Genomic DNA, 72,089 nt, shown 5'->3' on the forward strand with positions numbered 1-72,089 from the left:
TCAGAGAGGTTTTCACCCAGGGATCTTTTTATTCCTCTTTTTCTTTTTGATGATCAAGGTGTGGCTGGAATAGAGGCAGAACCCTGCTCTACTACCAGCACTGATTTCTCCTCAGTTTCAATGAACCCCTGCCTCGAAAGGGGTTTCTTGTAGATTTTCAATCGATGCCCATTGACAAGCATGGGGATGGCTTCTTCATCAATGGTCCTGATAAGGACTGAACCATTGTCATTGCATTTCTCCACTGTATATGGTCCTAACCATCTTGTCCTCAGCTTCCCTTTGAAATCCTTGTATCTTGAGTCATACAGCAGCGCCCAATCTCCCAGCTGGAGTTGCTTTTCATTAAGGTGTCGTTCATGCCATATCTTCCTCTGGAGTTGAACTACTTCTGAGTGGAGGAGGGCCTGCATTCTATGTTCATCTAATCCATTCAGCTGCAATAATCTTTCACGTTGAGCATGGCTGAGATCTAGGTCTAGCTGAGCTGCCACCCTCAATGTGTTGTACTCAAACTCTATGGACAACAAAGCTTTCTTCCTGTAGACCAACTCATAAGGTGTGAAACCTGTTGTAGTCTTCCAAGTGGTGTTGTAGGCCCAGGTGGCCTCGACCAGGCGATCTGCCCAATCCTTTCTGTTGCTGCTCACCACCTTAGCTAAAATCCCTTCCAATGCTCTATTAGTGACTTCCACCTGCCCATTTGCTTGAGGATGATATGGGGTGGAAGTCCTGTGCTTGATCTTGTGATGAACGAGCAGGTATTCAATCAGGTTGGAGGTGAACTAGCTTCCTTGATCGGTGACTAACTCTCTTGGGTAGCCAAACTTGTAGAAGATATTTTCCCTTAAAAACTCAGCCACCTTTTCTTCTGTTGCTGCTTTGATTGCCTTTGTTTCTTCCCACTTTCTCAGATAGTCGGTGCACACAATGATGTAAGACCTTTGCTTTGAAGGAGGGTTGATAGGACCCACAAAATCCATGCCCCACTTCCCAAATGGCTCAAAGGTCACTTGACGTTGGGGTCAATTTCATCCCTTAGGGTCAATTTCCCCATCCTCTGACATCAGTCACACTGGTTGATGTATCTTCTGACATCTTGATGAAGAGTAGGCCAATAGTAGCCTCCCTATAGAATTTTGAAGGCAGTCCTTTTTGCTGCAAAGTGGCTTCCACAAAGTCCATCATGATAGGTTAGGAGGATGTCAAAGAATTCCTCCTCCCTAACACAACGCCTCAAGATCTGATCTGGGCCAAGTTTAAACAGGTTGCCCCTGATCCACGTGAATGGGGCACTCTTCCTCACAATTCTGCTCTTCTCCTTTGAGGATAGATGCGAAGGGAACTGTGCTAAGACCAAGTAATTTGCTATATCAGCAAACCATGGAGAGAGTACTGAGATAGAAAATAGGTGTTCATCTGGCATCTGGTCATCCACTGTCCCTTCTTCACCTGCAGGCAAATCCAATCTAGACAAGAAGTCAGCAACAACATTTTCCTTACCTGGCTTGTTGACAATAGTCAAATCAAATTGCTGCAACAAAAGTAACCATCTAATGATACGAGCATTGACATCAGGCTTATTCATTAAATATCTAATCGTAGCATGATCAGTGTGTAAAAATTTTTGATAACCAGTGATGTAGTGTCTGAACTTATTTAGGGAATGGACTACAGCCAGGAATTCTTTCTCGGTTACAGTATAGTTCATTTTTGCCTTGGACAGGTTTTTGCTGACGAAGTATATGGCATATGGCAGTTTCTCCTCAACTTGTCCTAAGGCTGCCCCTATGGCTTTGTTTGAGGCATCAGTGTGGATGTGGAAAGGTAGGGCCCAGTTTGGACCTCTCAAGATCGGGGCAGACACCAGCTTATCTTTCAACTCTTCTAGAGCACCTTGACAGTCGTCAATCCATTTGAACTCAACATCTTTCCCTAAGAGGCAAAAAAATGGCGAGGCTAGCTTACTAAAATATTTAATGAATCTTCTATAATATCCTACTAAGCCTAGGAAACTCCAAACATCTCTCACCTTTTGAGGAGGTGGGACCTTCTGGATGATAGCAATCTTGTTAGGATCCACCTGTAATCCTTGCCGAGAAATGGTACGACCTAGCACAGTCCCTTCAGTCATCAGGAATTCACATTTTTCGGGACTAAGGGACAGGTTCATCTCAGTGCACTTGGTTAGAAATTTTCCCAGGTTAGTCAATGCTTCTTGGAAGTTGGAACCATAAGGAGTAAAGTCATCCATATAGATTTCTACCGAGTCCTAGACCAACTCAGAAAATATGCTCAATACTGCTCTCTGAAAAGTGGCAGGAGTGTTGCATAGCCCAAAGGGAAGGACTCGGTAGGCAAAGGTACCCATGGACAAGTGAAGGTGGTCTTATCTTGGTCCTTTGGGCTGATTTGGATCTAATTATACCCACTGAACCCATCTAGGAAAGAGAAGAACTTCTTCCCTGCCAGTCCATCCAACACTTGATCTATGAAAGGAAAAGGGAAATGGTCTTTCTTGGTGGCTTTGTTAAGTTCTCGGTAATCTGCGTAGATTCTCCACTTCCCGTTCTTCTTAGGCACAAGCACTAGAGGTGAGATCCACTCACTATTGGAGATGGGGTAGATGAATCCTGCATCCAACAATTTTTGCAATTCTTCTTTGACAATGTCTTTAAGGGCTGGGTTCATTCTCCTCTGAGGCTGCCTGACTGGTTTACAATCTTCTTTAATGTAAATGTGATGGGTACAGACTGAAGGATGGACTCCTTTCATCTCCTTATAGCTCCAAGAGAAAGCATCTAGATGATTGTTCAGTAAGCTACACAACTCCTTCTCCTGGGAGGGAGAGAGGGAGGAGCTGATCTTTAAGGTTCTTTCGGGGCCAAATTCCACATTCTTAACTCTGGGAGAGGTCGGATTGACCACACAGAGGTCCACTAGAGCATTGGCTTGGGTGTCTTCCACCAACTCCTCTAAGGACAGTGCACTAGGGGGTGGATTTTGAATCAAATTCTCAATCAAATCATCCTCGGTTTGAGGGCCTCCCCTGGTAGTTTCTATTGTGCACAATGGTACAGAGTAGACCTCATCCTCATCTCCCTCTTCCAACCAGAGTGGTAAGTCATGTTCTAACAGAGGTTGGGTAGGAGGGTATAGGACTAGCTACTTGGACATAGGCCCATTCTTGATGGTCATGCTTCCAGCTCGACAACTGATGTAAGCATCCGTAGTGGCTAACCAAGGCCTTCCCAAGATGAGGGGGTATCCAATGAGCTTTGCCTTTGGCTGAAGGACCAAGAGTCAAAAAAGACCAAGACATCTTCCACAATACCTTCAGGAGTCACGGTGGAGCGATCTGCTAACTATAGGACTGTCGAGGTCTTCCTTAAGGAACTCTGAAGGTTGAGTTTAAGCATAGTGTTCCTGCTCATCACATTAATGGCAGCCCCTAGATCAATCAAGGTATGGGGTATTATGGTTCCATTTATGTGGTCATTAACTACAGGACTCCCAGGGTCCAAATACTTTGGACAGAATACGTGCCCCAAAATTAGATCGGACAGTTGTCCTATGACATTGATAGTCGAGGCATCTCTCTTTCGCCTGCCTGGGTGCTTGAAACACTTCTCATTAATCAATTTGTTGTATATTGGTACATCTTTTATGGCCTGGAGAAGTGGTATTTTCACACACAACTATTTAAGTTCTCCCAGAAGTTCAGTCTCCTCTGGGTTTGGTTGTGTGGGTATTGTTAGTCGCTCAGGAAAGGGTGGAATGGCTTTGGGTTCACTTTCCTGTTTCTCTTCCTCGTCCTCTGGGGGAGGAGGTTGGCGATTTGGAAGGGTCTTCCCAGATCGCAGGTTGATCTCCTGGATCTCCACAGCATAGGTAGGGAATGTTGTCTCCCCAATGTATACCTTCTGGCCTGTCGGTTGTTGGGGTTCGGGTTCGGTTGGGTAGGCATCTGGGGTTGTCTTGGAGGAGCAGGAGGTAATGGTTGTGGTTGAGCCGGTGGTGGAGGCAGAATGGTGGGAGGAGAGTTGTATTGGGGCCTCCACCCCGGTTGAGGTGCATTCCACTGAGGTTGTGGCTAGACATGTGAGTGAAACGAATGAGCAGTGGGTTGAGTATGGTATTGAGGTGGATAAGACCATGGAGGAACTGTGGACCAGGAAGGATGAGCAGGGGGGCCCCAAGAAGGTATATGAGTGGATTGGTTGGAGTTGTAATAAGCTTGGGATGTCCCTTACATCCCCTGCTGGTAAGGTCTGGGCCCGTGCGGCCTCCTTTGGTTGAGGAAGTAGAGAGGTTCAGTGGTTGCCTCAGTCCCTTAGTACATGGCTTTAAATCCGGGTAAGGTTGGGCATTGGTTTGTGTGGTGTTTTTCCTCACAAACGAAACATACCTCTACTGAGTGCAATGGACACTCGTTCTTAGGGTGCTTCCTCGTACAACTGGGACAAAAAATGGCCAAAGCCCTCTCATCTTCTTCTTTCTTTTGTTGGATTCGGAAAGTATCAAGTTGCATGGCAATGGTCTGTCTCATCTCACTTTTGAGGTCTTCCATCTGATTAGCAAACTCATGCATGGAGAAGGTGGTACTAGCTGAAAGTGGATTCCCCCTACCTCTTTTCCTGGCTGCCCTAGAATGGTTTCTAAACACAATCTTTATGTCCTCATAAGGTAGTTGGTAGATGTCTCCTCCAGCTAGCATGTGAAGGGTATCTAGAAGGTCTTTAGGGACTCCTCGAAGCAGAACCAGCTTTAGAGATTCAGGGTCAAGTGCACACATGGCCTATTTATAGCTGAGTTGGAACCTTTCCTCGTAGTCTTCTAAAGACTCATCATTTCCCATGGTCATCCGAAAGATTTCTCCCTTTGTTTCCTTTGACCTATAGTAGTCCCGGTATTTGTTGTTAAAGGCTTGCTACATCTGAGCCCAAGTTGTGATATTGTTTCCAGGTAACCCCATGAACCAACGTAATGCTGCATCCTTGAGGGTAGAGGGAAAGAGTTTCAACTTTTGCTCGTCTTCTGCATAGTCATAAGTTCGACAAAGGACAACAAACTCAAATAGGAAGGTATCAGTGTCTTCAGTGGTCAATCAATGGAAATGAGGTAAGGCTGAGGGACTTATGTTTTTCATTTTCATGTCCCTGTTGGTCTCTCAGATGGGGAAGGTACCTTCTATTCTCTCATCATCTTCTCTACTGTTTCTGTTTTCAGCCATGGTCTCAAAAGGAATGTATTCTTGCTCTTCTTCTATTATAGGATCTTCGTATATCTCAGGAGGTTCACCTATAGGTTCTTCTAGGTCACTGCCACCAAAGAAGAGAGAAGGGTGACTTAGTGAAGTAGTGGGGGTGTTGGGCAGGAATTTTCCGGTATTATCTCTATTCCTACAAGGCATGAAAAGATTTTTGGTTGCTTTTGCTTTTTCTGCTTGTACCTGCAAAACTGAAACAGATGGAATTGCGACTAACTAAAATCTATTTTGCGGAAATGAAAATGCGGAATTGAAATGAAAGAAGGAAAGGACTAATCTATTTTGCTAAAATCAAATTGCAGGAATGAAATGCTAGACTACGCTTGCGAAATTGAAATTGCGGAATTGAAAGGCTAATCTATGAAAGCAGGAAATGTCTAATTTACTTTTGCAGAAATGAAATTGAAGAATGGAACTGAAATAAACTACTTAGCAGAAGGTTGGAGTAGAAAAATAGAAGAAAAGCAGCAATCACAAATACTCTGACACTTCCCCGGAAATGGTGCCAAAAATAATGGTGGGCTCCAGTATTGCAGCAATAATGCTGCAACTCTTGGGACTCCTTTCTTTACTTTTATCAACCTGGTAGTTTGTAACAAACTTGGAAGCGATGATGCTGTATACACAAGTACTAGCTCTTGCCGCAGCTGTCACTTGGTCAGCTGGCACAAGTCTGCTAGGAGCTTAAGCCAACTTCTATGAGCTTTGAGAATAAGCTTTTTAACTAATGGACGAAAGCTAACTCAAAGAAGGTTGATCTACTTGCAGAAAGACACTGGAAAGCTGAAAGGAAACATAAACCCTAGAAAAACCTAATTTTACCAGCTAGCCCTACTGATGCAAGAAGGAGGATGGAAGCTACTGAAAGAGATGCCATTGACTTCTAGGAAGGTAAAATTCATGTGTCTAAGCTACTTCTACAGTAACATCTAGAAAAATCATCTTTTTGTATTTTTGAATAAGTTGACAGAATTATCATGCATGCAATTTAACTATTTTTTATTGTGTAGAGGTGGATTGGTGAGAGGAAATGCTTGGAGGAGGTTGGGAAGGTTCATAGAGGGCCTAAGGGGTCCCTGACACCCTTCTAGAGAGATTCACAGAGTTTGGCTATCAAGAAACCTCATTCGTGAGCTTCTACAGGAAGTCTGCAGGGGTTCTATAGGGTATTCTGGAATTTCTACAAGATGTCTGTAATTTTCTATAGAATGCTCAGAAATGGGATTTTGGAGAATGGATGGAGAGAGAAAGGTGAAGGAGTGGGTATGGAGGTAGGACAAGGGTGTGAAGAGGTCTAGGACTTGGTGGATGGAGCAGAGGAGAGATGAAGATGGCTGGATTTGTTCAAGGAGGAGTGAAGCAATGTTGCACAAAAATTAGGGTTATGTGAGCAAATGGAAAACGTGAGGCAAGAATCCACGTTAGGGGATGGAGAAGATGGGATTGATGGAGTATGGGCAGATAGAGAAGTGGTACGGGTGCTCTGCAAGTTGTTTCTTCAACTGAACCAACGAAGACTTGGAAAATCAGAGACCTAGTTACATTAACCTAATATGATCTAGCTAACAGTAAAGAGAATGAACAGAAGTTTATTTGCAATGAAACCATGTATACTAACTATGCAACGAAGCAATCAAGAATCTGAACATGTAACCAACTTCTGCAAATAAAAAATCGAACACTAATGATTGCATGGCAAAGCAAAGACAGTGTTTTTGTTGGCAACAAGGTCACCTTGATCCCAACTCCTGATCCCACTGAGGGAGAGGTGAAATCAGTGCTTGATGGCCTTTTTCTGAAGCTTGTCCCTGTTAGTAACCTATCAACTTGATCTGAACATCAAAAGTATTTCTAATCATCAACAGTGACCTAGATAATCAGCAAGATTTTAATCTACTTAACAGAAATTATTTTGCAAAGGCATAAAAAGAAAATAACTAAACATAAAAGGATGCCTTGGTGCTTGGGTTGGGCCCAACCCCAAGAGCTACAGGCTCCTAAAGAAAACTCGGAACTGATTCCAAATAAAGCTGCTCTTCAATACTCAAAAATAATCATCACAAGAAATTTATACAGCAGTAGCTACAAAAAACGAGCTGAGACAATGATAGCACTATAGTGCAAAACCCAATAGTTCAAAAAAATTAAACTACGAAGGCTGAGGCCTTCCTATTTATACACTATGAGGGTCCTAGCAGCCCTCCTTAACTCAAGGGACTCGGCTGTTCAAAATGCCAATAAACAGTCACTCTTCACAAAGCTGCTCGGCTGCCTTTAGGATTCGTTTTGGTGGCCTGCTGAGCTTCGAGTTGAGGGTGGAGATTTCAAGGAAGGGCCATTTAATGCAAGAGACAACCTCCCTACGAATCCTCACCCTTGCTTCCTCATGCTTGGCTATCACCTGGCTCATAATTGCTTGGCTTTGCTCCAAAGTTTGTCCAAAAAACCTGAAATAACCACGTATTAGCCTCCTTGGTAAAGTGACCACCCTTATTCGTTCAGATAACATAAAAATACTCAAAAAACATGCATAATCTATGAAAAATGGTGGATTGATCAAGAGCAATTAGGAAAAATGAGCCCAATAAGTTACCCAATTCGGGGCTCATCAGAAGTCCTAGAATTTTCCAGGATTGTAAAATCACATTTTGAAGATTGAACTAGATCATGCATGTTTTGAGGATCGTTGCTACCACTGGTTTAAATAAGACCACTTCTCACTGGATGTAAACCATATTTCCCACTGATTTTTTAGTATTTCCCAACTTCAACAGCCAAATTACTCAAGTCGAAATAATCTTCTGATCGCAAATTTGAAGATAAATGAATCAGGGAAATTTCATGAGAAAGCTAATTTGATGAGTTTTCTTCATGCAAGAGATGATGAGGGATCAGGAGAGCACTGTTGGTCATCGAAAATTTCATGTTTTACCTTATCCTTACCCTCAATTATCTTACTTTAACCTCTGTTTTACAACCTGAACTAAGCCTTTCACATGTGTTTCTAGTTCCTTTTAATGAATTTTTGGATATTGGTTATGTAATCTTATCATAACTAAAAAGGTTAAATAGGTTTATGTTTTTTTCATATAACTTATTATTTACATTACCTTATGGCTTGACAAGCAATGTTCATTAATCAAATTCAAACTGGTTGGTACAAGATCCCAATATTCCTGTACTCCCTGCAGTTTCGGCACTAGAATTGGACAATTGACCGATTTGATAAGGATTAGGACTGAGTGCATTATAGTTGTGAAGAGGAAATGGCACGCCCCTACAGTGGAAGATTTGTTTCATTTCTTGTATAGGGTTTGGGGGATTACAAAGTTTCCAAACATTGAGGTCGGCTACCAACTATTGTGTTTTTCTATTAGTTATTAAATACAGTCGATAGCCGATGTAAACATGTATAAGTTAGGATTATCCAATAGCATAGGTTAGTAATACTATTGAAGACTTTGGTGATGTTGTACTTTTGAATATCTCTATTGCCACAACCCTCTAGGGGTTGGATCCATCATTTTGTAATGTATACTTGCAAAGACTTTATGTTTCTATAATAAAAAGGAGTTAATGCCAGTTTTCATATATCGTTCTTGTTATTTTTGTAATGGTAACTTTGTTCATATAATTTCAGCGTTTCCTTAAGAGGGAAACGAGTTGGTTGGCTAGGACCCAACCAACCCAGCTCGTTCTCCTAGTTTTACAGTTGTGTGAGTATTAGGTACATGAATGACTAGTGTGAAGGTTGTTTTTTAATGGTGAGAGTGCAAGATTGGTAATGCTCTTGTGTTCCTTTCTTTTTCGCTGAGTGATCTCAGATCTGAGGGCTTGTGTGTGTGTTGAGTGTTTTTATTTATTTCAAAGCATTTTTTGTATAGTTTCTCAACACAAAAATATGTTTGAGAAGCTTCCTCTTGAATCATTCATGGAGTAATGGTTAGGGTTGCAGGGTTTGATTATTTAAGTTTTGTTTAAAGATTTATTTCTTTATAGAAAGCATACTCTAATCAAAGAATATATATTGTATCTGTGTAGTGGTATGATTCCTCCTATGTAAATCATTAAGTTTAAATCGTATTCCTTGATCAATAAATATTTTTAAATTGAATTTTAAGTACAAGAATCATTGCCTATCATTTTTAGATTCAGGTTTGTAAGATATATCTTTTATTTAATGATTGAATTCATTGATACACAGGACATATTCAACACAATGATAAATGTTCTAAGAGGATATGAGTAAAGAATATTTTTAGTGATGATCTTTTATTCAAACACAAGAGTTTACTGTTTGCACTAGGATTAATGAAATTTCCCTTTGAAATTTGCAATTAAGAATTATAATTTTCATTTGATTTGGGATTTATTTTGTTATCACCTGAGTTGAATTTTTCCTTTCTCCTCTTGTCTATTTCATGTTTTATAACACAACATTTGATTTATAGGTTAAGGGATGCAAGGCTTTGAAGTGTAGATCTATTCTGGTACAAGAATAGAGTCATGCAGGTACATGAGAAAATGTGTTCTGAGTATGAGAATAGGATTGTTCCAGTGCAGGAACAATCTTGTTCTGAGTACGAGAATATGATTGTTCTAGTGTAGGAAAAGACTTGTTATTGGTACGAGAATAGGATTGTTCTAGTACAGGAATAGGGTCTCTTTGGTACAGGAAGAAAATTAATAAAACACAGAACACATACTTAATTTGTCTTCTCAATATTGGAACTTAGATACAGGAACATATTTCTTTCTGAATTCTTTCGAGTTTTATTTGAGTGGCATGGTTCATTTCTTCTAGCAAAGTATTTGATTGTTGTTTCTGAGTGAATCATGTTTCCAGAGTGGAGTGGTGTCATTTTGTTTACAAGAACAAGTAAGGATCGAAAAGTTTTCTTATAATTTATTCTTTTATATTTTGCATCATTTAGTTGTAGGAAAAGAAGTAGGGTTTGTAGGGTTAAATCAAGAATATTTGGCATTTCTTGTGCTACGTGAAAAAGAAGTAGGGCTTGTAGGGTTAAATCAGGAATCTTTGGCATTTCTTGTGCTACTCCTCAAAGTTCACGTAGCCCTAGTTTGAAAATTAAGTGTTGAGGAATTGAATTGCAATTCCAGCACACAACAAGTACTCAATGGTTTGATTGTTTTCCTTTGCATCATGGATAATATCACCACCTTGTTCCAATTGAGAGGTTAACTCATCGGATGAAGGAATTGAAGAGCATGGAGTATCTTCATCGTGAGTATATTCATTGCCAATGGTAGAGCACAAGGGATAATGAGATGAAGAAGAAGTTTTGGTAAGCACATCTTCTTTGACCGAATCAAATTCTGGGTGTAAAGTAATGTCTTCATGAACAACTAAAAGATCAGATGATGCACCTTGGAATCCATGATCCCATACATCAACAAATCACAATGATTTTTTCCCAAGGCTATGGATTGATTGATAGAATTGATTGCATTTGATTCCCTGGCAAGATTATCATACTGAAGATCATCCAATAATGGAAGCGCATCATTTTCACATGGAGGATTTCGGAAAAGAGAAGAAAAATAGAAAGCATCTTCACCTTCCTATTCCCCTACCTGTGTAATGTGACTACCTTGTATTTGATCGTAATTTGAACCAGCAACTCGAAAATTGGGTGTGTGAAAAACTAGCTAGTGGAGAAGGTTGATTGAGCAGATCACAATAAAAAGAGTCATGGCAAGTAGATGATAGAGGATAACAGAAATCCAGATCAGATTCGAGACTAGAGTTATGAATAGTAACATCATCTTGTGGAATGGAGGAGTTAGTCTTCACCATGGGCTCCATGAGCCATTCTTGGATTTCCTCCACTAAATTTGTTGGCTTAAGAGGGCCTGACCCAATTTCAAAGTTATTTGAGCCAACCAAAAAAACCCTAACTGCTTGCCCTTTCGGCAACAACCTACGTGGTGTAGGTTGCAATCCCACCCGAAGCAGTATTGGGGGATGCTAGAACTAGGTTTCTACATCTAGAGGCCTGTGTGATGCTCTTCCTAAGTTTCTTATAGCTTAGATCTGCCTTCACATAGACCTATTCCTTTCGACTGTCTACTACTGCAACTGTATCGAACAGACCTTCACGAAGGTATTTACTTGTACTTAACACGCATAAAAGAGACTGATTTACTAATTTCATGTAATAAACTATATATTCTGAAGCTCTTATGATCTAGATCGGCCATCACACAGATCTACCCTTTCCAAATAGTTAGCCACATCATATCTATTTAACAACTTCTCGAGCCCCACAAAGGTGGTTAACTATACTTATTATGCATAAATATAACATATATATTTGTTTCATGCAGAAATAAAGCATTAAGTCACATAAAACAGATCACCGAGCGAAGATACATAAACTTAACATAAATAAATAAACAAGGCACAAATGCATAGATTTGGCTCAAAACAATATTTATTATGAATAACCGTTCAATTACAGACTTCTCCTCCCTGCGCACTTAGCTGTAGGGGCCTGCGCACTCAGCTGCAGACTTCCCAACGTCTTCGTGTACTCAACTGTAGGAGCCTTTCCCTTTCACCTAAGTATAGGAAAACTAACTTTTCCTACCTTAGCACCTTGCCCTTACAATGATTCTATATCAAAAGTTATATTCCAAGACTCAACTATATATAGCACACCATGGGTGAGTCTCAAAACTAACTTATCACCTACCCATACAAGGGACTAATGCCCCTTTGGCTCTTACTTAGATTCGCACTCTACTTCCTCATTTCACGATAGTTTACATTCTTTCACAAAAACTATTACAAAACTTGACTTTACTAACAAAATTTGACCCTAGGGACCCCATCCCAACAAGCCCCCAACACAAATATGGTGACTCACCCTCGAGTCACTCAATTGGTTTCTCCACTTTGTGGCAGAGTTCATTGAACTCCATCTTCAGAACTTCAAGGTCTGTTGTGCTCTGTACGATGGCCTGCTACAATTCTTTGACCAACTTCTCTATAGTTGGCCCCTCCATTGCGAGGTGCATGGTCCTCTATTTTTTTTAGAAAGTATTCAACTTATCTTGGATAGCCATAGTAACCTGGCTTTCTTCCTCTGTCCATGGTTCAATCCAAGCCTTTAAGAGCTTTTCTTTATGTTGAGCTCCTCAACCTGTGCCTACAACACCTTCATTCCTTATAAGTGTGCGAAGTAATGGACTAGCACAAAAGTGCACGCAGTCACCCTGATCTCATTGACTTTTTGTTGTGCCTCTCTGATCTCTGTAACCAATCTCTGCAAGTTTGGGTCCTCCTGCAAATTGGTCCATAGCTCCATTGCATGTTCAAAGAGACAATTGCAACCCTTTACGACTTTATCCAAGGTAGACATGCGTTATCTGATGGCTGTGCCGCTCTACTCCCTGACCTCTGGCAGAGTATTCAGCTATAGTTTCAATTGGAGTTCCAAGATCTTCATCTAAAAGTCAAAAGTGACTCAGCCTACCTCCTCCTTTTATTGTCAAACAACAACGACCCTGATCTCATCGAATTTTTGTTGTGCCTCTCTAATCTCTCTACCCAACCTCTGCAAGTTTGAGTCCTCCTATAAAGTGGTCCATAGCTCCATTGCATGTTCAAAGAGACAATTGCAGCCCTTTACGGCATTATCCAAGGTAGACATGTGTTCTCTGATGGTTGTGTCACACTATTCCTTGACCTCTGGTGGAGTATTCAGCTGTAGTTTCAATTGGAGTTCCGAGATCTTCATCTGAAAGTGAAAATTGACTTGTCCTACCTCCTCTTTTTTACTGTCACACTGCAACAACCAATTTTTGAACCTTTGCTAAAGCTGTCACATCCTATGTAATGTTTAGCTTCGGTACTGAATTATATGGTTGTGTAATTGTTGCTTCTAGGCTCTAGCTTCATGTTGCTAGCTCTTCTTTTTCCTTTAGAGCCTGAACCTTTTCAATGAATATCTACTCATTATTCATTTTAACTTCACTAATCACCGATAGCACGCATTGTTCTCTGATCTGAAGCTCATCTGAGACCCCCTGATGAAGCGTGTGGAGGGTCTGAAGTGGCAGTGTGGCTAAATTCATACCCACACCTTTAATGTTTCCAAGTTGGGCATTATCTTCCTCTAACTCTATGTGCAATGTTATTTCTGGAAATGAAATGACTTTGAGGTCCAGAGTCAGTTTTGGTTCCATTACGCTCACACTCGCTTGTTGCATGCTCGCTTGAACCCTGTTTTCTTGTCCTATGTTCCCCTAAATTCTGCCTACTTGTATATGTAACTCACACAGATCCTTCTGGATCCTCCCTAGTGTCTGCATGTACTACTGCTCGAACTATTTCCACAGTTCTATTGTTGTATCTCAAACCTTGTCCCTGATCTCATCCAAGTCCCCTTCAGTGAGGACCATTGGATATGTGCGTGCTTGTTTATCCGATTTTTGCTTCTTCCTGGGTCTAGAAGTTGTTTCTTTTTGGCACTTTGATAACCTGAAGGGAGTGCACTACGCGTCACCCCCGCCTCCTTCCTGTCTAGACTGTTCCTACTCGTCAGTATGCTAGGAATCCAATGCTTTGACTTCTACTATGGCCTCTTTTGCAGTGCACTCTTTATCAGTAGTTCCCCTAGTAGTAACTTCTTTCTTCTTCTGCTCAGCCAATTCCCATGCTACTGCCTGTGTTGCTTCTTTCCATTTCTGTACAGATGTCGTCTACAAGGAAGAGCTTTCCCTTCCTCTTCTGGTATGTGCGCCAAGATCTGTGGGTTGCCTCCACTTTGTTGGTCATGTTCCCACAATCTCTTGTACATCTGTCTCTGAAATGAGGTATGGAAAATTGTGTCAGATCTTCTTAGGGTCTCGCCTTGCACAGATGGATACATTATGAAAGTTGGCCTTAAATTACGTGAAGGCCCACAACTACTCAAACAAGGTTGGAGACAACCTTGGCCTTTGACTTATCACTATGCGGAGGTCCATCTCAACCAATATCCACAAAACGTTTGACTCCAATATCCTTTCAGGATCCTTCCTTGCCCACAACGAACCGAACTTCACTTTCTCCAGTAAATCCTCACCCTACGGAGGGAACTGAATATCCTCTGGTGGTCACCATGCCACTAGTACATTCAGTAGTAGGATCCAAGCATAGTGAAATTTCTTTCTTTCCTCCTGCGCTTCATGGAAATTCATTAATAATTCCGTGTAAAGGTATTGTAACCAGTTGTACTGCACCCCCTTTGCACACTGTGCAGCCAATGAAATTACTAGCATCGAAACCTCGTCCGCAAGACATTTTCTCAAGACCTTCTTGACCAAAATATAAGTTGAAAACTACACTGTTGGGTCTGAAATAGAGCGAATAGAGTATCTGTGTGACTTCTTGATCAGCCCATACTTAGTTTTCATTTTATCTGCAAGTTCCTTCTCCTTGATTTTGCCTCCAAATTCCTTAGCTGGATACACCCCTTTATAGGGAAAATTCATAATTCTATGGATCAACATGTTTGTCATGGGGATGGGTTCGCCTAACCGCAAACACCTATCGTGCACCAGCACAAGAAACTAGCGCACACATATGGTATTGATAATCGACCGGTGAAAATGTGGCAGACATAGCATATGCAGCAGTCCGGCCTGCTCGACGCCTTTTATCCTTTTCATTGGTTCTAGCCTTATGACCCCAGTCTCTTCATAGTAAATCTTGGTCTTATATTTATTGGTGGCCAAATGTGGAAATTTCTCGTGATCCGCAAGATCCCAATCCTCCAATTTTAGCACATTGATGCACGCTAAGAGCATGCATTCAAACACCACTTCTTCTAGTAATAGCGACGTAGAGACCATGAATTTACCTGAATGTGTGTCCTTAGTTACCTTCGCTTTCCCTTTCCACAAAGGGATATACATCGATAACCTAGTGATAGACTCGCCCTCATCAGAATCCAATTCCTCAACTCCATTGCAGAGTTCTTCTGCATCCAAATCCATGGGTTCGTCCAGTTGCTTTACCTTGTCCTTCCTCTCTTTTTGTCGAGCCTCTACGGGGTTTTTCCTCGGTGACTGCCTCTCTGGTATAGGTTGTGGTCTCTTTTGCTTCTCCTTAGCAGTTGACTACTTCAGCCTAGGTGACCTCGACACCATAGGCATATATCGTGTAGTGATCTAGGTGGATATTGTTGGCCACCCGCCAAGTCCACTTGGACCCCCACCATTGTTTCTTTCAGCTTTTCAGTTTTCTTAATTGTAGCACAATTTACTATTTTTAGCAATTTGTGTGGGTCCTGAAATTCTGAAGTCGTTTTAAGGCCCTAAACGATGTTTTTTTTGGAAAACTGGGAGCAACATGGGACCATGCCCTGATGTTCCTCTCCACAAAGTTATAGTTCTCGAATAGATCTTTCTAACAAGATATTGTGCGTGTCAAACGGAGATCGTATGCCAAAGTTACGACCCTGGGAAGTTGATGTACCAATTTACCCAAACGGGGTCCACAGTTTGATGTTTCATCTTCTAGGGTTAGGTTTTTAGATGTTTATGGTTTTCCATTGTTTTTCAACAATAAATAGGCCTTTGAGCCTCATCGTAACAGATTTCAGAGGCATGTAGCCACCACATCTCTTCTAAGAGATAAGCTACCATCGCCCTAGCTGGTTTATTTCCATTTCTATTTGTAAGCATATTTCAGTATTTTACATTAATGAAATGAAGTATTATTTTCATTGCATCTTTTTGTATATGGTTATCTCTATATTTTTTCGTGTTCCTATTTAAATCCAGATCAGTGGTATCAAAGCTTTCTTCTTTTTTTCTCTATTTTTCTTTGCATGTCCCCAACGAGGTTGGGATATAAGGAGTTAGGGCTGGAACTGGTCGAACCTTTGCAAGACCAGCCTCACAAATCCCAATGGCCTCCCATGGCAAATGAAAATAAAGATGAGGGGGCAGGAGATCCTATCAAAATCTTGCTCAAAGAAGCCCTCAAGCGACAAAGCAACGTGATGATGGACAACTTTGTCGAGATCCTTCAGCGGCTACCAGGGGCGACGCATCGGCTTCCAACAGCTACTCTGGAAACGCCTCATCGTTTAAGGTACAAGTTAATTTTGAAATCCCCATATTCGAGGGTTAGATAGACGCAGATGCCATCGATAAATGGTTAAATCTGCTAGAGGGTTATTTTCCCGTTCACGATTTTTCCAATCGGGAAAAGATTATTTTCGCTCTTCTCAAAGTAGCCCCCCACGTCAAGGACTAGTGGGAAACCTACTGCAAGCAGAAGGATGAAAGTACAGGCCCACTATTTTCGGCCCCACCCACTTGGAATTCATTTTGGGATGCCATCAAGGAGCAATACTACCTTGTCGGAAGCTATGAGGATCAATACATAAAGTGGACCACGTTGCGGCATGGAAGGGACCAAGACGTGCCGAAGTTTACCAATATTTTCCATACCCTTAGCACAAATTTGGGTATCAAGGATTCGATGTAGCATTTGGTACTCAAATACCATGGCTACCTGCACAAGTACATCTAGGAAGAAATAGAATTCCTGAACACTGTTAAGGATATGCCGTCAGGGTCGAGCAAAAGTTTAAACAGAAGAAGCGAGACTTTGGATCTGTGAATCCGAAGCAAGGGAAAGGTGCCCCCAAACCACAAAACAAAGGACAAAGCCAAGGCAGGGCAGCCCAAGACAAACCGCCAAAGCTACAAGAAAAGAATAGTGTTGTGAAGCCAAAGAAAGGACACAGGAAAGTGGTGTGAGTTCCATAAGAGCTGCACTCACAATACAAGTGAGTGTCGGGCCAGGTAGTCGTTAGTGGCTGAGCTAAAGGTTTCAGAATCAGATGCATGTTCGAACTCTGAGTCAGAACTCGACAAGGGGAATGATAAAGGGAAGTAGATTATTGATGTGGAGCCCAATGCCACCATTGCCACCATGAAGATCTAGAGGAGGACGAGCGTTTATTGCACTCCCACATGTGGGTAAAGGGCTCCCTGCTATAGTTCATTGTCGACAACGAGAGCCAAAAGAACCTCATTTCGGCAGAGGTCATGAAGCGGTTGGGCTTACCAACCATAGCACATCCACAACCGTACACCATAGGGTGGCTTCACCTGGGACATGATCTTCATGTGAGCTAGCAGTATCTCCTTCCATACAACATCAAGCCTTTCATGGATGAGGTAGTGTGTGACACTGGTCCCCTTGAAGTTTTTGATGTATTATTAGGACAACCATACTTATGGAAGTGACATGTTGTGTATGAATCAAGGCCCCGTGTTGTTATTGTTACTTTGGGAAATAAGTTATACTGTATACTAGAGGTAGCACCACTTATCGCCATCTCTTTGGTTACTGCAAAACAATGCAGTAAGCTCATTTCCAAAAACGGGAATTTTTTTTTCCTGATGATACGCCCTCAAGGAAAGAAGAAGATGGTGGCCACGACCTCCAGACAGGGCCCCTCCACACAACAACTACAGATGGACAAGGTCGTGAAGGAGTACAAGGACATCTTCACCTCCCCCGTAGGGGTTCCTCTACACTGTCAGGTCAAGCGCTCCATCGATTTGACCCCAAGTGTGCCGCTACCCAATGGGCTAATCTATCGGTGCTCTATTCTAGAGAATGATGAAATCAAGACGCAAATTCAGGAGCTACTATAGAAATATCACATCCGTCTGAGTTCATCGCCCTATGGGAGCCCGATCGTGTTGGTATAGAAGAAGGATGGGCTTGGAGACTATGTATTGACTATTGGGTGCTAAACAAGATCACTGTCCGTAATAGGTATCCGATCCCACGAATTGGTGACCTCCTGGACCAACTGAACGGGACAAAATATTTCAGCAAGATCGATTTGAAGTCAGGATATCATCAGGTACCAATCGAACCCTCCAATGTGTGGAAGACTACCTTCAAATCCAAGGAGTGCCTTTTCGAATGGTTGGTTATGCCTTTTGGATTGACGAATGCTCCTACAACCTTCATGAGGCTAATGGATGACATCTTGTGGCCATTCACCAAATAATTTGTAGTGGTATACTTGGATGACAACCTGATCTTCAGCTAGAGTTGGGAAGAGCACCTCCACCACATCCAGCAGGTTCTCCAAACACTACGGCAACACAAGTTATGTGCCAATTTGGAGAAATGCATTTTTGGCATGAACCAAGTTCAGTATCTAGGATACATTATTGATGAACAGGGGGTGCATGTGGATCCATCCAAGATCCAAGTCATTCAGGATTGACCATCTCCAACTAGTCTGACAGATCTCTGCATGATCTAGATTTAAATAGGAACACAAAAAATTACAGAGATAACCATAAACACAAAGATGCAGCGGAAATACTACTTCATTTAATTAATGTAAAATACTGAAATATGCTTACAGATAGAAATGGAAATAAACCAGCTAAGGTGATGGTAGCTTATCTTCGAGAAGAGATGTGGCAGCTACATGCCTCTGAACTGTGTTACAATGAGGCTCGAAGGCCTATTTATTATTGAGAAACAATGGAAAACCCCTAACATCCCAAAACCTAACCCTAGAAGATGAAAAGCCAAATTGTGAGCACCGTTTTGGGTAAGTTGGTACATCAACTTCCTAGGGTCGTAACTTTGGCACCCGATCTTCGTTTAACGCATACAATAGTTCATTAGAAAGATCTATTCAAGCACTACAACTTTGGGTAGAGAAAAATCAGTCCAAGGACCCATGTTGCTCCCATATTTCCCAAAAAACATCATTTAGGGCCTCAAAACGGCTCTAGAAGTTCAGGACCTGAAAATTGCTAAAAGCAGTAAATTGTGCTACAAGGAAATTGAAAAGATGAAAGAGACAGTTGTGGGGGTCCAAGTGGGATAGGTGGGTGGCCACCAACATCCACCTGGATCATTCCTCCCCCCTTAGGAAGAAATATTCCCCATTGCGTTGAGTTCCTCCATCTGTTGAACTTGGTCCCTGGTGAGCTGTTCTGCAATCTCGAATGTGTCCAATAATGGTGGGAAGCATGGTTGAGGGTGGTACACATTGAACACTTGGTGTAGGCAAAGGAATGGAGGAATTTTTTGCTCCAAAGCATTGTTTCCCATAGCCTTGGTAATGTTGTAAGGACCATGTCAAAGTGGTTTGAGCTTTTGATGGGCTCTTGTAAGGTGTTCTTTCTGCAGATGCAACCAGACTTTGTAACCCACTTGAAACTTGTGTGGTGGCCCTGTGGGTGAGGAGAAGTTGTTCCTGTGTTCTTTCATGACTGTATCCCTCTACTGCTACTGCTGCATGGAGGAACCCTTTGCGTGGGTCATGGATGTGGCGACGATCTTCCCCTTACTTTGGGAGCGAACTAGACAAAAAGTAAATTTCCTAGTCTGTGAGATGAGCTTGTTTCCTTTTTTAGCAACGATCAAAGAGGTGGCGGTAGGTGCAGCTACCTCTAGTATCCTGTATAATGAATTACCCAAAGAAATAATAATAGTGCAAGGCCTTGACTCATACACATCATGTCGCCTCCACAAGTATGGTTGGCCTAATAATACATCACAAAAATCCAGAGGTGTAACATCACACAATACATCATCTTTGAAGGGCTTGATGCTATAGGGAAGGCAGCACTATTGGTGAACTTGAAGATCTCGTCCTTAGTGAAGCCACCCGATAATGTACGGTTGTGGGTGTGGTGTAGTCAGTAGGCCCAACCGCTTCATGACCTCTACTGAAATGAGGTTATTTTGGCTACCATTGAAAACAATGAATTGCAGTGGTGAACCCTTCACCCACATCTGTGAGTGGAACAGACACTCCCCCTCCTCTGGATCTTCGGGCTCATTCTTCTGGACCTTGGTGGTGGCAACAGTGGCGTTGGGCTCCATGTCAATGATCTACATCCCTTTGCCATTCCCCTTGTCAGGTTCTGACTTAGGGTTGGAACATGCATCTGATTCTGAATCCTTCAACTCAGCCACTAGTGACTACTTGGTCAGACACTCACTTGTGTTATGAGTGGGGCTCTTATGGAACTCACACCACTTTCCTGTGTCTTTCTTCGACTTCGTGGTGTTGTTCTTTTCCTGTGGCTTCAACAGGTTGTCTTGTCTTGCCCCGTCTTGGCTTTGTCCTTAGTTCTGCGATTTGGGGAAGCCTTTCACTTGCCTTGGATTCACAGATCCAAAGTCCCACTTCTTCTGTTTAAACTTCTGCTCGATTTTGACATCGTATCAGTATGTCATGCCGAGTGAGGATATATTCAAGAACTCCATCTCTTCCTGGATGTACCTGTGTAGGTAGCTATGATATTTGAGTAGCAGATGCAGCTCAGAATCTTTGATACCCAACTATGTGTGAAGGGTATGAAAAATGTTGGTGAACTCCAGCACATCTTTGTCCCTTCCCTGCCGCAATGTGGTCCAGTTTATGTAGTTGTCCTCATAGTTTTTGACAGGGTAGTACTGCTCCTTGACGGCATCCTAAAATAAATTCCAAGTGGGTGCGACTAAAAATAGTGAGCCCATACTTTCGTCCTTCTGCTCGCAGTAGGTTTCCCACTAGTCCTTGATGTGGGGGGCTGGTTTGAGAAGAGCGAAAACAATCTTTTCCCCACTCAAAAATTCATGAACAGAAAAATACCCTTCTAGTAGATTTAACCATTTATCTATGGCATTTGTGTCTATCTAACCCTCGAACATGGTTATTTCAAAATTAACTTGTACCTTAAATGGTGTAGCATTTCCAGAGTAGCTGTTGGAAGCCGATGCATCGCCTCTGGGTAGCCGCTGAAGGATCTGGGCAAAGTTGTCCATCATCCCGTTCCTTTGTCACTCGAGGGTTTCTTCGAGCAAGACTTTGATAGGATCTCCTGCCCCCTCATCTTTCTTTTCATCTGCCATGGGAGGTTTTCGAGATTTGAGAGGCTGGTGTTGCAGGTTTGACCAATTCAAGCTCTAACTCCTTATATCCCAACCTCGTTGGGGACATGCAAAGAAAAAAACAGAGAAAAATCGGACCACTCTAATACCACTGATCGGGATTTAAATAGGAATGCAAAAAATACAGAGATAACCATAAACATAGAGATGTAGAGGAAATAATACTTCATTTCATTAATGTAAAATACTGAAATATGCTTACAGACAGAAATGGAAATAAACTAGTTAGGGCGATGATAGCTTATCTCTAAGAAGAGATGTGGCGGCTACATGCCTCTAAATTGTGTTACAATGAGGCTCGGAGGCCTATTTATTGTTGAGAAACAATGAAAAACCCTTAAAATCCCAAAACCTAACCCCAGAAGATAAAATGCCAAATTGTGCGCCCTGTTTTGGGTAAGTTGGTACATCAACTTCCCGGGGTCGTAACTTTGGCACCTGATCTTCGTTTAATGCGTACAATAGCTCATTAGAAATATCTATCCAAGCACTACAACTTTGTGAAGAGAAACAATGGTCCATTAACCCATGTTGCTCCTAGATTTCCCAAAAAACGTCATTTAGGGCCTCAAAATGGCTCCGTAAGTTCAGGACCCGAAAAACTACTAAAAATAGTAAATTATGCTACAAATAAGGAAACTGAAAAGATGAAAGAGATATTTGTGGGGGTCCAAGTGGGATAGGTGGGTGGCCACAAACATCACCTAGATCACCGTAGCTTTCTAGGTCTTGCTAACTTCTACCACAGGTTTGTGTTGGGATTTTCTCATATCACTTGGCCCTTGAGTCAAGTCACCAAGGGAGGAGAAAAAGAAAAATTCTTTTGGTTTGAATCTCAACAAAAGGCATTCACAGAGTTGAAAGATTGCCTCTGCTAGGCACCAGTGCTCGCATTATCAGACTTGCAACAACTATTTTAGGTCAAGATAGATGCCTCTCACTATGCTATTGAGGCAGTCCTTACTCAACACAGGCATCCAGTGGCATATCACAGTGAGGCACTTTCAGACATAGTCCGGAAGCATCCCACTTATGACAAAGAGATGTATTCCATTATGCAGGCCTGCTAACAATGGAAGCACTACATTTTGGGGAAGGAGATGGTCATCCACACAGACCACCGACCCCTGCAGTTCATACAGACCCAAGGAAATTGCAGAATGACTACCATCAGAAGTGGTCCACATACCTGCAACAATTCCATTTGAATATCAAGTATAAGAAGGGTAGCACCAATTGTTGGGTGTGGAGCCTGATTATCTTTTGTGTTCAAAGGTTTCAGCCGGATGTATACCCCAGGAAAATTGTGCACCCCTCAATCTGGGCCATTAATTATGCGGATGATCTAACGGTGGAAGTTATGTTTAGTTTAGGGTTTTTTGCCCTCGAAGGCAACCCCTCACTATATATGAGGGAATTGTATTGCATCTATGCAGATCTATATTCTGAGTGAGGAAGAGAGAGGAGATTGAGAGCGAAGAGGGTGTTACAAAGAATCCATTGTAGATTGTATCTCTTCAGTTTGCTCAATAGTATAATAAAAGAAAGATTGGTTGTTTCTAAGTGGATGTAGCCCAAACTGGGTGAACCACATATATCTGTGTCTCTCTTGTTTTATACGTTTTCTTTGTTTATATTTCTGCAATATTTTATGTGTTCCATTGCTTTGTAATATATATAATTTTCTAACACCAATAATGTTGCAGATTGCCTTAGTCAACCACTGATCATGGCATTAACCACCGTGCTCAACTCTTGTGGGCACAAGACTTCTAATTGGCCACTTCTCTACAAAATCAACCCAGAATTCAGCCACACATACCAGACACTCTTGGAGAGTCAGCATGTTCCAGATTTTCACCTCCAGGATGCCTTGTTATTCCACCTGGGTCACCTTTGTGTTCCTTCAAGCGAGCATGCAAAGATGATCTAGGAAGTACACTACAGTCGGGTTGCGGGGCATTTTGGGGTCGAGAAAACGGTGGCAGTACTGCAAAATTATTTCTATTGGCCGAAACTTCGACAGGATGTGGGGAAGTACATCAGATCATGCATTGCCTGTGTCATTGCCAAACCAACCATCAAGAAGCAAGGCCTATATACCCTTCTGCCTACCCCAAGTAGACCTGGGGAATCCATCTCTATGGATTACATGTCAGGCCTTCCTTCCACTAAGCAGGGAAATGACTATGTTTTTGTGGTCATCGACAGGTTCTCGAAGATGGCCATTATGGAGGGCTGCAAGAAGAATATCACAACAGAAGCCACTGCTAAACTCTTCTTTGAACAAGTGTGGGTACACTTTGGGATTCCACAGTCTATCATCTCAGATCAAGACAACAGGTTCCTCAATACATTTTGGTCTAGTCTCTGGTCAATGCTGGACACCAAACTCACTAAGTCCACAGCCTTCCATCCTCAAACTGATGGCTAGATAGAGGTTGTCAACAAGATGATCGTACACATTCTGCACATGTACAACTCAAAGCATCCACACACATGGGATGAGAGCCTCCCTTGTGTTCAGCACAGCTACAACTGAGCTCTCCACAGCTTGACTGGTCACAACCCTTTTCATGTGGGCTTGGGATTCTAGCCACTATGTCCCATGGATGTGACCATGCCATTTGCAGCTACTCACGTAGATTCAGCTCATGTCCAGTCCGAAACAGATAATGCAAACAACTTCATTGAGCACATCCAACATATTCACCAGCAAGTCCATGACATTCTGGAGAAATCAAATGCCAAGTACAGGCAACGACATGATCAACATCAGGTGCCACACAAGTTTTAGGTGGGCGATAAATTCTAGTTTCATTTGCAAAAGGAATGCCTTACCATAGCCTATCCGAAACTCAGACCACTCTGATATGGTCCTTACACCATTACGAAGGTTGTGGGAGATAATGCATTTGAGCTCAACATTCCCCCATTCCTTGGACTGCACCTAGTGTTCAATGTGGATTGCCTTTGGCCATACTTTCCACCATTACTAGACACATCCAACATTGCAGAACAGCTCACACCCACAGAGTTAAATACAGATTACATGGAACAAGCTGCAACTGATAGAATCATGGACACACAAATCAAGCACACTCGCCAGTAGAATATCCAACTGTATTGAGTTGTCAAAGAAGGCCAACTCCTTCACCAGGGCAAGTGGCTCACCAGGGACCAAGTTAAGCAAAAGTTTCCTCATCTCATGGAGGAACTCAACACAATGGGGACCATTGATTCCTAAGGGGGGAGGAATGATCCAAGTGGATATTGGTGGCCACCCGCCAAGTCCACTTGGACCCCCACCATTGTTTCTTTCAGCTTTTTAGTTTCCTTAATTGTAGCACAGTTTACTATTTTTAGCAGTTTTTCGGGTCCTGAAATTGAGAAGTTGTTTTGGGGCCCTAAACGACATTTTTTGGGAAAACTAGGAGCAACATGGGTCCATGGATTGATTTTGCTCATCCCAAAGTTGTATTTCATGGATAGATCTTTCTAACGTGATATTGTGCGCATCAAACGGATATCGTATACTAAAGTTATGACCCGGGGAAGTTGATGTACTAATTTACCCAAACGAGGCCCACAGTTTGGCGTTTCATCTTCTAGGGTTAGGTTTTGGATGTTTAAGGTTTTCCACTGTTTCTCAACAATAAATAGTCCTTTGAGCCTCATTGTAACAGAGTTCAGAGGCATGTAGTTGCCACATCTCTTCTAAGAGATAAGCTACCATCGCCCTAGCTAGTTTATTTCCATTTCTGTTTGTAAGCATATTTCAATATTTTACATTAATGAAATGAGGTATTATTTCCACTGCATCTTTGTGTATATGGTTATCTCTGTATTTTGTTGCATTCCTATTTAAATCCAGATCACGTAGCTTCCATTGACACAACTTCACGGGCCTATTGTTGAGAGACAGTGGGTTCAGAACTTACTGGCACAGACATTTATTCAAGGATAATCTTCTGGCTATACTCAAGCAGTTTTGCAAATGCTAGGCTTGCAACGAAATCCTCCCAAGTCTGTCGATTCATAGAGAGAAACAAGAGGGCTTATACCAATCTTTCAAAAAGCAAAGTGTTCTTTAGCAGATTTATAGCCGACTTCGAGTTCAAATCCAACCATTCCCTCCATTTTTTTATCATAAATGCATCTTTGGCAGTAGATCACCAAACATTTTCATCATAAATGTCACCTACCCGCTCCTCCTAACGGATTTTTGCTATCCAATCATCAAGAGTGACTTCAATGGCTACTTTTGGATGTGGCTGTGTGGCACCAGCACCCATGGTGCAGCTTGTCCATCACAGCTTTGTTTGTCTCTGCTTCTTCTGTCGTAGCTTCTTCAGTTGTACACTTTGTGTCTATCGCGCAACCTCCATACTGTGGTTTCCTCTTCTTCGGAAGTATATTTTATAGTCATGCTCTACTTGCAGCGACATGGAGCGCTAAGGCATTGCGCAGGGGTAGGATCCCCTATATACAACTTCAGTCGACTTCCATGGAACAATTCGCCATTTAGCTTCGCAAGCTAAACTACACCACCGTCCGTGATTTCCTTGACTACATAGGGTCCCAACCAGTGCATTTGAAATTTACCCAAAAACTTTGTTTGCCTACTATCATAGAGAAGAACCAAATTGTTCACCTTAAATGTGCACAATTTAATATGCATATCATGTCAGGCCTTCTCACGTTCCTTTTGCAATTTCTAGTGAAATCTTGCAAAGAACTCGTCTTCTTCCAACTCCGGTAACTGTGCGAGATGCTCCTCCATGGTCTCGCAAGCTGTCATATTTGTCAAATCCACAATATGAAACCTTGGCACAATATATTCTATGGGAATCAATGCCTCGATCCCATATACCAACCTAAACAGTGTTTGGCCTGTCAACGTTTTGCATGTCATCCTATATGCCCATAGAACCGTTAGGATGCGTACATCCCAATCATTTCTCTTCATGTTACAAACCTTTGTTGATGCATTCTCCATAATTTTATTGAACGCTTCCACTATACCATTGGCTTGGGGATGATAGGGCGTACTCTTTTGATGGTATACTTGGAATTATTCGAGAATCACGCTGATTGTTTAATTTAGAAAATGTGTACCCCCATCACTCATCAACATCTTAGAGCACCCAAACCGCGTTAAGCAAGGAAAATTTTAAGATGGAAATTTATCTTAAAATTTAGAAAGCTTGGAAAATCTTAATAGTCCCTAATATGTAAATTGTGGAATGTTTGGTGATATTTTTGTAAAAAAATTTACATTTATAATGATTTTATATTAGTCTATATAACATTTTGGCGAATTTTAAGGTAAAGAAAAAATTGTACTATTAAATTTGGGCAAATCATTTTTAGAAAAAAAGGAAATTTGCAAATATTGTTTTTGGAAAAAACATGGAAAATTAGCCCACCTACAAATATTAGCCCCTAAAAATTTTCAGGTGTTAAGAAATATTCAAACAGAAACTTCGCAATGGTGGCAGCAGTACAATCCTTCACCAGTTGTGCCTCTGCCCATCTGGTTAAGTACTCTGTCACAGTAATAATGTACCATGCGCATGTCTTCCTTCCTGGTGGTTGTATCGAACCTACAAAGTCAATTTCCCATTTTTCAAATACTTGTAATGAAACCTAAGGGTTTAAGGGCAGTTCATCTCTTCGCGAAGGCTTGCCCATCCTTTGACAAGCATCGCATGCTTTACAAAATACCTTATAATATTTATGCACTGTCAACCACCATAACCTTGCCCGTGAAATGTTCTACGTGGTCGCTCTACCTGCATAGTGTCCTCCCACCACTCCTCCATGTTTCACAGAACATATCAGTGCAATATTTCATATGTTCCCATCTTATACAAATGTCCCACTATAAAAAAAAATCAGCAGCGTGGACCACCAGTTCCTTCTTCTGCTGAGTAGAATACCCTTCTAGAGTTGTTCCATTGGTTAGAAACTAAATAATGTGAGAAAAATGATCATCTGAAATGTTGTAGGCTTTAACCCAGTACAAAAATTACCTGCATACGAATTCTAAAACATAGAAAATAAACAATGTGAGAGCATAACACATAAAACACATATACACAGAGATTTTCCCCTGGATCCCAAAACCAGGACTACCAGCTTGATTTTTCATGATGTTCCTCTCAATGTTACAATACTTATTTATACATGTCGAAGCATCCAATACCATGGACCGAAAACCATCACATCCAAAACCATGGACCAAAAAACCATCGCCTCCAAAAAACATGTGCGAAAATCATGCATAAAACCATAGGTGGGTCCGTCCAACCTAACATAGGGTCCAAAACCAAAATTTTTTGGGGCACTGTCCTGGACTCCATAAAGTGGGATTGCGGGTACCCCTCAAACCCCTTGTGACCTCCCTCCCTCTAACCCCCAGTTAACTACATGGGCTAGTCGTTGAAAGAATATAACACAACCCAACATTCTCCCACTTTTTGTTTTCTTTCCACAGGGGGCCACAAGAGAGCTTACTCATTTATCCAGCCCTGCAATGCCCATTGTTTCTGTACACCAAGAGAACTTAGCAGAGCTCACAGATTTTGTTAATGCATCTGCATTATTCTTCAAAGTGTCCACCTTTACCAGTAACACCTTTTTGTCTTCTATCATATCCCTCACAAAGTGATAATGAACATCAATATGCTTTGTCTTTGAATGATATGTGGGATTCTTTGCCAAGAAAATTGCACTTTGGCTATCACAGGCTATCCTTATAGCTCCCTGTACTAACCCCATACTTGAACACAATATCTGCAACCAAACTGCTTCCTTGCTTGCATGTGTTTGCCATGTATTCTGCCTCTGTAGTTGATAGTGCCACTATAGATTGTTTCTTAATCATCCAACTGACTGCGCCTCCAAATAGGTTAAACACATACCCACTTGTATATCTTCTCTGATCCAAATCTCCAGCCCAGTCTGAATCAACAAATCCATGGATATTCAAAACTCGATCCAATCCTGGTCTTCCTTGGTAGCACAAACCATAATCACTAGTGCCATGCAAATCCCTGAAAACCCGCTTCACTGTTGTCCAATGCTTCTTCCCTGGTTTTGACATAAACCTGCTCAAAACTCCCACTACATGTGCAATGTCTAGTCTAGTACATACCATTGCATACATCAAGCTACCGACTGCACTTGCATATGGAACACGGGACATGTCCTCTTCCTCTTCTTGTGTCTTGGGACACTGTTCAACAGATAACCTCACACCTACAAGAATAGGAACCTTCACCGGTTTACTATCTTGCATATTAAACCTCTGCAATATTGTCTCGACATACTTATTTTGGTTTAACCAGAGCTTCCTCTTTGTACGATCTCTTTTAATTTCCATCACCAAAATATAGTTTGCAGCACCAAGATATTTCATGTCGAATTTGGAGGACAATTGGGTCTTCAAATCCTGGATAATTTCTTTGTCATTTCCAACTAGCAACATATCATCCACATACAAGACCAGATAAATAACACGGTCACCAATTAATTTAAAATACACACAGTGATCTGCTTTGCTTCTGGTGAAGCCAAGTCCCTGTATAGATGTATCAAATTTCTGATACCACACCCTTGGTGATTTTTTTAACCCATACAGAGACTTCTTTAATTTACATACCAATTCTTTCTTACACTTCACCGCAAAGCCTTCAGGTTGCTTCATGTAGATCTCCTCTTCCAGATACTTGTGAAGAAATGTTGTCTTCACATCCATCTGTTCTACCTCAAAATCAAAAGCAGCAACAACAAATAAAAGTAATCTAATAGAAGTTACCTTGGCAACAGGAGAAAAAATATCACCAAAATCAATTCATGGCACCTAGGAATAACCTTTCGCTACCAATCGAACTTTGTATTTCTTCACCTTTCCTTTTGCATTTGTCTTCTTCTTGAACACCCATTTGCTGCAAATGGGTTTCCTTCTAGCTGGAAACTCGACCAAATCCCAAGCCTCATTTTTGTGCCAAGATGCCATTTCATCAAACATGGCCTCTTTCCAAAGTTTTCCATCCTCTGAATCTACTGCTTCCTTCAGAGTTCTAGGATCATCATCAGTAATAGATAACGCAAAATTTGAACAAAAAGAAGATGGACTATACCTTTCTGGCTACCTTCTTTCTCGAATTGATCTTCTCACACCTAGAGTTTGTCGCTCTTCATCTTCTATTTCCTCCTCTGTTGTAGAGTTTGATTCTTCCTCCTTTAGCTCAAACTCTATCTTCTCAGGTTCCTTTCGTTGGACTTCCTATTTAATAACATCTTTCACCTCTTTGAACACCACATCTCGGTTGTACACAACCTTCCTTGTTACTGGGTTCCAAAGCTTATAACCCTTTAAACCATCCTTATACCCAATAAAGATGCACTTTTCAGATTTACTATCCAACTTGGTTCTTTTCTCCTTTGGAACATGTACATATGCATCACATCCAAATACCCTCAGATGTGAAAGAGAGGGTTTCTTACCAGTCCATACCTCTTGTGGAGTTTTATCCTCCAACGCTGATGAAGGTGACCTGTTGACAAGGTAACATGCAATATCCATCGCCTCCGCCCAGAATTCCTATCCTAACCCGACACCACTGAGCATGCTTCTTGCCCTTTTCATCAACGTCTTGTTCATTCTTTCTGCAACTCCATTTTGCTAAGATGTATATGGAGTAATCTTCTACCATGCTATACCACACTTCGTACAGAATTATTCAAATTCCTTGCTGCAAAATTCTCCACCATTATCTGTCCTCAGCGCCTTTATCTTCTTCTCTCTCTAGTTTTCCACTAGAGCCTTAAATTCTTTAAATCTGTCAAAGACTTCAGATTTATTCTTAAAGAAATATATCCATGTATTCCTTGAGAAGTCATCTATAAATGATACATAGTACATAGACTTACCCAGTGATGGAACCTTCACAGGTCCAAACACATCACTGTGCACAAGCTCTAATATTTGTTTTGCCCTCTTACCACCAGAGGGGAAACTCACCCGATTCTGCTTCCCATATACACAATTTTCATAGAATTCAAATTCTAGAGAGATATTACTCATACCTTCTACCATACCTTTACCATGAAGTATTTGAATGCCTTTCTCTCCAATATATCCAAGCCTTTGATGCCCCAGCATCGTCTTCTCTCCAGAGACCACTAGATTTTCTGCTCCACTTTCAGGAACCACAGAACTGGTGCATCCATCAACAATCATGCTACCTTGCAGCTTGTACAGAGTTCCAATCCGAACTCCCCGCATCAATACCAGTGCTCCCCAAACCATCTTGTAGGTATCCTTCTCAAATACTGTTTTTACACCTGCATCATCCAGCTTGCTTACAGAAATCAAATTTCTGGCTAATGCAGGAATATGTAGAACACCTGGAAGCATTCTAACCCTTCCACCTTGCAGCTTCAACTTTAATTTTCCACGACCAACGATTCTAGCCTTCCTGTCATCCCCCAAGAAGACATCACCACCATCATATTTCTCATACTCGCAGAACCACTCTCTATGGGGAGTGAAGTGAAACGATGCACCTGAGTCAATCAACCATGCCTCATGATCTACATGTGTACTTGAAGAAGCCAAGTACACATCCCCACCTTTATTTGAGGTGGTTTTCACCTCTGCAGAAGGAGCATCATCAAATCCCTTTCCTTTATCATGAACTTTAGATTTATAGTCCCTTTTGTAGTCCCCTTCCTTTCCACATTTCCAACACACCACCTTTATAGGTTTTCCTAGAGATTTAGATCTCCCACTCGATGACTTATTTTTGTTTCTGTTCTGGGACCGTCCTCGTACAGAAAAGGCATCACCATTCTGGCTCTCCATATTTTTTCATCTCATCTCCTCCGTCAACAAGGATGAGACTATTTCATCAAAGTACAAGGAATTTGCATTGCTGCCTATTGCAATAACCAAACTATCCCTCGAATATAGTAGAGAACACAACAAACTGATGTACTTATCTTCATCTGAAATTTTAATATCAATAGATGCTAACCGACTTACCACAGTATTAAATTCATTCAGATGCTCTGTCACCGAGTCTCCATCTTTCATCCCCAGGTTATACAGCTTTTTCCACAGGAATAGTTTGTTCACCAGAGACTTATATTGGTACAAAGTCCCTAACTTGTCCCACAAAGCCTTCACCGTAGCTTCCCCTGATACATTCAGCAATACTGAATCTGAGACACATAATCGCATTATGCTCTTTGCCTTCTGATCCAACTTCTTCCATTCATCATCGGACACTCCCGTTGGTTTAGTACTCGGATCTACCACGATCCACTAATATTTATCCACCAACAGATCCTCCATCTTGAGTTTCCACAACTCAAAACTCTGACAATTAAATTTCTCTATCTCTATCTTTCCACTGCCTGCCATATTCTTTCACCAACAAAATCGATCTCATAGATCTCCCATTGAACAGGGTCCACCACAGGCCTGAGCGAAACCCCTCAGCAACAAAGGTGTCCCCTTGAAGCCAAAACACCTCTGATACCAAATGTAGGTTTTAACCCTGTACAGAAATTACCTACATACGAATTCTAAAACACAGAAAATAAAAAATGCGAGAGCATAACACATAAAACACATATACATAGATATTTTCCCCTGGATCCCAAAACAAGGACTACCAACTTGATTTTTCATTATGTTCCTTTCAATGTTACAATACATATTTATACATGTCGAAGCATCTAATACCATGGACTGAAAACCATCGCGTCCAAAACCATGGACCGAAAAACCATTACAGCCAAAAAACATGTGTGAAAATCATGCACAAAACCATAGGTGGGTCGGCTCAACCTAACATAGGGTCCAAAACCAAAATTTTCCAGGGCACTGCCATGGACCCCATAAAGTGGGGTTATGGGTACCCTTCAAACCCCCTGTGATCTCCCCCCCTCTAACCCCCAGTTAACTACATGGGCTAGTCGTGGAAAGAATATAACACAACCCAACATTGGAGTTGTTCCATTGGTTAGAAACTAAATAATGTCAGAAAAATGATCATCTGCAATGCGCACAACAAAGATCTACACATCCGGCAATCCCTCATCTAAATTAGTTGGTTCTTCACATGTTTCAATCCTGGAAAGATAATTTGGTCCTACATTCAACCATCTGGGCTTCACAATCACTTAAAAATCATATTCCTGAAATAGAAATGACCACCTACAAATCTTCCCCCCCAACACAGGCTTGTTGACCATGTACTTGAGAGTGGAGTGATCTATGTACATTTTAGAATGTGCGCCCAAATAATGTCGAAACTTCTACAGCGTGTAGACCATCACCAACCCTTCACGCTCTGTAGTGGAATAGTTCCTTTCATCTTTTGACAGTTTCCTACTTGCAAAGGCTATTGGATGATCAATATCACCCTCACTCGGTTGAGTCAATACCACACCCAGCACAATGCATGAGTCATCTACATGCACATGGAACTCTTTCTTCCAATCTAGAAACACTAAGATGGGCGCAGTCACCGTCTTGTCCTTTAACACTTCAAGATTTTGTTAACACTCCTCATCCCAACAAAAAGTTGCATCATCCATCTTTAATAATTTCTCCATCGGCGCGGTTACATTGGCATAATAGTTGATAAACTTCCTATAGTATCCTTTGTGGCCCAATGTTGTGCCTATTTTCTTAACATTCTTGGGAGCTTCTAAATTCACGATCACTGCTATTTTCACAGGCTCCACCATCAATCCCTGCTTACATACTACATGGTTGAGCAAAATTCTGAAAGGAACACAGAATATACATTTCTTCAAGTTCAGCTTGATTTGGTATATGTGACATGTATCCAGCATGAGGTGCAGACTTGCAACATGGTGCTTCCCCAATCCGAACATAGTCTAATCATCAAAATACACTTCTAAGAATTTATGAATAAACTCCTTGAACACCACTATTAATATCCTGGAAAAGACTACGGGCACATTCCTCATCCTGAATGGCATCACTATATAATGAAAGAAACCCCACTTTGTCGTGAAGGTTGTCTTGCTGCGATCTTCTGGCGCGATCTTAATTTGATGGAAACATGAGAAACCATCAGTGAATGAATAAGCTTCCTATCCCCCAACATTTTCTAAAACTTCATCTGTGAATGGTGTTGGAAATGGATCATGCACACATGCATCATTCAGTTTTCTCATATCTACGCATATTCTAATTTCACCCTATTGTTTCTTTGCTTGGACAACCATTGGGCTCACCTAATCGAATTCTTCTACTGGTTCAATAATCCTGCCCTCCAACATCTTATCAAGCTCTTTGTGCACCTTTTCTTTATAATTTGGGTTGAGCTGATAAGGTCTCTTCTTGACGGGCTTCACGTCATGTTTCAAAACAATTCTCATTACGCCCAAATATCCTACAATACCTTTCATATCTGAGAATGTTTTTGGGAATATATCCTGGTATTCACGCAAAAGTTCGACCACCTTATCGACTCTATCTTCATCCCAATAGTCTCCTATCTTCATGAACTTAGGTTCCGCATCGGATCCAATATTTACTTGTCAGGTTTTCAGTGGTTCTATTACATCAAGGTTCTCTGTCGTAGGTCCTTCAACCTTGTGCTGACCTTCAGTTTCAGGAATGTTGATTTTCTTGGATCATCTTCTTCTTCTTCAGCAGTCACATTGTAACATTCCATCGCGTGGCACAGCTGTGTATCCCAGTCTAGTTGAACCCATTCTACTGATTCTTCAGGTGTTCTAAAAATAATAGTCTTAATCTCTTGGAGTGCTTCATTGATGCATTCAAGTCCATCCTCAAAGCTTAAGGTTAATAAGAAATTCTCCCGTAGAATAGCCCATTCAGTTGTTCTATGGTGCATCTCTATCTCTAGGTACCAATTCATGGTAATAGTATCTAAGGTGTGATAGAAGATATGCACCCACTCTAATTGAAGTTCTTCACCCCAAGATTTAGTCCATTGGGCAAAGTGTTCATGCGGATCATCCTTCCCAGTATACTTCTCATACATTCGGGTATTATCATATCCAAACCTTAGCTTCATGATCCATTTGTATTCCTTCCAGTCAGTGAAATTATCCTTATGTGTACCCCACCAATGGGTGAGCATAACAATGCCAATTCAAGTGCCTGGAATCGATGTTCCTCAGGAACCTCCCTTTCAAACCATCCAAAAATATATTAACATCATTTAATCCATCATAATGTGGAAGCTTCTTACCTCAGTAGAGACACACTACGGTGATTTGGTCATCATATTGTAACGCAATGTAGATACTTCATGCAACTGATTTTGCTAGTGTTCGATCTCTTCATCTGAATATGATGTATAGGAGTTTTCCCTATCCCACGTGATCCATCCATCTGTAGTGGGATTGATCCAATCTTTGTCTCACTCGTGATCTTGTATATCTGGTCTAGATCAACATCATCCTCCACAAAGTCACGAACAGGTTCAGTATAGCATGCTCCTTTTGCAGGGTCCAGTGGCACAATAACCCTGAGCACCTTCCTCTCAAATTTCATCTTTCATTGTTTCAAATTAATCACCGCATCCATATCAAAGGCCCAATAAATTCCTAGTAACATAGGATATGGATTACTGTCATCTACTATTTCTATTACTTCAAAATCAGCCAGCACGTTCGTGCCTTCAATGTCAGCTGTCACACCATATAAGTGCCCCATTGGAATAATATTATGTTGATTAGACATGCGTAGCTATATAGGATTCCATTGCAGCATAGGTCTCCCCATCCTTTTCCATGTCTTCTTAGGCAGTATGTTCGCATCAGAGCCCAAATCCAGGATGACATGGTCCATTTCATATCCTCCTATCTGCGCAGTCAGCCTCATCTCACGCTCGGTCCTTTTCTTATGCTTACCTAGTTTTCTCACATTGCATTGTTTTGAAGGAACCTTAATCTTACTCGCAAGATTCTCTATTAGCTCTTAGACCCCTTCTACTGCCTTCTTATCATGCAACAACTTCATACAGGTCTTTAAGAAAGTGGCTAATAGCAAAGGATCCACATCTTGCACTTCATTGTTCCCAGCTGATTTCTCTCAACTACCGGACATAGAAGCTTTAGCAAAGCTCTTATTAGCTTCCATAAAAGTTTCTTTAGCTTGGTTGAGATCAAACCATACTTCCTTTTCAACAGCCTTGTGCACCCATCCCTTAGTTTCTGGTTGCTTTCCTTTATCTTCACCTGTGTCCATACCACTGCACATTACAATATTAACATTGTGATCTTCTTCGCGAGGCTCCACCCTCATCAACTGGATATTTTGCATAGGCTGTTGGGACGACATCTTCTTTTCTTGCATACTTTCTATAAGCATTGGGCAATCTGCTATCACGTGTTCGAACTATCAGCAATATTGACAAGATGAATGCATTGGGTTCTAACAATCACATGCAAAATGTCCAGCTTCACCACAATTATAACAAATAGCTTATCCGCGACCTCTGCCAGCCCCTCCCCCTCTTCCTCTTCCATGACCTTAGAATCCTTAGCGCACTACACCCGTGCCTTGATCCTGAGGTCGATTTACTGCCTGCATTTGGTAGGCAAGGGTCCTATCCATTATTAATTCATAACTTTGACAATGGCACTCATCATGACCTACCGACTTGCAAAAATTACAAAGAAATTGCTGAGGGGTCTGTATAAATATCTATAGTAGATGAAAATTGACTGTTGCATGTGTTAGAAAATTATAAATTATAGAGCAATGGAACACATAGAATATAACAGAAATATAAACACAGAAAACACATAAAACCACAGAGACACAGATATACGTGATTCACCCAGTTTGGGCTACGTCCACCCCGAACAACCAGTCCTTCCTTTCTATTATCCAGCAAAATGAAGAGACACAACCTACAGCAGATCCACTGTAATATCCTCTGTTTTCTCTCAGTGAATTCCATGCTTTGAACATTACCTATCAAACTCTTTGCTGTAATATTCACCTCCATTGTCTGATCTAAGACACTTCAATTTCTTTCCTGTCTCAATCTCAACCGAAGCTTTCCATTTCTTGAAAGTATCAAATACACTAAATTTATTCTTAATACAATAAATCCATGTTTTCTAGTTGCATCATCAATAAAAGTAACATAATAATGAGAGCCACTGAGAGATGATACCTAAGCAGGTCCCCATAAATGCAATTCTCACTGAAGTCCAAATCAACATTCTTCAAACCCGGCAACAAATTCCTTGAGTGAAGAATCTTCATCCCGTTCTCACTCATGTGTCTAAGCCTATGATGCCATAATGCTGCATCTGCTCCTTTGGAAGTTAAAGCATTAACAGAGTTAGAAATACCATTGCATAAATACAATGTACCAACCTTTTCGCCTTTTGCTATTACCAGGGTTCCTTTGGTGACCTTCCAAGCTTTATCTGTGAAAGTTGTCACACAACCTTCACGGCCTAACTGCCCTGTTGAAATCAGATTTTTCTTCAGATCTGGAACATGCCTTACCTCCTTTAGTAGCCATTGGTTTCCATTCTTCTATTTTACAAGAACTTTACCTATTCCAACAATTTTACAGGATTTATCATCACCCAAATGGACTTATCCAAAATCTCCTTGAACATAGTCATGAAAATATTTCTTATCAGGTGTGGCATGGAATGAGGCCCCTGAATCTAACACCCAGGGATCAGTGATATTTTCGAAAGAAAGAATCAAAGCATCTTGTAACACCTCACCTATCACATTTGCTTCATTATTGTTTTCTTGTTGTGCATCTCCTTCTTTTCCCTTCCGAGATCTATAGTCTTTCTTTAGGTGTCATTTCTTTCCGCATTTCTAGCACACTATTCCTAATCTAGACTTGGATCTGCCTTTCCTTAATTTACTGTGATATCATGAGCTCTTTCCTCCTTCCATTTTTCTTCCCCTAGACTCTGCACTTAAAGCATTACCAGATGTCTCACCAGATCTTTTCTGTCGCATTTCCTCGCTAAGGATAGCACCGACAACATCATCAAACTTTAAAGTACTAGATCCAGAAACAGAGTTACTAATGGCCATTACCAAACCATTCCAACTTTCTGGCAATAAGCACAAGAATAACAGAGCTCTAACTTCATCATCAAAGTTTACCCCTATAGAACTTAACTGACTTGTAACAGTATTAAAATCATTTAAATGGTCTGCAACAGATCCACCTTTCGACATCTTCATATTAAATAACCTTTTCATAAGAAATACCTTGTTTGACGTCGAGGGTTTTTTATATAGTTTCGCCAACGCCTTAATCAAACCCTCTGTCATTGTTTCCTTCGAAATGTTGAAGGCGAACGACACTGTGAGGCGCAACTGTACTATTTCGAGTGCCTTTCTATCGAGATGTTCCATTCTTCATCTGTCATACCTGTCGGCATCTTTATTTTTCTGCCCAATGGTAGGTATAGATGTTTTGGATATAGATAATCTTCCATATACATCTTCCACAGCAAGAAGTTTTGGCCGTTAAATTTCTCGACCCTAAACTTACCAGCTTCCGCCATTGCTCCCACTCGAACGAGGAACCCTTCTTTCATGTGAGTTTATCAGCTAAATAAACCTTTGGCTCTGATACCAATTGTTAGAAAATTATAAATTATAGAGCAATGGAACACAGAATATAGCAGAAATATAAACACAGAAAACACATAAAACTAGAGAGACATAGATATACGTGGTTCACCCAGTTTGGGCTACGTACACCTCGAACAACCAGTCCTTCCTTTCTATTATCCAGCAAAATGAAGAGACACAACCTTCAGCTGATCCGCTGTAATATCCTTTGTTTTCTCTCACAATCTCACCTCTCTGTTTATCGCTCAGAGAATACACGTCTATTTCAAAGCCTCAATACAATGCCCTCATACAAAGAGAGGGGTTTCCTTCTAGGGAAAAAAACCCTAAACTAAACATAAGTTCTGTCGTTAGATCATCTGCCTAATGAACGGCCCAGATTGACTAGAAATTACTATACTTTTACAAGGCAATTTTACAACTGTTTTTAGCTTCGGGGGCGCTGCCCTCGAAACCCCCGCAAGGAAACCGCTGGCCCCTGGACCCCCCAGCTGGGGGCAATGGGCCCCCCCAAACCCCTGCAGGGGGGACAAGTCCCCCCCGCACCCCCTCGCGTGGAGGGGTGTACAAACTTCCTGGGGCATACATCCGACTAAAACAAATACCTCTACATAATCATGCTCCACACCCAACAGCATGTTGTCCTGTAACTTGACATATAGTGCACCATGGCACTTCTCCTGCACTCAGCCCAATGATATTTTCAGGCTTCAGGGGAATAGGCCCTCCCCCAATAAGATAAATTCTGATAAACCGAGCAATGATCCTTATCATGCCCATGGCCCTTGCATTTCAAGCACCAGACTTCAACGTGCACCTCAGGCTGGGTTTCATTTCCCTTCTTCAGGCTCTGCAACTCCAAGTGCAGACTCCTATGAGTGAATCTGTTATACTCCAATGCTCGTATCTTGTATTGGCGAGGCTTCCAACCTCATCACGATTTCGACAGCTTCTACTTGTGTTGCTATCTTCAGTTATGACAATGGTAACCTTATGTGGGGCAACAATGAAGCAATGTACCAATATTTATGTTGTTCATCTGTGATGTTCATATTATCCTACCGGATCAGGAATTTTAGTCTCTGATTGAAATCCCATAAAAGTTCATTCACCACTTGCTTTATCTCCCTAAACTTTGTAACAAATTGTGCCTTAGATTTAGGCTTCTTAAACTTGCAGTTCAACGCTTGCTGAGTATCTACCAACATCACGACAGGGTGATCTTGAAAGTACTTGATATACTAGGTCAGCGCTCTATCCTGCGGCACTGTGACCAGTTGTACTTTCTTTAAGTTATCATTAGTGATCTTCTGTGTGGTCCACACAACATATGCAATGAACCATAATAATTCGGGGTCTTCACTTCCTATCCCTTTGAAGATTAGCATCTTCATTACGTTCACCATGTTGAATGGTGGAGGTGGAGACGGAGGTGGAAGTGAAGGTGTAGGTGTATGCGATGGAGGTGGAGATGGAGGTGGAGTGGATGGATGAGGTATCCATGGGATACCTTGACTTACCAACTGCAGTGCACTTCACGGTTGTTGGGCCTCTGTTTTGTCTTATTTTTACTAAAAATATCTCATGTTGTTGTTTGGCTAAATGACTATTTTGGAGAGTATTCTTTACTTCCCTTATTTGATCAGGACTAAAACATTATTAATAAAGGTTTCTCTATTGCAGGTTTAAAATTGATGTAATCATGCTTTTATATAGGTTATGGACCTGCATTTACCTGCCTGTACCATGCAACGTATTCCTGCACCATTTTATGTATGCCTGCACTCTGAAGGATTCTTGGACTACACTCACGATCCTGCACTAAAGGATGTGTACAGTTATTTTTTATTGCTCCAATACAATTTTCCAGAATTGGAACAGGTTAAAAGCACGTTTGCCTCCAAATATAGAAGGGAATTGACTACTACAACATCATATACCATTCTTCGTGGATGACATTAAAAAGTCAATGCAAGAGACAGATTTGATGACTTGTGGTTATTTCTAGACTAAGAGCTCCTCGATCCATTGTAAATATCATATGGTGGAGGTATTAAACGTTCCAAAATTGGAAAGGTTACTTACAGAGGAGTTCCGAACAATACACAACTTTCCAGCAAAAGATAAATTTCCCAAAGATGTTCATGCAAATGAGAAAGCGAGCAATGGTTTATCATCTATGGATGACGTGAATATTGGGATATTCATCTGCCGAGAAAACCTTGTTGACATTTGAACCATCAATTGCATATCCTATCATATATTAGGACTTTTGTTGTGTTATTCAGTATTCCATTCTTATTTTCAAGGGTATGGCTAAATTAGATGATACACGTTGAGATGTTCTTTACATTACAACCCTATATTAACCTCAATGTAATTGAACAATTACCATCACTACATCCAGAGAGGTAAAAATGTGTTACCATCATCTCATTGACATTGGCTACTCTACCTTTGAAAGGTTGATAATTGGGATCGAATCTTTGGTTGTGAAGCTATAGATCCACTAGTCTAATCTTCGTTGGATTTTATTTTTTTATATGAATGATGGATAGTTAAGGTGGCTGCAAAGTTTGTTATCTAAGTCTTTCCATTTGTTTCTAGCGGTTGTAGCAATTAATATTGGCAGGAATCATTTCATAGCTACCAGCCCTGTTTTTTGTTACAATCAAGGTACTTTTCCATCATATGTGCACTTTTTTGTCTCATCCCCATCAGCATTATCCTCAAGATGATGTTCATATTCCAAAGTATCTCGATAGTATTGCAACGATTGTAGTTGCCCAAAATATGCGAGATCTATGTGGACATGCCTTTGGATGCATAATGTAAAGACTGATTTTAAATATTAATTGAGGCATTTCTTGTCATGTTCTGTTTATTTATTTGTTGCATCTAATTATTTTAATTCTTGTGTGAACCAAGTTACGAATAGAGGGTGTGAGCTGGCTGGGTTGGCCGCCAGACCAGCTCGACACTGCTCTGCATCTCGTAAATTAGATAGTATTTAAAATATTATTTACTATGTGAAGTTTATTTAATTATTTACAGTCTCTTTCCTTCTTCAAATTGGTGTTATTTGATTTGTTGCAATTTTTTCCTTTCAACTGCAAAATTAATTTGATTTGTTGCATTAATAATTGTGCTTGCACTCGGAATATTTCCTTATATCGAATAAAGATTATGTCCCTTCAGATTGTCTGAATTTACAAGATCAGCTTATGCATTGACACTCTACCTTTATGAGATGTAATGTGCAACTTGAACACTTTGAATTGATTCAGATCCATTTAATTTATATTCTAGAACCTGAGATAGACTTGAGTGTTTATGGTTTCAAGGTATTAATGCATTCATTTGATCTATGCTTACAAGAAACCATATATTACTCAGAAGCAGAGATCACATATATTTTTTTCGTCATTTTAAATCATGATGCTTGCAGAGCCGACATTTATGAAAAGGAAATTGCCTCATGTTTAAAAAACGTTAATGTTTATTTTCCATTGTAGCTACCTTTAAAGTTCTTGACAGTTTTAGAAGATTTATTTCTAGGGATAAGGAAGGCGAGAGAATCTATATTGATTCCATTTCTTTCATAAGTTTATTTACATAGTAAATTTTTCCAATTCTTACAGGTTAATTTTACACAGAGGTAGATGCAGTAAAATTAGTGTAGGCATAATGGTTTTGAATTTCTCTTGAATTTATTCCCGAATTTACACTCTTTTTTATATTGTACTGAGACTGCTGGGTTTCGAGTTACAATTTCCATTTTGTTTTCTAGTACTTATAATTTTCTTTCACATTGTTAAATAATACAGGATTTCACTTTATTTCTCGCATGATTTTAGTTGTTTGGATTGGTGTTTTCTCAAATTCCCTTTTAGTGAAAGATTTATTTATTATCAAGATTAATGCGCAACATAGACTAGAATTTGTTTTGCAAGTTTCCAGGGGCTCTCTCTGGCATTTACAATGCTGCCTCTCAAAGTTCATAAACTATCAGGATTGACAATTAAATGTGGGTATATTTATATACCCTATACTACAGCCAACATTTTGGCGCCATTGTCGGGGAGGCACTTAGGGGACTGACCTTGGTGACCAAATGCGTTTGGTTTTTTCCTTCACCTAGTTTCTCTTGAAATTTTATGTTCTTTGAATTTATTTATTTCTTGCACTATTTCTTTAAGTCTTATCATTTTCCTTGATTTTGTAAGAACTCCCCACCCTACATACATATATACACTATTCATGTGCTAACAAATGTACCGATTGGCTCGTTAAAAACAAGAAAATGGTGTTTTGAGGAATCATCCAATGAGGAGTTTTTATGCTACTATAGACACATAGAACTCATCCAATGAATAATTAGCAAGTGAAAAAATTAATATTTTGATTGAACATAAGAATGATATTATTGAATCTTTGATTTCAAAATTGGATGATTTGTAGGAAGAGAAGAAGAAGGATGACAAACCACTACTTATCTTTTGCACGAACTATAGAAAGAAACACATCCTTGGAAAGTGTTCACTTAATAGCCTGAAAGTTTGCAAAAATTGTGAAGAGGACCATTTAACAAAACATTTCCCATCACTACCAAGATTACTAAAGGCACTTAGGAAATCAAGTAAGAAATCAAATAGACTACTAGGTATAACTCAAAACCCATCACCATTTGATACTTGGAATACTATTTATTATCCTAAGTAGGTTCCTCAACATGTTTATAATCCTGAAATTTCATGGAAAACTTTTAATCCTCCTCCAATTCAATACCCTGCTTCATGGTTGTAGTGGTCCTCTCCTTGGCCCTCATCCTCAAGCTAGATATCTCGATGTCCTCAAGAATCATTTGGATCCTTCTCTCTAGGGAAATCTCCCATGAAAATTCAATCACTTGAGCATCAACAACAACCACAATTTCTTTCCAATGCACCATCAAGTCATCCTCCTCCATGGTCCTAGCTGCATGTGCAACCTTACCCTAATCCTTTCCCTAACCCTAGTCCATACCCTTATCCATACCCTAACCCTATTCCATACCCTTATCCTAGCCTTAATCCATACCCTAGCCCTAATCCATACCCTAGTCCTAACCCAAACCCTAATCCATACCCTAACCCTAGTCCATACCCTAATCCATACCCTAGACCTAACCCTAGTCTTAATCCAAAACCTAGATCTAACCCTAGTTCAAAGCCTAACCCCAATCCAAATCCAAAGCTTAGTCCAAGCCTTAACCAAAACCCTAGCCCAAACCATACCTTAAACCCTAATCTAAACCATCAGGTTGCACAATAGTTTGAAACACCTATTCTTCTTGCTATCGAACAAAATGTCACATCTTCCATGTTGGGAAAGGGAATGAATTTGGAAACTTCCCCCATTACTGCAGAACATTTACCCAAGGAAGATATAATTCAAAGACCACCAGAGGAGAAATATTTCATTGGAACTTGTTCTCAAAATGTTGTTAAAGCTCAAAACCCTAGAATCTCTCTCAACCATTCTTGTCAATTTGAAAATCAAATATTTGAGCCTAAACTTGAGGGATTTATCTTTTGTCTTTCACCATATTCTTTGTACCTCCAAGAGAGTGACTATCAAACTGTGGAAGACTTGCATCAGTTGGAGAATCATAAATATATGGGTTCCATTGAATCCTGGTTTCGAGCAGTCATTAACCCACCTTATTTCCTCATCATTTGGAAATTATTGATACCATGTCAATTGAAGCAATTGGTTTTTCACACTTTGGTATGTCTTGAAGTTTATTCTTTAAAACTAAGTGTGAGTATAATCAACATTTTGTTATGCACATGGCTTCATTGGAAGTATGCCTACACTTAAAGGTGATATTTCTTTCTTTAAAAATAGGGTAGGGTAATATGAGAGTAATGAATAAATATGTATAACAACACTCTTGAACTTGTGATTCCCTAAAAGCACAGCTTTGGAAATTTCTATTATTATGCACTCTCATGGTAAGACTTGTCAGAAGAACTTCACACTTAATGCCTCATATTTTAAAGTGACTTTAATTATGGATTAATATGTCAGTGAAGGGTATTTTTAAAATTTTCATGTAATACTTCTCTTCTATGCTAACAAACTATCATCTAGAAAATCTTTTCAAGTCCCTCTTCGAAGGGACCGATGAAAAACCTCCTATGGTGAACCATGCCTGCAAAACTCTAATAAGATTTCATAAAGAACCCTGGCATGACCAACTCAAGGAATACTTTTAGTCATTATCTTGGAATTTTTTTTAAAATAAGTCTTTAAGGTAGCATGACCAACTAGTAAATAGTAATTAAAAACTTTTCACACCATCCTGCGCTCTTGAGTAGTAGATTTTCTTCCCTGCCTATTAAGTAACCTATCTAAGGTTAATCATAATCAGAGTCTTTTGTTTTAAAAACAAACAAATTAATTGAGGGAGAGGAGGTCTCATTATGAGCCGACCTACTATGATCATGGGTTCTTGGTCACCAACCAAGGGTAATGGCTTTCAGTTGAAGAAACTGGAAGACAAGAGACCTGATTGCAAGTTGACTTGTTAATTCTTGTTAGTTCTTGTGAATGGAACTATCGTTAACTAGTTACCAAGCTAGGACAGTGGCCTTAAATTAACTTCTAAGAAGAGAAACAAGTAAATGCTCTTAAATAACTTTGAATCTATATCTAATAGGTGGGACACAAGCATTTCATGAGGTTAAAAGGTATCCCTGTCGAGGCTATAGATGCCTGCTGACAACAGGGCCATGCCTGTGGTATTAAAGTTAATTCTAAACTATAATTTACTTGGTTGTTTTTTCCCTTCCATGAACTCATTATCAATCTCTTTGAGAATGGCTTTAAAATCCTTCTAGTGTTATCCCTTGTAGTTCTATCTTTTTGGAATGACTTTTATTGATGTGGGACCCTTAGTGCAGTTAATTCACTATTTCCAGACAAGAGGAACTTCAACTATAGATGGATAATGGTAAAATGGTCAATGTGGGAAGGTATTACTAAGTTTAAATTTAACACCATGGCTTTTAAATCATGTTGTTCATATTTATAATGAGGATATTAAAGTGTAACTTCTGATCAGGGATACCTCTGAGATATTTTTTTGAAAATTTTAAACGTTGGCTATTTTATTCAAGTAACAACACCATCCTTGCAACTTAGAATTTCTATGGCAGCCTTTATGTTAGATCTTCTAGAAATAAGTCTAAACAAATAAAGAGTCCAGTAGACTCTCCATTTTTAGAGCAAGCTTTATCTAGTGCAGAAAATGTGATCACACAAAATTGTAGGAACATCATTATGAATGCCTATAAATGTTTTTTAAAAAAACTCTTTGCAAGGGAGCAACAGTACCTGATTTCCTTGCATGAGGACATGCAAGATGGTCATCATGGGGTGACGTTGGGCCTCCATTTTGTCTTATTTTTACTCAAACTCTCTCATGCTATTGTTTGGCTAAATGACTATTTTTTAGAGTATTTGTTACTTCCCTTGTTTCTATCAGTATTAAAACATTATTAATAAAGGTTTGTCTATTGTAGGTTTAAAATTGATGTAATCATGCTTTTATACAAGCTATGGACCTACATGTATCATGCAATAGATTCCTGCACCATTTTATGGTTGCCTACACTCTGAAGACTTCCTGGACTACACTCACATTCCTACATTAGAGGATGTGTACAACTATGTTATACTGCCCCAATATGATTTTCTAGAATTGGAACAAGTTAAAAGCATGTTTGCCTCCAAAAATAGAAGGGAATTGGTTGTTAAAGCATCATATACCATTCTTCGTGGATGACATCACAAAGTCAATGTAAGAGACAAATTCGATGACTTGCAACTATTCTGGACTAAGAGCTCCTCGATCCATTGTAAATATCATATGGTGGAGGTCTTACACATTCCAGAATTGGAAAGGTTACTTACAGAGGAGTTATGAACAGTACACAACTTCCCAACAAAAGATAGATTTCCCAAAGATGTTCATCCGAATGAGAAAGCAAGAAATGGTTTATCATCTATGGATGATGTGAAGACTGGGATATCCATCTACTAAGTAAATGTTGCTGATATTTGAGCCATCAATTGCATATCTTATCATATATCAGGACTTTTGTTGTGTTATTCAGTATTCCATTCTCATTTTCAAGGGTATGGCTAAATTAGCTGATACACGTTGAGCTGTTCTTTACATTACAACCCTGCATTAACCTCAATGTAGTTAAAGAATCACCATCACTACATCCAAAGAGGTAAAAATGTGTTACCATCGTCTCATTGACATTAGTTGTGTTGCCTCTTGAAAGGTTGATAATTGGGATCGAATCTTTGGTTCTGAAGCTATACATCCACTAGGTTAATGGTCATTGGATTTTCTTTTATATGAGTAATGGATAGTTAAGGTGGCCACAAAGTTTGTTATCTAAGTCTTCTAATTTGTTGCTAGCGGCTGTGGAAATTAATATTGGCAGGAATCATTTCATAGCTTCCAGCCCTATTTTTGGTTGCAATCAAGGTACTTTTCTGACATATGTGCATTCTCTTGTCTCATCCCCAAATCCTCAAGATGATGTTGATATTCCAAAGTCCCTCAACAATATTGCAATGATTGTAGTTGCCCAAAGTATGTGAGATCTGTGTGGACATGCCTTTGCTTCCTTATTTTTTGGAATGCATAACCTCTGAGGATCTTGATAATATGAATATTGAAATTATGTGTAATACATTCTATAAAGCATATCTTGAGGACTTGTATAATTATGGCAACAAATTGGGAGGTGCTACTGCATAAATAATATGTGATTTGTTGGCATTTGAAGCCCACCGAAGAGTAGTTAACATTACAATAAATAGTATTCGGATAGAGTTGACTCATAATGATCGGTGGAAGGTCTATTCTAATTTTGGCTTGTTGTACCCTTACTGACATGAAGAACTTGTTGTCTATGAGGATATTGATCAGGTTCGTGCGGTGATGAGCCTCATCATTTGGTAATTATATGGGCCTTAATTCACCTCCAAGCTTAGTCAAACCAACTATTCTCACAACTTATTTCATACTTTTGATTATATTTTGTTTACGAGATGAGTTAGAGTTGGATATTTTTCTTTGTGGTCTAATGTGCATTTAATGCAAGATTAAAGGATAAAAGCAAGGAATTTTGGCAAATATCTTGGTCAAAACTTGAATGGGACAAGCGAGAGGAATTATAGGAGGTAAATCCTCCTTATTTACTACCCCTCCATTCGAATATTCCTCAATCAGCTCAGAGTGCAAACAGCGAAATCATGACGACTAGAAGGCAGCCGAGCAAGTGAAAGTCAAAGAACCAGTTTATCTCGAGTTTAAGAGCCGAGCCTCCCTAATTTTAAGGAAGTCGTTGGAGACTTCAAACGTATAAGTAGAGAGGCTTAGGACCTCAGTAGGATTCAGATTTTGATTGTAAAACTTTACTCTATTTTCGAGCTGCAAGACTTGTGAGCGTTTTTGATGTAATCCATTGTCTTGATAATAAGAATGAGTTTTGTTGTGAGCCATCATTGAGTTAACTTAAAGGGCTGAAGCTCTTGGGTTAGGGCCAAACCCTTGCAATTAAAGCTCCTCTTTATTGTACATGTATGCTAGCATATATTCATGGTTTAATCGTTCATTTTCTTAAGTAGTCGTGTTTCCATTACAGTAGCATAAAGTAGATTGGTTGTGTTTCAGTTTGCTTCCATTTGCGCCTTCTTTCAATTAGCAGGTTAGCAAGGAGAAAAATATGCCCATAAGGTTGTCAACAGGCGTCTCAGCCTCACCTCCTCCCTCTGGGACCATGACTTGAGGAAGAGACCCTTCAGCAACCCCAAAAACACATATTTCCAGTTCTCGCATGAGATTTGGAGTTGTTGTCTTGATTCAGTACTTGGTTCATTTCATCATTATATTTCTGTAATAAGATCTCACTCATATTCTCATTTCCTTCAGCACTTTCTTCATGCATAATATATGTGAAAGCCAATAAATCACGTCTTAATCAAATTATACCCAAAGATCTCCTTGCTGTCTGATCCATAACAAACCTAACCAATCGTCGTTAATCGCGTGTCGCATATTCATTTCAACATTTGAATTTAGGCGCTCCAAATCTCCACCATCGATCTGTTTTTCTTGATCCAACGGCTATCGCGTCACCCACTCACCAAATGCCTTGGCCGATCTCCACCGTTGATCAATCCCGCATGATCCAATGGCTATCGCACAATCTCACATGAATTATTGCACGACCAATACCCGACCAAGAGCACGCGAGAAAAGTGGTTTTCCTGTGCTACGTGTCACTCAATTAGGCTACTTGCATAAAATTTAGGAATTCTGCTTACAACTTTTAGGACGCGTGAGAAACTTCTTACCATGTATATACATTTCAATGTTTGACTTTAGGCACTCCGATCTCCACCATTGATCTACCTCGCTTGATCCAACAACTATTGCATCACCCGATCGCCAACTAGCTTGGCCAATCTCCATCGTTGATCAATCCCGCATGATCCAACGACTATTGCGCAATCTCGCACAAATTCTTGTATGGTTGATATCTACCCAAGAGCACATGAGAAAAGTGGTTTTCTCGTGCTATGTGTCACTCACTTAGGTTAATCGCGTAAAATTTAGGAATTCTTCTTACAGCTTTGATGGTGTGTGAGAAACTAGTTACCACTTACAAAGACCTCTCCATCATTCTACACATCTTCCACCCTTCTGCCGACAAGTGACTTGATGTGATCCATCTATCTACTCACTTAACATCCGCAATAAGATCTCTGCCATTCATCTCCTGTTAATGTTGTTTGTTGATCAATCCATCCATTTATTCACTTAATCCCCGCGACAAGATCTTCGCCTCTCATCTCCCATTAATCCTGTTTGTCCCTCTATTCACTTAATCCCCTACGATAAGATCTCTGCCATTCATCTTCGTTAATCTTGTTTGTCCATCTATTAACTTAATCCCTTGCAATAAGATCTCCACCGCTCATCTTTCGTTAATGTTGTTTGTCCATCTATTCACGTAATCTCCTGCAATAAGATCTCCACCATTCATCTTCTATTTTTACTATTCGGTGATCGATCCAATCGTTCCTATGCACTGTTGCTTCATTACATCCTCCCTTCGCTAATTTCAATCTTCGATTGCTTTTCCTCTTGACTCCTTCCCGAATGTTGTTCTGCATATCATTTAAACGTTTCCACTTCTGAGCTTCGATTTGGTTATTCAATCAGAATCTAACACTATCCGGTCATCAAAATACCAAGAAAGTGAAAACAAATTTAGGTTAGTGTCCTTGCTTACTCATTAGTTTAGTTTGATTCTCTTTACTTTTGTAACTTAGATAGCAGCATTAGGTTAGTGTTGATTTAGCAATTCTGCTTAACATATCTATTTAAATGGTTAATTAGGATATGGTGTGATTTAGCATTACATGTTGTTTTCTTCATTACTACAGTAGAGTAGCTCTATTAGAATAGATTTTCTCTTCTTCCATCAAATAATCAAGCTTCTTCTAACCCTATAGAAGTCTGGCTTGGAACCCCTGGGGTCTCTCGCCAAATGAACAGTGACAAGAGGCAGGACCTTCACTTCTACTTGTGCATATAGCATTGTCACCTCAAAGTTTGTACGAACCCTGGGTTGATAAGTAAAGCTGGGAGGTGTCTGAGTAGAATGTGATTATTGCTTTCTTTTCTTATATTTCTAGTCTGCTTTCTTTTCTTCTATTTATAGTCTCCAATTTTCTGCCATTAGTTTATTTCTACAAAAGTAATCTAGTAGCTTCCTTTCTTTCAGTTGTCATTATCTGCTTTCCTTTCCATTTTGCAAGTAGAATTTCAATTCAACATGTAGTTTTTCTTTTAGTAGTTTTCATTCAATTAGCAATTTCATTTCTACAAAGTACTTTCCAGCTTTAAAAAATCTTATGAAAGCCAACCCAAAAACACTTCCTTTCATGCCTCGTAGGAATAGGGACAATTTAGGGAAATTCTTGCCAAATACCCCCACTACATCCAATAGCCAACCTTCTCCCTTCTTAGGTGGCTGTGAACTGGAGGAACCTTTAGGTGAGCAACCTGACGTATTTGAAGAACCTACAAGGGAAGAAGAAGAAGAAGAAGAAGAAGAAGAATAACCCATTCCTACTGAACCAATGGCTAAAAACCAAAATGACAAAGGAAATAGAGATAGAATTGGGGGTGCCTTCCCCATCAAGGAAACTAATGGGGACACTAAGATGAAGAATATAAGCCCCTCTGCTCCACCTCATTTTTGTGACCTGACCACAGAAGACCCTAACACTTTACTATTTGAGTTTGATGTTATATGCCGAACCTATGACTATATAGATGATGAGAAAAAGTTAAAATTGTTTCCATCTACCCTTAAGGATGCGGCATTACGATGGTTCATGGGTTTACCTAGAGATAGCATCACAACTTGGGCTCAGATGCAACAGGCTTTTAACAACAAATATAGGGACTACTGTAGGTCAAAGGATACTAAAGAAGAGATTTTCAGGATGATGTTGGCGTTATGACATAGATTTGGCACTATGACACAGGTGTTGTCCTTGATGGAAACTCACTAAGATGGCAGATCATTATTCAAGCTCTCAGAATGAAAGAAAATGAGGTATACGCATGTTTCCTTTGACAAAGTCGCATATACACGCAGTATTGCCGATCAAAAGTCGCATATGCGTATGTATGCACTTTCATGCACGGAAAAGTGTGTACATGTGGGAAAGCTTATTTTTAGGTCCATGGTATTTGGACCTATGGTTTTGGACCTTGGTATTGCGTCCGAAGTATTGAACATGTATTGGGTCCCTAGTATTGGTTCTCTATGGTTTTGGACCATGGTTTGAGTAAGGCCTTAGACTATAAAAAGGAGGAGATCATTTGGCAAAGGCATTGACTCAAGTATTGAATATCTTATGAAGAGCAAGATCTGGAATACTGGTGATTGGTTTATGGTGCATAGCTGAATCTGAATCAAGGAGGAACCTGAGCACAAGAAGATGGATAAGTTCTATTGATGGGTCAAAACTCAAGTCTTGAATAGTAGTATCTTTGTGTGATTTTGATCTGTTATATTTGGCGCATGACTTGATCTATAAATCTGATAATATGGGTATAACTAATGTCTGAATATTTGAAAGAGTGAATTATATTTTATAGATCTTTACGTAGGTTAGACACATAAGAGGCGCGTATACACGCTGGTTCAGTAAATCAAAACCGTGTATACACTGCTTGGCCTTAATAGAGAAGAGTATGCATGCAGGTTTCTGCATATTGAAGCAGCGTAGGTCTCTTGAAATATGTTTTAGCTAATTTTGTTTATTACTGCAGTGTTCTGGGTTCAGAATTGGTGTCTGGTTACCGTTACTATTTTTTGGGTATAGCATTCAGAGAAGTGACTATTTGATTCAGTTTGTTTGGTGCAAAGGAGATTGGTTGATACAGATATACTTGATGTTTGATTGATGTTATTCATGGATCCAGTCTAAAAATTTATGAAACGTGGTCCTTGGAAGAAAAGAGAAGGTTGTAGCCTTCTGTAGGTCAGCACCTACGTACTAGTACCTCAGCTAGTACAAGAGCTAAGGGGGTTGTAGCTCCCTTCTAGGAGAAGCTGGAGAATGAGAAAAGGTTGTAGCCTTTTGTAGGTAGAAGCCTGTGTACTGGTATAAGACTGCACCAGTACAGAAATATTGTAAAAAGAATTTTCTTATTAAAAAAAGATAGAGATGACTTGCAGCAAGTGGTTTTCACCCACATTGGGTTTCCACCTTACATCATGGTGTTCATGTGTGCTTCTTGTGTGTGATGATCTATTCTGTTTTACTACACCTGTTTACTGTTCATATGGTTAATAAAAGTTCTGATGGACTAACTAAAGATCAACATTTAATGGATTAACTAAATCATAAGTTTACTGGATATACACTAGTTGCATTAGACACAGTTGTGTGTACAAACAAGTTCTCTTCACTGAAGTAGCATATATGAATCTGAGTATGGAAATGAAAAAGTGTTTGATTTGATAATACTGATTCAGCCCCCCTCTCAGTATTATTTCCAACAAGGGAAGAAGAAGAAGAAGAAGAAGAAAAAGAAGAACCCATTCCTACTGAACCAATGGCTAAAAACCGAAATGACAGAGGAAATAGAGAGAGAATTGGGGGTGCCTTCCCCATCAAGGAAACCAATGGGGACACTAAGATGAAGAATATAAGCCCCTCTGCTCCACCTCATTTTTGTGACCTGACCACAGAAGACCCTAACACTTTACTATTTGAGTTTGATGTTATATGCCGAACCTATGACTATATAGATGATGAGAAAAAGTTAAAATTGTTTCCATCTACCCTTAAGGATGCGGCATTACGCTGGTTCATGGGTTTACCTAGAGATAGCATCACAACTTGGGCTCAGATGCAATAGGCTTTTAACAACAAATATAGGGACTACTGTAGGTCAAAGGATACTAAAGAAGAGATTTTCAGGATGACCATGGGCCAGGATGAATCCTTAGAAGACTACGAAAAAAGATTCTAACTCAGTTACAAAAGGTCCAGGTGCACACTTGACTCCGAGCCACTAAAGTTGGTCCTTCTTAGAGGAGTAAGGGAAGATCTTCTAGATACCTTACATTTGTTAGCAGGAGGAGATATCTACCAATTACCCTATGAGGATATCAAGACTGTCTTTAGAAACCATTCTAGGGAAGTGTTACAGGGAAAAGTGTCTATGCAGAACTGCTAATCCCACTAAGGCTAGTAGCTACCTTAGAAACAAACAAAGTAAAACTACTTTCGTTTTCCTTTATGAAAGATAGGTGAGAGAAGAATAAAGGAGACCAACCTTTGTCTTGCGCTTGGTTCCTTGCTCAATTCCTCTCTCTTCCGATAGTCCTTTGCTACTTGCCTTCTTGTATACCCAGCTTCACAGTGTACCTATAGAACCAAAGCAGCATAACACTATACAAGAACATGGATCTATTATCATAAACAATCTAGGATCAGATGTAAATTGACCATACAAATGCATAAAACATAAATTGCACAAGAGTATGGAGGAAAACTTGAATAGCTTTATTGATAATCAAGAAAGAGCCAAGAGAGTTACAACCAATTGTTCTGACCCAACATCATCCTCTCAGCAAGTAAGCCCTTCTTCACCTCATGAAAAGCTTAGATCACCCAACACTATGATGTTGCCTCAAGAAACCAGCAGTAATTCCTTACAAGATGCAAAATTCAAGCCTCTGGATCTCTGGGATGAGGGATCCATATATAGATGTCTGTAAGGGAGATGAGTCAGCTTTTGATTTGATTAGTGTCTTCCCTCTGATAGTTCTTGATTCCACTTGGAGATTGATGATCTCTTACTCGTCCCTAGTCGAATTCAGAGAGGCAAGTGTCACATGAGAAGTTTCTGGAAGATTCCATGCTTCTCCACCTCGCAGATTGACACTGCCATTTGTCCCTTCTCACCCATCGCACCCCATAGAAGGGATTTTTGAAATGCAACGCACCTATTGTGTGTATTTAGGTGAGATGCAACGCACTTTGCCTATGGAGTGGGTGAAATGGTCCAGTTTTGACTAGTTTTGAGTAGTTTTTCATGGAGAACTTCTGGGAGAAGCTGTAATCAGTTGACCTTGTTCATTTAGGGGTTGGAAAAACACTTTTAGGGACTTAGGATCCCTTATGGACATTTATGCTTGGGGTTGTAGTGCCCAAAAATGTCTATAACAGTTGCCCCCTAAAGCATGAGGTCGTTAATCTTTTTGATGTCGGGTGAAATGCTTTATCATGAGGATCCGAAGTTCTTTCGAGCTAGAAGGAGACCTGTAATAATATACAATACAATACATTATCTTCACAATATTTTCATGATCTAGCTGAGTTGGGCATTCCCATGCTCAGCTTTATAAATTCATTTTCATGTACATGAGAGAGACAATCGTCTGAGTGTAGACTGATGATTCTGGTAGAGCCATCATCCCATAGATTGGATGATTATCTGTGCAGTAATGATGTACATTTGATGTCTTTATTTTCCTGAATATATATCGCAGCCCGGATGGATGAAACTAGATACGGGGTCTTCAATCTCATTCGATCTTCACTCAAAGTACAAGTCGATCCATGTGAGAGATGTTCTAGAGTCGAACATGGAAAGACATCGCCTGATTACCAGCCAATGATGTACGCTGTTAACAGGCGCGAGAGGAATCACCGATAATGATAATGACCCTCAAGGTACTACAGTACAATTCACGTGGTGTGAATAAGGGACTTAGCGTCGAACACCACGCAAAATCTTTCGGTCGAAGGCCATTGATGTGAACCTGTCGCCGTAAGTGAGAAACTTGCCATTGAGGCATGCAAGCTTCAAAGTACTAAAAGGGTTGTTCCTAGATCAACTTCCTGGATAATGAGCTGATGTCGACAAGAAGTGATTCGTCATAGGATGGCCTTAATGAATCCCACATCAATGACACGGAATGGAGCAAATTATTTTATTGGAGGTGAAAACAATCTGGTGATATAAGGTTCAGGGTGGTGGTCATGAAAGAATGGAGCGTAAATGTATTGCTGCGGGTGAGACACAGGTGGACTCTCTGAGTGACTTCTCTTGAACATATCGGCGACACTTGACATGATGGATTGGTAGCATTAACCCCAAATTTGGATGGTGTGATGTGACCATGGTGATGTGACCGGTGAATGAAACAACCCAACCTCACTTGGATGCAAAGTGAAAGTGTCATGTTCAAGAGCGACTTGCTACCAACAAAGTTTCTTCAAGTTTTCTTCCCAATTTTTCCCCAGTCATTGCTGACCAGTACCTCTTTATTTTTGTCAAGCTTGAGGAGGATAACATATGCTTGTTCTATAATTTTCCCTTCGGGCAAACCCATTGCTATGTTTTAACGAGCCTAGTGATAATGAAACTCGTTCTTGTCTGTTATGGACAAGTTTGTCGCTATTAGGTTTTAACGAGTTTAACGACAAAGATAACTCGGTCCTTTTCAATTTTAGAGAGTCTGAAAAGGGACGTAAAGGAAACTCCAAAAATTCCTTTTTCGTCATCTAATCCCTTAGGTCCGAAAAAGTATAAAACAATACAGAAGGGATGAATTTTTGGTACTTTTAACGAGCCGAACAAAACAAGCGCTCGATCTTTTTGTGTAATAATCTTTCAGGTCCAAAAATATTAAAATCTAAAGGAGGGATAGCACTTCCAGTCACTTTAACGAGCTAGAGAGGCCAATGGCTCGGCAATCTTTTCATATTTTACAAGTAAGTTGAAAAGAGCTTAAAGGAGACTCGTCTTTGAGGAACGAGCGATAAATTTGGGTAGCAGCTGATTCCAGGTAAGGTTTGGAATTTTCCAATCATGGCAGTGTTACAAGGATGGCTAACAGGATCACTTTTCGTAGTTGTTCCTCAAAAGGGGTAAACAATCAAATGGAGGTGAATGATCGGCCAATACAGAGTGGAGGTGATGATGAGAATATGACCAAGGATTTAAAGGCTGAAGTACTACATTCACGATAGTTATTTACCGGAAATTGGTTCATTTTTTAATGAGCTTAAATGCTAGGGAAAAAATTTGCTCATTGCTTATGTTTATTTTTTAACGAGCATGAAGTCCACGTTAAAACTGCTCGATTAATCCAGTCACATAATAAGGATGTCTCATATATAAAAACGGCAATTTTTTAAAGCTTTGCCCCACATCCTTTCTTTATGCAAGTTAGGAGACGACCAATCCTATGAGATTAAAGGGTTAGAGGACCTACAAATTTAAAAAATAAATGGTCGCACTTCACTTGCACACCAAAAGGTTTGCATACCCCCAAGTATAAAATAGAGTTTCAAGGTCACCCCTCAATCTACCGACAAAACATTTGTTTTATCGGGAAAGGCTTACCTCTTTCAGGTTACCAAAGATTGTTCTATCTACACCGCAAACAAAACACTTCTTCGACGATTCCTACCGAAATAGACAAAGGCGAGTGGCGCAAACACCTCTACCCACATAACTTTGACAAGGGAATATTATTCGAGTCTAACCCCCTTTTCCAATCACGGACGGGAGTGTCAGACTAGTCATATATCTCTCGCGAAAACCTACCCTATACTTGAAGTTTCCCTACCGAAGCAGACCAGGGTGCATGCCCCGTGGGTTTCAGTCATGTCCCCCGAATCACTCACGCTCATCAGGAGGACGGACTGGGGATTGATGAGACATTCCTTGTGTGAAAAGACCATTCAGGGATGGTATATGACTATTTGCCATGTGTGAACCGGGAAATGAAAGCTGGTCTACGAGCTTGACCACTCTTCCTTCGTGCAGAAAACACATTACTCTAAAGAGTGATGAGACAATGGCTCCCATGCAATAAATATAGTCTCGTCGAAGGAGTAGATTATAATCAAGGGGTCCTTGGAATACAACTATGTTCATTTGAACGGTTTTTCCTCTCAATGTTATGGGCACATTGGGAAGGATCCCTAACGGTCGACTGGTTCCTTTGTCAAAGCCTGTTATATTTCTCATCTCAGGAAAAAGCGATGGCGAACCAAGCGCTTTCCAAGCAGTTGAGGAAAGGATACTCACAGAAGCCCCTTCATCTATGATGGTACCGGCCATAACCATTCTATATATTTGAGCAATGATTCAGAATGGTACACTAGCCGGTAAACGGGGTCTGCCTAGTAGATTCCAGTCAAAGGAAACAACTAGGTTGCTTGGAGGTGGGACCGAATAGACGGCCGGATATGACTCTGATGAACTTCCTTCCTGCGGTAAAGGAACGGGTAGACTGCCCCCATGTTCTTCGAAGTTTGTGCTTACAAAAATAATTTGGACGGTGTCATCCTTGTTCTCTTCGGTGACTGTATCATCTAAATATGGAACCTCTGAAGGAAAGACTGGGTCAACTGTTGCCTCAACCTTTTGACTTTCCTCTGGTATGGGTTCAGATGGTTTATCTTCAATGATAGACGCTTCGGCTGACCACAAGGGCGGATTAGCCGGATTTTCAACTAGTGACGGACTCGGTAAGAGTTTCTTATATCCAGGAGAAAGTTGTAACGGTGAAACCGGACGATCGTCCAAAACTCTTTTAGCCTCATCTAAGAAGGGACAACGGTGGACGGTGTGATCGCCTTCACACAGTTTACAAGGAAATTTTCACTTTCCTTTTTGTCCAGGGGCTTCACTTTCACTAGTCAACGGTGTGTTTTCAACATGATCATCAGAGGTTGATGACACCAGGTTGTGAAAACGAGGAGACCAATCCCTTAAGATCCGAGGGATACAAGGACAATCTCTATGATAGTGGTCTCCTTTGCAAATGACACATGGTGATTTAGGCCTGGTCGGTGCAGCGTGTGGATTTTCGCTAGATGACGCTTGGTTTCCCCTTTTCGCCTTTGGCTCCTTCTTCTTCTTCTCCTTCTTCTTCTTTTCCTTCTTCTTCTCAGGTACTTGATTTTCAGCTTTACCAGCTTCATCAAGTGAAGAGGAAGGAGGAGAGGAAGAATTGGATGAAGTAAAGGGTTGGGGGGTAACTCTAGAATTGTCTAGTTGCTGACTCGATTGTTCAGGAATTGCGGTGTTCTAAACGACGAAGGTTGAGAAAAGCCATACAAGCAAGCCGATTGTCAATCCTGGAAGCGACAATGAGGCCAGATGGGGTGCACCAACATATCCCCAAGAGGAGAAGGGACTAGGATTTCCTGCAAGGAGAACTCCTTGGTTGGTGGACTCCATTTTCTCAACCTAAGACCAACGTAGGAAAGGTGATGATTATTCCATTTAAAATAAATTTTAGATGCTTTGACACAACTTGTTTTTTCAATTTTTAAGAGTCGAGAAAAAACAAAAGATGACTCTAGTTGCCTTTGATTTTTAATGAGTTTGAAGTGACAAGTGCTCAGATGGACCTTTTCCATTAAGGAGTCTGAAAAGGAATGAAAGGGACTGCTCTGGAAATCTAGGTAGAGGGATTACCAAACCAATCACAAAACTGCAGAATACTTTTTACGGTACAGTAGTCAATCTTCCTGAATGTTGTGTTCAGTGCATTGCGATCAATAGGGCAGCAGACATGGCTTCCTATGGATAAACGATAAAGCCTATTGTGGTCTCCCAAAATATACTCGACGGTACATGGGAGCACAAGTTCGTACTGGCACCTATCGTCTCAAAGTGGAGGAATCACCCAACCAACAGTGAGAACAACAGTGACCAGGCTCTACGACGCCGGAATACGTCTCTAGCCTAGACTTCTAGATGTTGTGTGTTAGGTTCCAAAGCGTTGTTAGATTCATTAAATTTATTTTATAGTTGATCTTACTTAAGAAATTTGCCTTTCATGTTCACCGCGTGATGTAGATGTACAATTCCTAAAATGCAATCTAAGATGATAAACAGTCGTTTTATCTTCTTTGTGCAATGAAAATCCTAGCTACTAAGGAAAGAGAAATGGCGTTCTTTCAGCAAAGAGCATAGAGCACACACTATATGCACTATCCTAAATCAAACCAATCAAACAGTCTAAATGCAAATGCACATGCATGTATTTGTTTTCAGCCTTCTTAATATGTGAATTATAAAAAGAAAGCTAATGCGCAAATCTGAATTATTTTTCAAAGCGACAATTACTAACAAGTTTCTTTTCAAAACAAAATGAGGACAATGACAACACTTTGCGATTCGGAATTGAAAACTTGCTTTCAACACTAGAAAAACTACTAATTCAGATCGAATACAATAGTAACAGGGTAATTGACTATCAAGAACAATCAGATTCTCTTCTATGACTGAAAACGACACTTACGACACTTTCAAATCAAGAAACGACAGTACAATTACGTTACTTCTTTGTAAAGGAGAACTGAAAATGACTCAACAAATACATAAAAACATTTATAGTTCTTTACACAATGGAGGCAGAATAACAGCAAGGAAAGGGGTTTCAAACAGAGGTGTACTGACTACAGGCAGCAAAACTCTTGAATACATCTGAAAAGAGTGAACACAGAAACCAAAATTTAGGAACAATGCCTAGTCTGATTAGCACACCTGTAACACAGTGAATTTGAAATGCAGCGCACCTACTACACTCGGGAAAAGCGCTGAATTTGAGATTCATAGAATAGACAGTGCGCTAGACCAGGGACGAGACTTTGATTGGGTTCCGGGTCACAGTTTGCAGTTCAGTTTAGGGATTTTGGCCGAGCAAGTGGTAATCAGTAAATCAATCACAGGGGTAGATCTAAGGAGGTTACTAGAGCCACCACGAGGGCAATTAGAAAGTTTGTAAATCAATAGTTTAATTCATAAACAAAACCCGGAGATTGACTGAAGCAGCGTTGATCTACTTTGCACTTGCATAGCAAATGCAGTTCGAAGGCTAGCTGGCTTGACTTCAGGCTTCGTCTGTAAGTTTATAAAGTAAACAAATGTAGATAAACAATCAATCTATTTGCTCCCCAGTGGAGTCGCCATTTTGTTACAGGGAAAAGTGTCTATGCAGAACTGCTAATCCCACTGAGGCTGGTAGCTACCTTAGAAACAAACAAAGTAAAACTACTTTCATTTTCCTTTATGAAAGATAGATGAGAGAAGAATAAAGGAGACCAACCTTTGTCTTGCGCTTGGTTCCTTGCTCGATTCCTCTCTCTTCCGATAGTCCTTTGCTACTTGCTTTCTTGTATACCCAGCTTCACAGAGTACCTATAGAATCAAAGCAGCATAACACTATACGAGAACATGGATCTATTATCATAAACAATCTAGGATCAGATGTAAATTGACCATACAAATGCATAAAACATAAATCACACAAGAGTATGGAGGAAAACTTGAATAGCTTTATTGATAATCAAGAAAGAGCCAAGAGAGTTACAACCAATTGTTCTGACCCAGCATCATCCTCTCAGCAAGTAAGCCCTTCTTCACCTCATGAAAAGCTTATATCACCCAACACTATGATGTTGCCTCAAGAAACCAACAGCAATTCCTTACAAGATGCAAAATTCCAGCCTCTGGATCTCTGGGATGAGGGATCCATATATAGATGTCTGTAAGGGAGATGAGTCAGCTTGTGATTTGATTAGTGTCTTCCCTCTGATAGTTCTTGCTTCCACTTGGAGATTGATGATCTCTTAATCATCCTTGGTCGAATTCAGAGAGGCAAGTGTCACAGGAGAAGTTTCTGGAAGATTCCATGCTTCTCCACCTCGCGGATTGACACTACCATTTGTCCCTTCTCACCCATCGCACCCCATAGAAGGGATTTTTTAAATGCAACGCACCTACTGTGTGTATTTGGGTGAGATGCAATGCACTTTGCCTATGGAGCAGGTGAAATGGTCCAGTTTTGACCAGTTCTGAGTAGTTTTTCATGGAGAACTTCTGGGAGAAGCTGTAATCAGTTGACCTTGTTCATTTAGGGGTTGGAACAACACTTTTAGGGACTTAGGAGCCCTTGGTTTATAAACATTTATGCTTGGGGTTGTAGTGCCCAAAAAAGTCTATAACAGGAAGCCAAGAAAAAGGGTAGGAGTAGTCAACCTATTGCCAGTACATCATCTTCCAACTCATCCATCAAGGGTGAAATTGGAAATATGCTAGAATATTTCAAAAGTGAGATGCTGCAAACCCTTGCCTTGCAATTGGATACCATGAACATCAAAAGGAAGCAAGAGGAAGCAGAGAGATCCCTAGCCATATTTTGTCCTAGATGCATTAGGAGGCATCCTAGGAACGAATGTCCATTGAATTGCACTTAGATTTGCTCGATCTGTGAAGAAAACCACTCCACAGACAAGTGCCCTTCTTTACTCGGACTCAAAGTTGTATATCAAGGAGCTGAAGGGGTCACTGAGCAGATTTGCTACATCAACCAAAGTAGACCTCCTAGGCCTAGACCATACCAATAGGGTATGCAAGGGTCATCCCATGCATATTGCAACCCAAACCAAACCACAATTATACCTTCTTGGGGACCCCATTCTCATCCTTCCTAGTCTACACCCCCTCCTTGGTCCTATGTATCTCAGTATCATTCCCAGCTAGCCAGCCAGTCATTTCAACCTTATGTTCTACAAAAACCTCAGTGGAATACCCCACTCCAGGGGTGGAGGCCCCAATACAACAATGCTCCAGCTCTATTGCCTCCACCACCTACCCAACCACAACTCTTACACTTTGCTCCACCCAAAAAACCCCAGATGTCTTCCCAGCCAAATCCAAACCCAAACAATAGGCAAGCTCAACAAGTATACAGTGGAGAGACATCAAACCCAGCTTATGTTGTATAAATCCAAGAGATCAACCTAAGATTTGAGAGAATTATCCCGGATAACAAACCTCCCTCTCCACATAGGGAGGCTAAGGAAGAAAGAGAGGAAAGAAACTTTAAAGTAAATCCACCCTTTCCTAAGAGATTAGCCCAACCACTCCAGCCTACCCCAGAAGAAATTGAACTTCTGGGAGAATTGAAAAATCTATGTGTAAATATCCCCCTTCTCTAGGCAATAAAAGATGTTCCCATTTACAATAAGTTGGTTAAGGAGAAATTCTTCAAGCATCCAGGAAGAAGAAAGAGGGATGCCCCTACCATTAATGTCATTGGGTAGTTGTCCGACTTAATGAGGGGTCAAGTAATATGTCCAGAATATTTCGACCCTGGAAGCTCTGTAGTAGGTGTGCACATCAATGGCACCATCATCCCACACACTCTAATCGATCTTGGGGCTGCCATTAATTTGATTACCAAATGTTAGGTTCCTATAACAATAGGAGGCATAATTTTGAATGACTAGGATTAAACCTTGTAATATTGTACATACCTTTGCTTTTGCAAATGTTTTCCATATTCAAAAAAATTAAAAAATGTAAAGAGGGTATGTCCTAAAAGAATAATCAAAGGACAAAAAGAACAAAAAGGTCAAAAAAGATGAAAAAATATGAACCCCAAGAAAAGGAAAAAGACCATGAAAGTGAGCAAGCCAAAATGCCACTCCTATTTACTTTTATGCATAATAAAAGATTGTGTGCAACTTGTGATCCTTGCCACAATCCATGATAGTCAAAATGTTTAAACTTGGCTATTTCATGTTTTCAATTTCATGTCTATAGGTAGAGAATAAAAATCTGGCCAAACAGTGTAACCTTGGCAGATAATTAGATAGGTAGAGTAAATAAAAGGAGCTCAACTGTTTAATCTGAGCCCTTGGATGTAATAAGGTTAGATTTAGTTAGTTTACTATTGTAAAGAAAAAGAAAAATATTTGATAAGGGTTTGCTAGCTCAAATGCACCCTAATAAAGTGAAGTAAAAATGGTAGGAAAAGTAGATGGGTAAGTAGGAGAAAGGTTGCAGAAGTATGATGATTGATTAGACAAAAGCATATTTATCATTCTCATCATAAAAGTTCTAGATATGAATGAAAAATCAAGCATGCAAATGGATTTCAAAGTCAATTAATTAACTTCCTCCATTCATTTCACCTTTTACTTAACTAATTTCCCATAAATAAAGTTCAAAGTACTTAAAACCTTTAAGTCAAAGAGGCTCAGAGCATTTCTCTGACTTTTGGAGGGACTGGACCCTCGGCTCAATGATTTATGGATATCAAGTACTAAATTCCCCTCATAAAAATTCATCCCCCCCTTCAGTTCATTCATTTTCCTAAATAATGTTCCTTTCCTAAGGATAAAACACTTTTGCCTAGGAAAAGCATTCCCCCCCCCCCCCCCCCACATAAAGCATTTTCATATCAAAAACCCACCAAAACACATTACCCTAAGTATTAATGTTAATATGTGAAAAGCATTCAAATCACGAAAAAACATTTTCTTAGTGTGTTGTGTCCCTTTTCTGCCCATTCTTTATTAACTACTAATTTATTATATTAAAATCTCGATAATAAAACCCATTTCCCCGTATATATGTAACTCCTACATATTAATTAACCCTACACCTTAGTTTAAATATAAACTATAATATATAGTCAACCCGACAAAAAACCCACTAACTAATTGATCTGCGATTATGTTAGGCAAAACCCCATTTAAATCCTCCGTTAATCACCCCAATGGCCTAATCACTCTTTAAGCCATCATTAACCCTAAAACCACCACACTTAAGTGCACGTCGCCCCCCACACCCCCCCCCCACTAGCCTCTGTGCAGCCTCCCCGCCCAATCACCGTGTGATCGTCTCCCTCATCCAATGACCCTCATTCATACTGGGCCAACCTGATGTCCATCCCTTACCCACTCGAAAAAGTGGTTTTCCCACGAGCCCCCAATGCTACATGTCAGCCGATGAATGGAATTGGGCAGCCACTCCCAAATACCACCGAGTGCCCAAAAGCGGTGCAATAGAAACCGTTTACCACCAACTGCTACACGAAAAAATGACCACTGTTCACCCCGTGCTTGCCAAAACTGACTTTTCGCGCATAAAGCCAAAAATCCCCAAATAATTTGTTTTCACTGGAATTTTAACTGTAAACCTTTGTATGCATGCATGCCACCTGCAAACATCGAAGTCGTCAACCCACGTCCAATTGCACTCCAAAGACGCCACAGACCACCGAGACAACCTTGCAGCCTATACAGAACCCCTTCAACCATTTGCAGTCACCAGCCGCCCTACTCAAAACCATTTCACATTAGTTCCATGTATTTAAGCCACAATTCATCAAACACCCTATAAATTTCAAAGAAACTAATGATTGAGTATTCTTAGGTAAGTTTAAAATTAATTGAAGAAACTCAAGAACTCAAGACTACTCTGTGTTGAACCACTGTTTCCCTAAAATACTGTAAATCATCTCCCCCATCCTCAAATCCACAAGTACTGAGAATGCCTACCCCAATTGCCATGGATGTGAGACCCATCTGTACACCCCACTTAGACTTGGACCACCTCCCCCTGGCTAATAGGGATTTCTAGATAAAGGTTACCTGTGTCCAAGAATCCCCGCTCAAAGTATACCGTCAAAGTAGTGATAGATACTTGAACCACGCTGATGAAATTGGTCTGTGGGAGTCCAATTTACCTAAGTACTAGTTCCCCAGAGTCCACATTTTCCTAGAAATTGTACATTATTGCCATGCCAACTATGTTCCCAGTCAAAGAGCAGTCATGTCCCCTGACCAGACTATACTTTTCACTATCATTGTTGAATCTATAAATGTGATGCTACAACTCCAGCCCGACCAAAACTTGACTCCCCTCTCAATTGGAGACCTGTTGGACATATATCCCAAACTCAGCCCTACAAGATTGGCCCAATTAATCAAACCTTCATCATAGAAGAGAAGTATACCCCTAAAGACCCCCCTCCTTATGTGGCAACTATATTTTCTCCTTGGGGCAGAAATATTGTGGATATCATATCTAGTGTCCTAGGCTATACCACTAGTGAATATATTGATGAGATTATTTTAGCCTTCATGTCCATATACACTCCAGTGAAACCTCCTGCTATCATATATGACTATGCTCAGTTCATAGCTGACGGGATGCATGAAAAATTCCTCAGAATGAGTAATGAGAGAGTCTTCAAATACTCCTTCGTCTTGTATCACCTTTTCCTATACTTCCAAGCAAATAAATTCCCACTTACCTTGCAAAAGTTGGACACCAAGGGCCAACAAAGATCAGTAATATTTTGAAACCCATTGATTCATCAATATTCCTCCCCCTATTCATACAATGAATTCATATATTCCTTTGTCCACCCTATAATGACCATGCTCAGTGGAACCCCTCCACCAAGAATCAGTCCTGAGATTAGGAGAGTCATTCATCTAAACATCAATCATCAGGTGGGAGATTGGTACTTGTACCGAAACGACACTGAAATCAGGATTTATGGGTGGTATCTAGCCCCATACAAACTACCTAAATACCTCCCAATGATGTTATTTTCCCTAGAGTACTATAGGCAGATAATAAATTCAAATGAGGTAAACTTTTTTAAAGCCAAAAAGAAAGCCCAGCTCAAGATCAAAGACCAGTTCGGTCCTTTTATTTGTAATAGCAGAGAAGTTGGAAAGGAGGCATACCTGATCCTTCAGAGATTAAAATTAAAACAAAGCTTCATATGGAGATATGATCCCTTGGATTTCATCTTCAAAAGAAGGTAGAAAAATAAGATGGCTACCTATATCCATCATCGCATCCCTAAGATAGAAAAGTATGCCAACCAATTGCAATGGATGGAAAACACGTTAGAAGACAAGGATACTACTGAAGTTATTGCGGAAAACACATTATTAGATCTAGAAAAAACAACTTGATGAGGGTTCTTTCCTACAGGTGTCAGAATAGTCAGATAGGCCAGAACAGTCAACCAAGACAGAACCATCAGAAGAACCAGCAACTACTTCAAGTGCCCATCTAGTCATGCAAACTCCTCAGAATGAGGAGAAGGTCCCAAAAAGGAATAGAGAAGGGGCTTCCACTTTAGGAATTCCTACTTCTAATGTAAAACAAGAATCAAACAAAAGGCAGAAGCCCAATCCAACCTCTGAGAAAGAATTCACTAATGACTCAGCTGAGATCACTAACACGGAAGTTTAAAGAAGTAGGCCCACCACTCCATCTAGGAGCGTGTAGGAGCCTTCCACATCACAAACTCAGATGTTGATGAGGCAACAAAGTGTTGAGGTATCTTCCTTCAGAATGCCTGCAGATAAGGACCAAGATATTAAGGAAAGATACAAAGAGATCAAAGCCAGAAATGAGAGGCTTAAGGCCCAAACATAGGCCCAATATCTGAAGATGACCCCCACTAATCAAACAAGGCTAATGTCATCCTCTGATATCGAAGGGGGGAAATGTAGATGACTTTTATCAAGCCAACCACTCAGCAGCCAAGGGCAGCATCAGATTTCAAAAAGGTGGATTTTGAAGTACTGGCAAGGGATATTCATCCCATTGACCAGATTGAACTACACAAGCAAACAGGGGAGATGATATACTCCACATTAATAGGGAAGGCCATTGCTGCCCACCAATTATAGAACTCCCTAAACAATATATCAACACAATTTCAGTTGGAGAAGGCCTCCTCACAGGCCAAGGATACTAGAATCAAGTCCTTAGAGGACTTAGTGATTGAATTGGGACACGATCCCAAAGATGTAAAAGCTATAGAGCAGCTGATTAAAAAGAAAAATGATGACATTGTTACACTCAAGAAGTAGCTAAAGATACCCCAGTTGCATCACCCACAGACAAAGGAAGTCCTAGAAGCACAACAAGGACATGAAGAGCTCATGGACTTGGTCCTGAAGCTGAACGATCAACTCAAGGAGACAGAGAAGGAGTTGGACACTTTAATTCAGTCGAAGCAAAGTGACTTGGCCACAACTTCTAGAACTGTCATCCCCATAGTATCTATAGCAGTTCCTTCCACATTGGCAGCATCGTTGGCACCCACAGCTCCACCTGCCATAGCATTGCCAGTAACAGTAGAATCTACAACAACAACAGGTACACAGGGAAAGAAAGTAGCAGAATTAGTTAAATCCATGGAAGAGATGTCTATCGAGGCTACAAAGATGAAGAGACTAAAGGAAAATGTAGCAAGTCTAGAAACTGATTGTAAACTTTCCCAACTCTAGCAAAAAGAAGAAACACAAAAGGCACTGAGAATGGGTGAGAGAATCAAAATCCTAGAGAAGGATTTATCACTACAAAAACCACTGGGACAAACCAAATAAATGCTCTGAGCCATTATCATTTACTTTTCAATGATATTTGGCCATCAATTCAAGTTATATTTGAGTAGGCAAAATTAGTGAAGATAACTACTAAAGCTATCCAAAAAGTAAAGGAAGAACTGGGGAATAAACCAGAGGATGCCAATTGACTATTCCACTTCCTAAATAACAAGAACATATATGATCTCCATAAGCTTAACATAGAAGATAGGACTAAGGCCATTCTGGAGATTAGGAAGGTTCTTTCCAAAAGAAACCTTATGCTTAACTTAGAAGAGAAGTGCCATAACATGCAAGTAACCATTGATATGTTCATGGTTAAGTTTCAGATTTTGAGGGAGAAGGGTATTCCCAATCCTATTGTCATCAATGACAAACTCATGCCCCAGCTGGACTATGGAGATAGACTAAGAAAATTGGCTAAGGAACAAGCAATTTCTTCAGCCATTAAGGCCCTGCCAACAAGCAAAGTGTTATATGACAAATTGGAGAACTTGTTTTTCCTAGAGCATGAGATGAAACATTTGTTCCTCACTAAGCCAAATTTTGCAAAGTACACAGAGGCAGATGAAATCTATAGAAGGATGATGAATGTAAAACTACCTGATGCGGAATGGTGGGAAAAAATGACAGATTTATTGTAATAAATTTACATAAAAAAGTTACTGCACAGGAAATGAAGGCAACCAGTTAAAATAGGTAAAAGCAGAGCAGCAGGGTCAAAGAGTAGCAGGGTCAAAGAGTATCAGTTGAAAGATGAAAGTAAAGAAGATTCCAGTGTAGAAATGCTACAAATATCATCCAGCTTAAAGGGCTCCAACTCAACTAAAACATCCAGCAACACCACAATAAAAGGGACATCATGAAGCAGTTCAACATTTGTCTCTATCTTCATGCAAGAAGCTATTTTTATTCCCTAGATTAAGTCTCAAGGTGTTTTGAGATATTTTGTAAATATTTTTGTATATATACTTCATATTTCGAAGTATGAGGTGTGGATTCTTATACTTTCAATAGAATTTTGTTCAAAGACTATAAAATCTTTTGTATCACTCACTGGGCCAGCATGCTGGATTGATGAATAAATATCAGATATTTCAAGGGATTCATGTGTAAAGCAGAGTACAAATGTGTGATTCTCTTGTGTTGTTTTATCTCCCTTAAAGTTGTTTCATAATCTTAAATGTTTCAGAAGTATGAATGTTTAACTTGAATGTTATTTCATAATTTTCTTAACTACACTCTGTCTTACTGTTATACATTCTTAATATTTTCTCTTAAAGTATCTTATCTAGGGACTTCTTAACTGCTCCTTAGCTTCCGTAGTTTCTCCTCTAGCCTATAGTAAAGGATTCTTAATTTCCCTTTACTCATGATTCATTTTTGTTCCCCCATCTTAGCCTCAGTCTGAGGATTCTTGATTGCCCTCTCACCTCCGTTAAGACTCATCTCACCATTCAGTCCAAGGATTTGTACTTCACTCTACTATATTGCCCCTTGAACATTTCCTTTAGTGATTTAACTCCAGCTTGGCTGCCCCTTGTTTGACTCAATTGCCCAATGGCCTAAAGGCATCAACCTATCATCTTGTTTTAAGGATTCCACCACCAAATATTCATACAAATCAAAAACCCCCCTAAACTCTAGAACTAGCCTAATATCTAAGCAAACATAGCTAAATTATATAGAGAGAGCCCTCTCTGAGCCATAGGTTGGCTAGAGCCTATGCTTAAAAGTTGGTTTGTGGTTACCTCGAAGCCTTCCCTTCTTCCAAAACTTCTAAGGAAAAGTTTTGAGTGATAACATAGTGGCGACCATACTAGGGACGCAAACCTCAGTCTCCTAAAACTTTAAGGAAATCTTAATCATCATCTTGAGCCCCTTAAAGTTAGTTTCTACAGAAGTTTTAAAATTTACACTAAAAAACATTTAAAAAGTTATAATTCTAGCTACCAGGAAAACTCATTATACCAACGCCAACCCAAATCCAAACCCTGTAGTTATTGTGTATGATCCAGATAGAATTGTAAGAAAATCCAAAAAGGAAGAAATTTCAGCTGATAAAACACCATTAGTTAAAGCAAATTCTTGACCTGATGAGTGGTTGTTTTTAGAAGATTTACCTTTTGATGTGAAATTTGATCTCTCATTGTTTAGAACAAAATCTGAAAGTGTGCTTAATGAAACTATTCTAGATCCTGATTTTATTGTAGACCTTGAAGTTCAAAGAGCTAATAGATCAATTGACGAATATATTCTAAATACTCCACTATCATCCATTAATACTGCTCTAACTACTGAACTTTCTGCTCAATCCTCCAATGTTATTAATACCCCTTCCATCACTACCACACCATCCATTATTTCTTCTACAGTTCATTCCACTGGCCCATTCATTCCACAGCTCCCTATACAACCTATAATCCTCTTTCCACCTATAGACACTCCCACTTCACCCATTAGCCCTTCGAGTTCACTTATAGATACTTCCATCTCCCCTATACACACAACTGTCCCTTTTATCCCAATTTCTGTTATAGAAACCCTTCATCCACTGTTAATGTTTCAGTTTCATTTATAGATATTCCAACTTCAACTGCTAATATTCCAAATCCCATTGTTAATACTCTAGTTTTAATTGGAAATCTTTCATTTTCAACTGTAAGCATTGCTAGCTCATCCATCTCCACCTCAACCCAAACTAATCTTCTGTTATCTCTGAGCCAAGCCAAGGATTTAGCCATTGCCAATAGATATGCCCCTTTGGTGTTGTCTAGTCAGTTGCATGACCTACCTCAGGACTATCAAAGCAAAATTCAATTATTTGATGCTACAATCCTATACACTGCTCAGCAACATGTTAACAGAATCAATGATTATTTTGAGTTACATGAGATAGATGATGCAGATGTAAGAATGAGGCTTTTTTCCCAAACATTAGCTGGGGAAGTTAGAACATGGTTTAGAAACATAGCTTTTGGTAGTATTTCAAATATGACAAACTTTCATAGGATGTTCATTGAGAGATGGGAAAGGAAGAAAAAACCATTGCAGATACTTTATGAGTATGAGAACATTAGGAGAGGTCCTAAAGAATCAGTTCAAGCTTACTGCACCAGGTTTAATAGCACTTACAATGCCATCTGTGCCAACCTTAAGCCTCCTCTTGATCTCACAATGAGGAATTTCACTGATGGTTTTGATCTAGATATGGCCTACCAACTTAGGGAAAGAGAGCCTGCAACCCTAGAGCAAAGCCAAACCAATGCAGTAAAAGTAGAGGCTAATATTTTAGCCAAAAAGGCCCGAGCAAGGATAGAAAGGAGAGTAGGATTTGTTGATGAAGCTTCAACGTCTGATGCTAAAGTAGATATTTTGGCCAAAACTATAGAAAGAATCATGGATAGACCTGACAACCTAGATAGAAAGACATGGGATAATCAACAGGTACCCCCAGTTAGGAATGCTAATTTCAGAAAAAACCAAAATCAAAACCAAAACACAAGAAAGAATGGACCTTATCAAAACATTAGACCCCCTTTTCAAGAAAACTATGCAGAATCATCTGATCCTAATGATCCACAACAAGATACCCAAATAAATCTAATGGGATTAGATGATAAAAACCATGTATTCCTCTCCCAGGATGAGGAAGAATTACATATGTTACAATAGCTTCAAACTCAGTCTGGAGAGTCATTTGACTATAAACAGGGATATGACTCTGCCATATTTGAAGTGCACAAACAATATAATTTGAGAAGCAAAAAGAATGATGGTCCTCCTAACCAAGCTAAGAAAGAAATTGTAAATCAACCCAAAATAACAAATAAAGTTCCTGTGTTGGAGGTGCTTAAAATCCTCCCTAAACCAAACCAAAATCCCCCTAGTCCCATCATTGAAGAAATAACTGCCAACCAACCCTTGGTTGAGCATCCATCCACATCAGTTCCACTTAAAGAACCAGAGAAAGACACCTATAATGCTAGATCTGAGAGTCCCCATAAGGAAATCCCAAGTAAACAAAAGGAAGATAATTCCACTTGAAACCCTGTTCCAAAGGTATACAACCCTTCCTCATCATTCAATTTGGGAGCAGAGATATCCAAGCTGAAAACTTCAGTCCCTTTGACTGAACTAGTTAAAAAAAAAACTTATAAGTCACAGGTAAATCAAACCCTAAACATCACTGAAAAACAAAGACTCAATTAACTTGTTTGATGATAAACTAGAATTAATATTTGGACAAGATGTTAATGGCAAACCGCAAGAAGGATGAATTCCACCTTTTTACATTAGCCTTAATATTCATGACAAAATACTACATGATGCCATGTTAGATTCTAGGGCTTCTCACAACCTAATGCCAAAATCAGTAATGGAAAAATTGAAACTAGATATTACTAGACCTTATAAAGACTTGTTCTCCTTTGATTCAAGTCAAGTAGAATGTCTAGGGTTAATCAAAGATTTGTGTATTTCTTTAGTCCAATATCTTGCCAAGAGCATCCTCATGGACATTGTAATGGCTGATATCCCACCAAAATATGGCATGTTGTTATCCAGATCTTGGGGAGCCAAGCTTCAAGGATCCCTCCAACTAGACATGTCATATGCCACAATTTTTGTGTTTGGACAACCCAAGAAACTGTACAGAGAAACTTTCATGACATACATGGTAAGAAACCAAGATTGACCTCAAAACTATCCTATCTACTCCATGTATTCAGATGTAGACTCTTTTATTATGTTCAACACTGATCAAACACCAAACGAAACTCCTAATAGTGTTGTTTCAGAACCAAAAGAAATTGCATTTTCCACTGATAATGAATCTAAAGAAACTTCATAATTGTGCAATAAAGAAAGTATTTAGGTTGCTAGAAATAAAAATAAATGGGATACTGATGATGAGAACTATGTACATGAAATATTATGGCATTTAGAATTTGATGGCTCTGTAAATAAGTTAGGAGTAGGAGCATGAGTATGGATTAATAATTTAGAAAACAATCACTCAAAAGGCCATGCCTATAGGTTAAATTTTAGATGTACCAATAATATGGACGAATATGAGGCTTTGATTCTAGGTCTCAAGGTAGTTAAGAAATTAGGTGCTCAAAGAGTTTCAGTCATAAGAGACTCAGAGCTAGTTGTAAATCATATTAAGGGTGTATATATGACTAAAGACACTAGATTAGGTTATTACAGAGGAACCATTGTAGAAATACTCAATACCTTCCTAGAAACATAGCTTGCAGTAGTTCCTAGGAAGCACAATATGCAAGCCCATAGTTTAGCATTGTTTGCCAGTACCTGCAGGTTACCCTTCCAATCAAACCATCAGTACACTATTGAGGTCAGGTATA

The sequence above is a fragment of the Pinus tabuliformis genome, chromosome 6 (genome assembly GCF_031772625.1).
Source record: "Pinus tabuliformis cultivar Carrire ecotype Pingquan chromosome 6, CPIR1, whole genome shotgun sequence".
In the NCBI taxonomy this organism is placed as follows: Eukaryota; Viridiplantae; Streptophyta; class Pinopsida; order Pinales; family Pinaceae; genus Pinus; species Pinus tabuliformis.